Genomic DNA, 72,089 nt, shown 5'->3' with positions numbered 1-72,089 from the left:
AAAACCCCTGACCACATATATCACATTCAAACGGTTTTAATCCAGAGTGAATCGTCATATGCCGGTTGTAGCTGTAGCGTTTTAAAAACACCTTCCCACATACTTCACACTCATGAGGCTTCCTATTCTCATGCCTGAGTCTGTGGCGGGTATAATTTGGAAGACCTTTAATCCTTTTACCACACTCAGAACAATCAAACATCATCTTAGACTCCGCTATCTGTTGCTCAATAGACTGCTGATCAGCTTCCAGGAAATTAATTGTTTCGCTGTCCATGCTCTCCTGAGGTGGCTCTGGGTTATCTTTAGGCTGTTCAGCTTCTTCGTGAAGCACTTGTACAGGAGCTTCTGTCGGGGTTGTAGGTGCGCTGTTTTCATTTATACAGTGAGCTTTAAAATGGATTGTGTATTTGTCTTTACGGGCAAATCCTTTGCCACAAAGATCACACGAGAAGGGCTTCTCTCCTGTGTGTATTCTTCTGTGTCTGTTATAGTTGTACGTCCCAGCAAACACACCACCACAAACATCACACTTATAGGCGCTTTTCCTATTATAGGGTGGAGTTTCAAACATGACCTGATTCTGAAGATCAGAATTCTCAATTATTGCTTTTGAAGAACGTTTTCTTTTTTTTGGCACCTTGGGGGAAATCCCAATTTTAGATTTCTTTAGACTCCACCCATTAACAACACGAAAACTGCTATCATCAGATTCATCATGAAGACCAGGAGAAATCACCTGAAACAGCCCATGACCCAGGTCATTTAGGAGCTTTTCAGATTTTGTAACAGGTGCAGCAATCTGATGCTCTGTTTTGATACCTCCATTAGTTTGAAAACCCCACTTCCCATGGAAGTTTCTATTTGACAAGACAGGCTTGATATCTAGATGGGAATCATCATCATGTGAGCTTAAAGTGCTGTTGTTATTGTCACCAGTGTAACTGTCATCCATCTCCTGCTTAATGTTACTGAATTGGACTACATCATCGTCATCATCATCTTTTGAGCTGTCATTTACTTCAATAACAAAGTCCATATAACCATCATCATCTTCACACTCGACTTTTACAGCATTTTCACCTAAAAAGTGATTTGGTGCAAATTTTAACATTTCCTCCCTAACAATGTCATACTCCTTTTTTGCATTATCGTATTCTTGTTTGATGGCATCAAACTTTTCTTTAATACAATCGTATTTCATTTTAACCAGTCTAAATTTCTCTTGAACTACTTTGTATAAGCCGTCATCTTGCTTCTTCTCTCCTTTATCTTGTTTTTCCTCTTGCTTATCTGCATGATTTTGTTTGTCCTCTGACAGTGTGTGATGTTGTTCTTCTCTTTGCTTCTCTCCAAGATTTTGTTCTTCCACTGGCTTTGCTGAGTCATGTTGTTCGTCTGCAGGCTTCTCCAAATCATTTTGATTTTCCTTGATTGATCCTTCATGCTCTATTTTGAACATTTTAAAAGCAAGATTGTAGTTTCTTGAGGAACTGGTTCAAGGTACACAATCTACATCAAACTTGGTGTATATGAGGCCAGCACCTGGAATTTAAAACAAAAAAAAGTTAATTTTCATATCAAATCATATCAAAATGTGTAGCCATTCAAGTCACATAAATTATCTAATAAAAAAATTATGGAAATGAAGTCTAAAAAATTGAACAGATATACAATGATAGAAAATTCTTAATTCTGCTCATTGAGGTTATGTTTTTATAGCTAACACCAGACATGTATATAAAAATCTTGGTTGAAATAATAAAAAAAGAATATAACTAATCTTAAAAAAATGTTAAAAATCTGCCCCTCATGGAACATAGCTTTTAAGGCATTTGTATTCTGTGCTAGTCTCTAGTGTGCTTCAAGACAAATAAATTTAACATGGGTGAATGTTATGAGAATATTTAATGAACTGTTAGGCCTATACCTTTTGTTAACAACTATTCTCAACCATTCTATAAGACTGTAAGAGTATCAAAATCCATTAATGATAATATAATATGGCCCTAGTTTACTTATTCCTGGACAAGCAACAATGAAATCTACAGAGCGTAAACAACAAATCTGTCAAAATGTAGATCTATTCTAGTCCCTTAGTACAGACTTATTGCTAGGTACTAGGATTTGGCTCCCGTTTTACGATGCGCGGCGAGATTTTCCTCCCGTTACCCAAATACCGAGAGTTGGCGGACGCGCGAGTGCGAGTGTTTCGTAATTTTTATCATTCTCCGTTTTCGCCTGGTCAATTTTATTGCGAGGAGTATTTTTTTGAAGAAAAATGGACTTAGCGTGTTATATATTTTTTAAAAATATTTTCATGGACTATTTTTTATGGAGTGTTTCATTGAAAATAAGGTAAGTTTGATTTATTCCCTAAACTTCTCTATGGGCTCTACTTGAAATTTTATTGCAAAATCTCCATTCTTATCCATTTTTGTCTATCTCTTTTAAAAATCGTATTGTTTGGATGTGTCTCTCAGCTGAAAAACGCTTCACAGTTAGGTGTACTGTTTGGGGCATCTATTGTTTACATTTTCAAAGTGAAAGTAGAACCGGAAGTAACTTTATAAAAGTTGAAATTCCTTAATTTTTTAACCGGAAGTTGCCAGATCTTACGATTGACACTTTCGCTTGTTTTTTATGCTTTGCATTAATTACTTGCAATCTACGATCATCCACTCTATTTATTCAATAATTGATGTTTTATAGCTAGATTTTTTATATATTATCCATTTTCTTTCTTAAATTTCGTTTTTTTTTTGTGTTTTTATTGTGTTTAACACAGTTTTTTTTGTTAAAAGCCATTTGCCCCAGTTCTAAGTTTTTTCCGCACTCGCGTTTAAAAGTAAAAAAACGTAGTAGTGTGGTCTTTGTTTTAGATTTTCTTGAATTTTAATCATTTGATATTAGTTTTAATTAATTATAATTAGGATATTAATACTAATACTATTTGTCTCAATTGAATTCCAATTGCCTGTTTTTTCTTTCATTTGAAAAACTATTATTCTTGTAACTAGTTTTGTTATTCAACTAACATTTTTTTTTGTTTTACATTATTACTAACGCAATTTCTTTATATACTTTTAGTCTTTAGTAGTAGATCTATCTAGATTCTAGATCATTATAAGATCTACATTTAACTTTTAATTGAACAGTTGTGCTGTTACATCAGTTTTGATAGTTTTTAAAAGTAAATTTACAGCATCTTAGTTAAAGTTTAGAGCTAAACCAAATCTAAATTGGACATAGATTCTTCTATATTCTAGATTCATTTTGTATTAATAATATTGATTAAATTAAAAGTATTGTTAATATTTTTTTTATTTACACCTCTTTTGTTAGATTTCGTTTCTCTGTTATAACTTATATTCATCATAACAGTAAATCTTGTTTTTTTTTTTGCTTTGTTAACATTGTGTTTTAAGTCTAAATTTCCAGAAAATGGAGCATGTTGAGCAACTAACTAATGCTGTTGTGGAGGAAACTGCTGACTTTGCTCAAAGTACAAGGACTTTGAAGGATTTTGATCAACTTATCAGCACCTACAAAGACTACAGCCAAGGAAATGAATTGAAGAATGGCCATATTTTGTATTTTTACTACAACTGTAACAAAAATATGTCAGCTACATCTGCCTTCATACTAGATGTTCTGATGAATCAAGAACTCAGTGGATTAGTTATTGCCAACAAGGTTAAAAAAATGTTTGCAGAACTCTCAACAAAGAAGAAAAACATTCATAGACCTACTAATTGGTGTTCTATTGTGGCCCTACTTGACAAAGTTTTTGAAGCACCTATACCTAAAGGCAAGAGAGCAGAAAAATGTAAGGAAATAAAAGAACAGACTGTCAGCACATCCCATAGTCCAGCTAAAAAATTAAAGAAAGATTGTGAGAACTGCCCTAAACTGAGAAAAATTAACATCGCATTGGATACTGAGAACAAAAAAGTTGTGAAAGATTTGTACAAACAAATACATGATCTTAAAGCTGCGAACAAAAACTTGAAACATACTTTTGCTCCTTATAAAATCAATCAGGACAAGATGAGAAAAAATGCATTAATCAGACAGTTGAAATTAGAGCTTCAAAACTTAAAAAAATCAAATGCTCCTAAACCAGTAAATAAGAGCTACAAAGATATTAAGAAGCTGAACAAAAAACTAAACACAAAAATCAGTATGCTTAAAACAAATATCACTGATCTAGAAAGCAAACTTGCCGATGTAATGAAAGAGATTGATCTTGTAAGAAATGAATCCAGCCATAACCTAGAATGTGCTGAATATTTTGAAGCCATGGCTGAAGAAAATATACCAGAAGAAACCATAAATCCAGTAGAAGAAAAAATGTATAATGCTCCAATGCGTAAATCCATGTTCATGTGTTTAACCAATCATGTTCCTGTTTGTTCAGCTTCTGAAGTAGTTGCATATGTTGTTAAGCAATTGACTGGCAGAATACTAACAAGACTTCCACATTCAACCACAGTGGCTCAGATGGCGTATGAATTGGGAGTTTTGTCAGATTTACAAGTGGCTGAAAGTATTCTTTCAAACAACAACATAACCATTTCTTGGGATGCAACTAGCCTGGGAGGTTCACATATCAATGAACTGCATATATCTGAGGAAAGTGGCTCCCTCACTGTTAACATCAGAGATCTCCCAGGAGGTAAGGCTGTTGACTATTCAGACCATGTGTGTGATGCTTTAGTCAGAGTGGCGACTACTTATGCAGCATACCATGGACTTGAAGTCAACTCAGTTAAAGAGAAACTATTTAAGGCAATCACCAACACCTTAACTGATCGTGCTCCTTCAAACCATGCTGCTGTAAAACTACTAAACATTGCTTTTAACACACACCTTTTAGAGCTCAACTGTAATGTTCATCCATTAGACAGCTTAGCACTGGTTGCACGCAAAACTCTGGAATCCTTAGATGGTGCAGGAAAGGCTGTAACTTGCATTCATGGCCTTTCCCAGATGAGGTGATTACTGTTCTTTAATGCATTCATATTTTTCAACTATCTATTGTGCTACACAATTCTTTTGTTATTTCTTTACATATCTTAGCTCATTATTTTTGTCATAGGTATAAACAAGTAAAAGGTGATCCCGCTGGATTTAAGACATTCTTGAGGGCCAACAACTTGCCCCTAGGATTAGTTGTTAGATATGTTGGAAACAGGTTGCAAGTACTCTTCCACATGGCTGGTGTGATTGTTTCCAACATTGAACATTTTAAAACATACCTCAGGGATGTCTGCTCTCTCAAGTCAAGTTTGAAGTCTACACTGCTGAATAACTTACAAGATGACAACACAATTAAGCAGCTGAAAGCATTAGCCTTCTTTGGCAAAGTACTCACTGGACCTTGGATGAGTCTTTTCTACAGTAATGAAAGAAAGAATCTAGAAATGGTAAGGTCATTCAGAGTTTAAAATTGTGAATCTCATATCTTTTATTTGATAAAAGTTATAATTATAATTCATATAATCATTCATTCAATTTTAATTATTTATTTTATTTTTAGGCATCTGACATTCAGAGGTCAAACACAGTCCTTTTAAGTTTCGTGAGTGATCCTCAGTTGATGCTCTCTGCAACGAAGGATGTGTTTGGAAATGACATTGGTGACCCTGCTTTCCATCACTATGTAGCTGATGCAGATGACTACCAGCTGATGGTGATGGAAAGATTGGCTGGTGCATTTCAAGCCAAACTGAATGCTCAGTTAAAAGATTTCCAGGCTGGAGGAATCTATGCTCAGCCATCCAAAGAAATGCTGGCCCAAGCAGCATCAGCACCAACCCACAACATTTGGTCAGAGAGGTCTCTTGGGATGACAGATTATCTGTGGCGCAGATCTCCCAATGCTACTTTTGGATTTTTGGATGGCAAAGTGAAAGCTATAACAAACAAAACTGTACAATGGCTGGAGAAACAAGAAGATGAAAGTAAGTTGATCAAGTTTGCTGTGACAAGAGGTGGACAGATAAAAAATGAGGAACTAAAAAGACAGAAGGCTCTGCAATTTGAAGTGAAGGCTCGACAAGAACTGGCTATAAAGAAGAAAGACACTGCTACCAGAAAGCGCATTTCAGATCAAATTAAAAGTACTTTGTACAAAAAACAACCACTGAATACAGATCTACTGGAAAAAACACCTCTTGTCTCCAAAGATATGCTGCAAAAACTGGTCTTTCATCCCGACACACTACAAGGCTCAATCATATCACACGTGTGGGATGTAGATGGCTCAAATACAAAATTTTATGGACATATTAAGAAAATGAAATGCGCTAAAGAAAAACTGATGTTAAAGATAGCATACTGGAACCCTCTAGATGAGAATGAATTTTTGGCTACTGACTATGAACTTGAACTGGCAAATGTAATAACAGACCTGGTGATGGGAGATCTGCTCTTTCTGGATAAAGATATGATCAGGTAACAAATATTTCTTGGTTTAGCAAAATCTAACTTTAAAATTTATTATTCATAATGTAATAAAAAAACAGTTCAAAATGTAATACTTGAACATAACTACTGCAACATGTATTAAGCTGATAACAACTGGCTATTATTTTGACAGCAAAGAATAATTGAAACTGGATAATGATGAACTACATCTTAAAACATATGGAATGCACTAGAACTGGTAAATATTTTTAGTAATATTTTTGGCTAGTTTTATTAACAGGATAATATATTTTACATTTAATAAAAAAAAATTGTTTATAGAAAACATCAAGACCACAGATGATCTACTTCTTCAGGATTGTCCGCAAGGTTAATAGATAAGGTAAATATAAGTCCTTAACCTTTCCTAAGCAAATCTATAAAACTGAAAGCACTGTTTATTAAGTATTATTTTTATATTCTAATAGAATGACACTTCAAGATCAATGTTGAGCCACTTCTTCAGGATTGTCCGCAAGGTTAATAGATAAGGTAAATATAAGTCCTTAACCTTTCCTAAGCAAATCTATAAAACTGAAAGCACTGTTTTTTAAGTATTATTTTTATATTCTAATAGAATGACACTTCAAGATCAATGTTGAGCCACTTCTTCAGGATTGTCCGCAAGGTTAATGGATAAGGTAAATATAAGTCCTTAACCTTTCCTAAGCAAATCTATAAAACTGAAAGCACTGTTTATTAAGTATTATTTTTATATTCTAATAGAACGACACTTCAAGATCAATGTTGAGCCACTTCTTCAGGATTGTCCGCAAGGTTAATGGATAAGGTAAATATAAGTCCTTAACCTTTCCTAAGCAAATCTATAAAACTGAAAGCACTGTTTATTAAGTATTATTTTTATATTCTAATAGAACGACATTTCAAGATCAATGTTGAGCCACTTCTTCAGGATTGTCCGCAAGGTTAATGGATAAGGTAAATATAAGTCCTTAACCTTTCCTAAGCAAATCTATAAAACTGAAAGCACTGTTTATTAAGTATTATTTTTATATTCTAATAGAACGACACTTCAAGATCAATGTTGAGCCACTTCTTCAGGATTGTCCGCAAGGTTAATGGATAAGGTAAATATAAGTCCTTAACCTTTCCTAAGCAAATCTATAAAACTGAAAGCACTGTTTATTAAGTATTATTTTTATATTCTAATAGAACGACACTTCAAGATCAATGTTGAGCCACTTCTTCAGGATTGTCCGCAAGGTTAATAGAGAGGTATAAAATTTGCTATTATATTACTTTCATTTTTATACTGTGTAACATATACTAAGTACTAGTGTCATATTTCAGATACAGACCATACTTCAGCAAAAAATAAAAATCCAGCCTTTTATTCAATTATGAGCCAGTTCTTCAGGATTGTCCGCAATGCCAGGAGTGAGGTAAAAGTCATTTTGATTTTTAATTCTCATTTTAATTTTTAATAATCATTTTTAATTATTGTTTTGAAAGATTGCTTGATTAAATGTATTATATCTAGAAAGAGACCACCCAACTACATTTAATATGAGCCAGTTCTTCAGGATTGTCCGCAACGCAAGGAGTGAGGTAAAAGTCATTTTAATTTTTAATTCTCATTTTAATTTTTAATAATCATTTTTAATTATTGTTTTGAAAGATTGCTTGATTAAATGTATTATATCTAGAAAGAGACCACCCAACTACATTTAATATGAGCCAGTTCTTCAGGATTGTCCGCAACGCAAGGAGTTAGGTAAAAGTCATTTTAATTTTTAATTCTCATTTTAATTTTTAATAATCATTTTTAATTATTGTTTTGAAAGATTGCTTGATTAAATGTATTATATCTAGAAAGAGACCACCCAACTACATTTAATATGAGCCAGTTCTTCAGGATTGTCCGCAACGCAAGGAGTTAGGTAAAAGTCATTTTTAATTTTTGATTCTCATTTTAATTTTTGATAATCATTTTTTAATGATCATTTTGATTCCTTTTGAAAGATTAATTGTATTTTATTTCAGAAAGAGACCACTCAGCTACAATGAATATGGGCCAGTTCTTCAGGATTGTCAACTTTTCTCAGATTAAAGATAAATGTTTTTAATTTCATTTTCTAAACATTACTACAATAATTAATGAATTGAAGTAGGGCTTTCCAAAATTCAGATTAGTAACTTTACATTTTTTTTCAGGTATATATTTCAATATTTTAACTACACACCAGTTTGTTGGATTATCGAACAAGTTCAAAAACTGTAAGTAAAATGCGGAAACTTGAAGGCTTGACGAATGATCATTGCTGAGGTAAGAAACATTTATACTTAAAATATGAAGCACTTAACTTAGAAACACAAATATTAAACTTATACCCCATTTATAATAAATTCATTGCTTGTTTGCTTTTGTTTTTAAAATAAATACTTTATTTAAAATCAAATTTAATGAGTTTTTTTTTTTTTTAATAAGCTTTATCAGAAATTGCATCGTAAAAACTTATAGTTTCAAAATTTTTTAAAGGTTTATAAAAGAATTAACATTATCTATTTACTTACCCATGTATCTTTATTCTGACCAATTTTGAGCTCAATATTTCAAATAGTTAAAATTTTAACTGAGATTCAGTAAAAACGTGGTTACAAAAATAAAGGGTGGTACCCTCTTATACCCAATATTTTTATTAAACAGACAGATTTTAAACAAAGGTTTTGAGTTTTTCTGTTGAAGGATAGAGTAAACTAGAATCAGGCTAATTTTCAGCTTTAAATTCTTATTAGTTCAAATTTGACTTAATTTTTCTTTTACTTTTTGAGAGAATATCGGTTTTGCGAAAAGTGTAAAAATAAGCAGTATAAAGCCTTAAAAATAACAATTTTTAACTTTTTGACATATTTTTTGATAACATTAAGAAACACATCCATATTTCTTTTAATTTAACCTATTTTGAACTTGATAACTTATATATTTTCAGTTTTAAGTGCAATTATATAAAAGCAATATCTTTGCAAAAATAGGGGGGGTCCCCTTTCTCACTGCAATTATTTTAAAATTCCACCTATAAATTTCTAATTTTTTTGTTTATTATGCTTATATATATGATAAATAAAGTTTCTACAAAGTTATAACAAATTTGATCGCTTGGTTTACTGGCTATGACAATTTTAGTAAACGCTTAAAAAAACTCTATCACAGAAATTGGAAAAAAACCTATGTTAAAAAAACCGCTCTTTTTAATACGAAAAAAAATCATAACTATTTAACCGTTTGAGCTACATCAAAAAGGAAAACTGTTCTGTTATTGTAATTTTTTGCTCCTTTTAACTGTAGTGGTTGTTTCCCTATTAAACCAATTTTCAAAATTTATCCTAGTACCTACTTATTGCTATAACTGATAGTAGTGTACAATACATAGGGTCTACAATAATCTTTTAATCTAAAAAAAAAAGTCTTGCTCTATAGATCTAGAACTAATCTAGATTCTATGCCTAGAATAAACTCAAGAATCTGGACCCTAGCTGAGAGTAGAGCCTAGAATCTGTGCTAAAATGCAGCTTAATTGACTTTGCATGCTACTAACTACTAACTAGATCTAGACTGTCGAGATCTAGATTAGATCTAGACTCTAGTAGATCTACTAAATCCAGAGGTATCGAACTGCCGCTTGAGATGCTTTTATTATTATCTTCCCAAAATATTTTTAAAATTTTTTTAATCATTTAAAAATCAAAATGCCCAGTAAAGGGACATAATCTTTAAGTTTAATTAAACTAGACCTAGACTTAAAATTTATGAAACCCAAGCTTTAATGCTAGGCTTTTCGTGTAATTAAGGAATATTCTCAAGAAACCTAGTTTTTAAAAATTATTTACATAAATGAATTCACCTTGAAAGTAAACTCACAAAACTTATCAACTCATTTAACTTTTGTCAGTCTAGGCCTAGCTTAACCCGAATGTGCCAATAGTCAGGAAAATGGCGACCCGTTTGATTGGTCACTAGGAAAAATGATAAAATAGAGAATAAGAGGAGCTTCAGCTTGATTAAAGCCACATTCTAAACTAAAATTGGAAGTGCTTGTTAAACCAGTGTATCACATGCATTAAAAAAAATATCAAAAAAGAAATAAAATCTAATACCATTCATAAGCTTCAAAAGAGCAAGCATGCCATAAACAAAAATGTGGGGGAAGGGCGGATGGCTAAGGAAGACTACAATCAAACGCATGCGCACTATATTTTTATTTTTATCCATTTGGTAGCCAAACTTTTAGACTAATCGTACTCGTTTAATTTAAGCAAAAATAGCTATTACATAGTCTATTTAACATTTATTGAAAAAAAAAAATGAAAATATTTTACTTGTATCTAGAATTTATTTTCCATGTACATGAAGAAATACGTAGATGTAGATTCTATATACACAATACGAGTAAAAGTCTTACACTCATTAACCGACAGGAACATGCCAAATTTATTTTGAAATAATGCGTAGCCTAGAACTACACATATTTTCCGCTAGCGCCCTCCGAGAGGAAATTTTTGTTTTGTGCTGTAGTACCAGAAATCAGAAGGACAAAAGGTGTTAGGGTTTGTCCATATATAAAGGCACACAATTTAGATGATTACAAATCATTCCCTTCCTTAAATAAATGAAACTCCTTCAAGGTGGCGTCGATAAGCGAAGGGTGGGGGAGGGGGGGGGGGGGGTGGAGAGAAGAGACGAAGGGGAGTTTGTACCGTTACACTTATTGTAAAACGTGATTTTTCAGAGTAAATTATTTGCAGTTATATTGTATTATTTATTATTAACATTTATTTATAAGTTTAAAAAAATACAATTTGATTCACACACGTAATCGTAATTTTTTTTTTAGAGAAAAAAACTGCTTAACAATATTGTACCACGTGTGGGGGTAGGTTAAAATATAAAGTCATTTTTATATTTTAGCTAAGGGTGACATTACACTCCTGGAGAAGAAAAGAGGGTTCTGACTGTGGAGAAGAAAGTAAGACAGTGTGATAGGATATCTTTAAAAAAAATGTTAAGACAAATTTAAAAAAAAAATTCTATTAGAATTGTTTCTTATTTAGTTTGTTAGCAGGAAAGAGGGGTGGGGGATAAATGATTTGGTAGGGGAAGAGGCGTAGCGAGGGGGGGGGGGGTGCGGACCGGCACCGGGTGACACCATTAGGGGGGGGGGGTGACACCAAGACAAAAAATAATAAAATATATAGAGAAAAATTTGAGGCGGGGGTGCAAATCGAAAATTGAAAGTTTGTCCCCGGGAAGAGTCGCTAAGGGGGCATCCATAAATTACGTCACGCTTTTTTGGACGAATTTTACCCCCCCCCCCCCCTCCCCACCGTCACACGTCGTCACAAAAAGCCAGACCCCCCCCCTAAAATGACGGTAAACGGAAAAAAAGTCACAGGAAAAAAAAAACACAGAAAAAAAGTCACAGTTTTTGCTAGGAAAAAAAGTCACAGAAAAAAAGTCACAGTGGAAAACATTTTTGGAAAAAAAGTCACAGAAATAAAGTCACAAAAAAAAAGTCACAAAAATATTTTTAGAAATATTTTTTTTATTTGTTTAGAATCGTAAAATTTTGTATTTTTATTGTTGTGGGTTGTATTTTTTATAGCATAAATTATTTATAGACATTAAAAGCATTATGGTTTATTACAATTGTAAATACTCTAATATAATTTACACAACAATCTCAACTTTTGTTACGTATTTAGTTAAAAACGCGGTAGAAAATTTAATTATAAAAGAAATTTAGGCACATTTTGCCGTAGGCTATTCTCTGGTCGGCCTCTCCTCAGTAGGCATTGTCCGAACATATTTTGTGTTGTTGACGTCATGCGTCAATGACAGCCTTTGAACCTTGTCGGCTTTCTTTTTTTATCCTAAGTGTTGTTATGTAATGAGCGTGATAAATGTGGGCAGTAAAGGTGGTTGAACTAAACATAACTATTGTGGCCATGAGTTGAGGGCAGCAAGTCAGACGAACTTACCATTTCACGGTAATTTAATGTTGGTATATAAAAAAAAAAAAAACAGGATTAAAACCGTGGACTTTGGAGCATTCTATTAAACGCTACTAATCTTAAGTTTAAAATAATTACAATCTACCTACTTCATACTAAATATTTTTAGATGAATTATAAAAATTCCTATGCGTATACAGCCTACACACATTACATTACATTTAATTAATCCTAAGTTAATTTGCACTCTCTGAATATTTAATACATAAAAGTATTAACAAGTATCATGCAAATATATATTTGTGACTTTTTTTCCTGTGACTTTTTTTCCTGTGACTTTTTTTCTGTGTTTTTTTTCCTGTGTTTTTTTTTCCTGTGACTTTTTTTCCTACAATCAAAATGACGTCACACCTCAGCCTATGACCAGAGGCGTATCGAGGGGGGGGGGGGGGCGGGGGGGGGGGGACATATGTCCCCGGGCGCCGATCTTAGGGGGGCACAAATTGAAAGTTTGAGGGGGGGGGGTAGTGCAAATGAAAAGTTCGAGGGGGGTGCAAATCGAAAGTTTGTTTGAGGGGGGGGGGGGGTGCAAATGAAAAGTTCGAGGGGGGGGGGTGCAAATGAAAAGTTTGATGGGGGGTGAAAATCGAAAGTTTGTCCCCGGGCGCCGGGAAGGGCCGCTACGCCTCTGCCTATGACCCCCCTCAAAATTGCAGTTGAATTTTTCTTAAAACATTTTTCCAAAATCTTATCAGAACTCTGTCAACATATAGTATTTTGATCAATTCCTATTACAATTAATTAAAACCGTCTTCTAAATCGCGAAATAACGGCTAAAACTCGTCTTCTAACATTGCTTTTTAATAATTCAAAAAGTGACGTCACACCATCTGAACCTCCCCCCCTACCCCTCATCACACATCGTGACAAAATTACGGATCCCCCCTACGAGTGTGACGTCATTTATGGACGACCCCTACGCCTCGGGGGGGTGACACCATTAAGTGCCGCACCGAGTGACACCCGACCTCGCTACGCCACTGGGTAGGGGTCTTGCTTTTTGTGGTGATATAAGATGATAGGGTCAAGAGGGGCTTTAACATAAAAAAAAATCATTCATTGATTGGGTCGACCCATGAAGACATGGAAATGAAGGGTGCTGTGAAAGGACAGGAAAGAATTGAGAAAAGCTGAAAAGCGCGGAATGAGCTTGTAGTGACTGGTATGTTTTGACAGAGGAACAAAAAAAAATTTGAAAAAAAATATTGCAGATTCTTCAGTTTTTTGTACATATTGTAGGCTTAGTCCACAACACTTCCATAGTAGAATCTACATGCTCACAACTTCCCCACCTCAATCACAGAATTCTTGAGTAAATTGTCTTGCTAAAGAGCTGTGCTCTAGTTTTAAAATTCTACATCTATCTGTCTGTCTGTCTGTCTGTCTATCTATCTATCTATCTATCTATCTATCTATCTATCTATCTATCTATCTATCTATCTATCTATCTATCTATCTGTGACACCATTTAGGGGGGGGGGGGGGGTTGACACCAAGGCAAAAAATTGCAAAATGTACAGAAGAAAAAGGTTTTTTTTGCCAGATCCATTTATGATTAATTAAATTTACATAGTCTTTTATGAACAAATCAACAAGAGGGTGGGGGTTTGACACCATGAAGTAAACGTGCTAACTATAGAGAAAACATTGCTACATCCAACTGTATTGTTAACAGACTATAGATAAACATCATTACTATTAAGCCTGCAGTGATTAAAGCTTATACACATACATGTATGCATATGTGGGATATATTTATATTACAGGCCTATGTAGGCAGACACACACATTATATATACATATATATATATATATATATATATACACTTTGTTTCTTGGGAGGGGGTGACAACACTAAGTATTACACAGGGTGACACCTGACCTAGCGACGCCACTGCAATATATTACCAATATCCTCAAACAATGGCCAGATACAAAAAGTTATTTTTAAATGTCACTTTCTTATTTATAGTTTTAAACTTTTATAGGCCTTTTTTGTATAAATTTGTCAAGAAATGTTTACACCTTCAGGATAAATATTCCATGCCTCCCCCAGTTAGGGATACTAAGAAGATAAGGTTGTTGACACAAGCAGTTTACACACGTTTCATCAAACACAAAAAGTCTTACCATTGGGTAACTGTGTATAATAGTAAATAATCCTGTTGTAAAAACCCGAGTCAAATAACTAGATAATTTAAACACGAAACAAAATAAATTAAAATTCATATTTAAGTGCTATCTTCTCATGAAATTTTTATTCTTGATGATATACTGAATACAAATGACACATTAACTAATCTCTGTTCCAGGTTAATCAAGCTTTGAAAAGAAATCTACCAAAGGAACAGTCAAATGGTATGCTGAGAAAAATATAACTGCTCATTGCCTTACAGAGTACAATACTTCTACATAACATATGAATAAAGAACATAAATTCTGCTATGACGCCATAAGAAATTTATTGCATGCACTGACATTTACCCCATACATTACATACAAAATAAATTTAAAATAAAAGTTATATGTATTTCCATTGAAGTATATAAGTATTGAAATTCAATAAATGTACATGGACAATAAAATACTGAAGACATGATCAATTGCTGCCTAAAGCAACGTATATCATAGTGTAACTGTAGCATTGTTGAATCATTAATTTTTAAAAATTGTAATGCTAGAATGAAGAGGAGATAATGAATAATTAATGTAAACAAGTTTGAAACATATTAAAAAAATATTATATATATATTCGAGTAAATCAAAAACAGTAATCAAAGCTATCTTATTATAATAGAACAATTGTCAATGACTTGAGACCTACTGTACAGGTTTATACCTAGATCATTGTTAAAAAAATAAAATTGTTCCCGAAAGCTGCACACAAATGGACAGGGAATTATATAGTCTGATAGATGCATATATCAACTCAATTTTAATATACATACAATTGTTTATTTCAGCGACTGTTGCCTCTGCTGTTGGCTGGGTAGCAGACGGAGAAATGCACTCCACACTGTCAGATCTGCCTCAGTCATGCATTGATAACTCACTGAGGCAACATTATATTAGTATACAGGACAAATCCAATTTGTCCATAAAACTTATTCACAAGAAAAATAAGTTTTAAGTTTTCACAATAACAATTATATTTTTATAACAGTACACTTGGAAAATATTTGCCAAACTGAAAATAAATGGCCATTTTTTAATTTAAAAATTAGACATATTGCATTTCTTCTACATAGTCAAAAAACAATTATGCGAAAGTGCCTATCAAAAATAAAAATTCGTAAAGTTTCATCTTTCTGTGACCTCTGCATATGAAGGGATAGTGTAGTTAGGACTATGCCCAACAGCCTTTATATTCCCTAGCGTGAGTTAGGTACTCAGGGATGTTCAAACCCGGATTCAAACTCGCAACTTTTGAGTTACCAGCCTAGAGCTCTACTGCTAGGCCACACTTTCCCATCTTATCAAATATATACACATTTTATTTTTACTGTGAATATTTTAAGATTAATCCATATTTATGTCCATTTTATCAACTTGTTGATCATTATTACACTTAAGCCTTTTATTAGAGTGGGGGTGGGGGAGTGGGGTGGCATAGGGCAAGAGCAGTTACAGTATGAGAGCTTTTGTAATTTAATAAGGGGTCCATAGAAAAATGCTGTTGTATTTTAATGAATTATTAATTTCCAAGACTGTGTTGATGTTATTATAATGGAAAAATTAGCTTTAAAATGAGAATACATACAACTTCTGTGTTATTTCTGCATTAATTTGTAAAATTTCTATTTTGGGTGTTTCCAGGCTCTTTAAGTCTAGTTAGTGATACATGAAAGTAGAGTTAAGTTGTTTCAGCAGACTTTATAACATTCATTCTGTAGAAACCCTAACACAACATTTAATACATTGCTTGAAACAGGTTGAGAAAAAACATTTCACAGAAAATAATGAAAAGGAAGCTTAGGAATCTGGAAGCTAGTTTAGTTTTAAACAGGTAACATTAACATAAATACAATACATAAAAATTCTTCATTCTCTCCCCTTGACCCATTTCACTGTAAATGACACAATAAAAAGTAAAGTTACACTTTTGAACCTGGAGGTCCATGGGGAGGTTATAGTTCACCTGTTTCAGTGACCTCAGTAAATGATGGGATAGGGCGGTTAATACTTTCCTTTCCACATTGTGAGTCAGATACTCAACAGAGCTGGGTGGACTCCTATGGACTCAACACCCAGATATGAACTCTTCTAGGTTAGCAACCAAGCTTAGACTATAGTTGTATCACATTGTATTGTAATGATGCCCTGAACATTGTTATAACACATTGCCACACACTACAAACATGAAAATTATATAAATGTCTATTATGCAATAGATAAATAGATTTTTTGAGAATGAACATGTCACATCAGCGCTGAATTCCCTGATAGTTTAAACTACTGAGTTGTTATTGGTGAAGACTTACTGAATTGTTTAGTTACTGGTATGAATGAAAAATCAATATGTAAAAGAGTAAAGGAGAAACAGTGTTACAGAATCAGTAAAAAGAAATATGGGGTTCATCAATGAGATTTTCTGCGAGGTGCAGAAAACATCAATATTAGAACATAAGTTGAGAAATATTGATGTACAATTTTTAAAGGGTAATTTAAAAAAAAAAAATCAAAGCATAATTTATGTTTATATGTGTTCTAAAGTACTTGTTTCCATATTTATTTTGTACATATTTTTTTTATATGCATAAATCTGATTATCAGACCTTTGTTCCTTTAAATTTAGAAAACAGTTTGATATTCAAAACAAATATACAAACAAATTTTCTTTAATTTAAATAAATTACACTCATAAAAATTTGAAACAATAAAGGATGTGAACAAAATATATTATTAGAAAAGGGTTTACCAAGACTATAGAAGGTTCTAGATTTGCGTAAATTACTCAAATTTATTTTAAATAAACAGAAAAAAGGTATAAAGGCTAAATAATAATTTTTATTTTAGAGGAAATAAATATGGTATATATATTTTGTTCAACTAAACCTCAACTTTTTACTCCCTTCCTTAATAATGATTTTTTTGATAAATAATAAAATTAAATAAATAAAAAGGTTAAAGTGGCTAAAAAATACCCAAACATATCTTTAATTCATATGGTTAAATTTTTCAGCTATATTATAGCTATTTATAATTATCAATATCTTATTCTAAACTCAACAACAGTATCAGAAATAACTTATTCTGAAACTCTAAATATAGTGTATGTTTAAAACTATAGAAAACTGAAATGAAAAAAAAAAATAACAGTAAAACTAAAAATAATAATTCTTATTATAGTAATGTAATATCAATATTTCAACAACAATAATTGTAATGCTTTTGATAGCGCAATCACACAAATAATGATAAATATCCTGACAACATATACCATACAAACATTAAAATAAAAATATTTACAGATGGTTACAATTATGCAGTTAAAAAGGAAGATTACAAAATCATGAATATAAGTTGTAGAGGTTGCTTCTCCTTATGAACATGAATATTAATCATCATGAAAGCATTGTATGCAGGCTTTTGTACAGGGGGGGGGGGGGGATTCTTTATAGGTCTATCTATATATATAATTCTCTTCTTCGAGCCGTTAGAAAACAAGCTGCAAACGCTCTCCCTACCTCCCCACCCCTACATGGTTTTAGTGAGCTGTGTTCACTCTAAATGTTTACAAGCAGAGCCAATGATTTTAAACGTAGGGGGGGGGGGGGGGAGGAGGGGGGGGGGGGGGGAAGGAAGGGGGGGTTATGGTCCTTAACGAGCTACTTATAGTGTTTTAAAGAAATATTTTCAGTGTCAGCGTTGGTACTGTCGAATTCACAAATTATGAATTATTGAAAATTAGAAACAACTAAATAGCGGCGTATGTTATGCCGCGGGCCGGCTCGTATATTTTAATTTAAAAACAACATGAACATGCTGTTGCCCGCCATATAACTTATTATGAGGCCGCTGTTATACCGTAGTTTCATGAGGATGATGTGTGTTCTAAACCTTCTAATCACCCCCACCAATGAACCCCCCATGAAATTATAAACAGGTAACATGTTTTATGACTAGCAGTAGCAGGGCTAAAGAGTGTTATGTGGAATTACTGACAAAACGTCTCTCCATTAATACACAAAATAACATCTTAAATCAAAAGGAAAAAACTACTTAAAATATAAGTTAGTTATCTTAAATATTTTGAAAAAATACAAGGGGCCACAGTTATGTTCAGGTAAATGAGATATAAGAAAAATACAAGTAAAACTTAAGGAATTGTTGTTCTTATAAAACATTAATAATAATAGGACAATAATGCAACAATAGTGAGGCAATAAAAAACTACATTTTAACAAAACACTGCATTTACAATTGCAACATGTATACTATAATTGTATAGAAAAAAAAACTCACAACAAGTATACGTGTTCCGTGGGATAAATGTTTTCATTGAACATTCATTATTGCGAGTTTTTTTCTCTAGACATGTAAAGTACACATACCACTGTGTAAACACAGAAAGCTGTAAGAAACACCCATCTTTCATCCTCATCAATAAAGTCATATCATAAATCTTTCATCATATTTTTCTACAAATTTGTGAATTTTGTACATTTGAATTTTCTTTAAATTTAAAATTTTGTTATCAATTTAAAAGTGAAATTTATTAACGATAACAATGAACAATGTGCCCAATTTTGTAACCATTACCAAATTAAATTTGCTATTATTATATTATTGCTGTTTCTTTTGATGGGATGTTTGTTAGATGTATAGGTCAGGGCAAGTACTTAGGATGTTATACTGCAAAAAAAACAACCCAATAATTTCATGCCTTGAAATTATTTTAACAAGCACCAGAATTATGAACTCTTTATTTCTTAAGGTTTCTTTTTGTATAATACTTCAAATCATAGGCTTCATTAGAGGTTAACAAAAAACTTCAAAAAGAATACATCAAGTTACAACAACAGAAGTATTGCTTCACCATCTAAAAGGTGTAATGACTAACAATGATTAGGAATTATTTTTTAGCAAGAACAATCCAAACATAAGTACAGCTCAAATTCATATTGATTGCAAAAAAATCTAAAACCAAGAGTGGCACATTTATATCTAACACAGTACTTATAAATTAAATATCTAGCCATCTTACTCTATATAAGCCAACCACACATTCAACTTTGAGTATTCTTACTATGTATCTGTACATGTCTACGAAGCTTGGAGCTTTCCAAAAATCTTTTATCACACACTTCACACGCGTACGGCCTCTCACTTGAATGTGTACGCATATGTCTGGTGAGCTTACACTGTTCCACAAACTTTTTACCACACTCTGCACACCAATACGGCTTGCCACCATGGACTTTCCTGTGCCGGGTTAAATCTCTCATGTGGTAAAATGAATAGTCGCAGTCCTCGCACTTGAACTGCTTGATCTTCAGGTGACTTCTCTCTATGTGGCAGACCAAGTTAAAATGAGTATTGAAAGTGTGGCTGCAGTGGTCACATTTGAACATGTTCTTGTTGCAGTTGTTGTTCTTATGCCTGATCATCTTGTACTTTAGATCGCACGTGAAGCCGCAAAGTTTGCACTTGAAAAGCTTATCCACAAGACCCAAGTCATCAAGGTTATGCCTGGAAATGTGCACGTCAAGCTTATCTTTGTGGGAGTAGCTCTGGCCACATACATGGCACACAAATGGCCTGATTCCCAAATGGGTTAACTTGTGCCTGTTATAGCTGTACATGTGGCCAAATATTTTACCACATTGGTCACACTTGTATGGTGCCTTGCGCTTGTGAACCTGTGTTAATTTTGATGCAGAATTTACTACCTTTATAGAGGCATCAGGATTTTGCTTCATAACATCATCCGTGTCAGCTTCATCCCCCGTGTCCACCTCCTGCATGTCTAAACCATTCTCCTCTTGATCATCAACATCCACCCCTGGGGTAACCAGGTCATCTGATTTACTTTTAGAATTGAAACTACTATTTGAGTGATTGTCTTCATCTTGGCCCATGTTAGCCATTAAAAGTTTATTGTAATCATCCTTACCAATATGCATCTTGAAGAGGTGAAGTTTTAACTTATCCCTACGCGAGTAGCACCTAGAGCAGATAGGGCACTGAAAAGGTTTCTCACCTGTATGTGATAGCAAATGCCGGCTGAGCCTGTAGCTACCCTGAAAAGCCTTGCCACATATTTCACACTCCTTTGATTTTAAAGGCGCTCTCTTTCTTTTCCGACCAGGTTTCTTACCGTTTTCAATTTCACCAGAGGAAAGGTTTTTCCCACCAGACGGTTTCTCCCCAGCGAATGAATTATCAGCATCTGTAGAATGTTTTGAGGCCGTGCAGCTGTTGTCTGTTTCCATGTCACTTCCAGGCTTCCTTGCCTTAGCCTTGGGCTTGCTGTCAAGGCTATCATCCAAATCATCCTTTTCCATATGCCTTCTCATATGTATATTATAGCCATCTTTACGAGTGAAAGTTTTGTCACAGAAATTACACCTGTAAGGCTTTAACCCAGTGTGCACACTCTGATGCCGTTTCAGTTTGTATGGACTTGAGAACACAGCGTCACAATACTGACAATCAAACTGCCGATTACGCACTGGTTTCCTGAAATAGCTCATAAACATTGCAATGCTGTCGTGCGCTTTGAAAGTCTGAATTTCATTTTCATCTATCTCGGTTTTCAAAACCGTGGAATCAAACTCCCCCATCATGTTGTTCTCAGTCATGTTTTTGGACTCAGCACCATTAGAAAGTGTTGGCTCTTTAGAAGACAAATCTGGGTAAACAGCACCCTCAATAAAATCCGACACTGAGATCTTTTCTATAGTTTTTTTACGCTTACCCTTTGAAGTTTTATTCAAACCATTCTCATCCATTGAATTACCTGCTCCTGCTTTAGTAATATCACTGTTGCTAACTTCAGATATTTTATTACAGGAAGGGTCACTGATATCCAACTCCTCTAAACTTTCATCATCATCATCTTCAAAAACAATGTATTTTTCACCATCTTCTTCAATGACATGATATTTACTATTCTCCCTTTCATCTCTAACCTCCTCTACCTCATCTTTTATGTCAGGAGGTTGCTCACCCTCCAGTTTGCTTAATTCATTCTTCACTGAATTAAATTCTTCTCTAACGCAATTTAACTCTTTCTTTAAAGCATCATACTGACTTTTAATGGTGAAATATTTCAATTGTATATTCATGAACTTTTCTTTCACATTATTGAAAAGAAATTTATCCTCAGTCTTTGCCATTGCAGCAACCACCTTTGCATGAGCCTAAACTCCTAAACTAGCCAATTTGACAGCCTAACCTAGTTTTAGTAATATTTCACATAGGTCTGAAATGAGAGAAAAGAACACATTTTAACCACTATACTTTTACACAAATAATACAAGCATTTTCTTCTCACAATTTTCCGCCTCGCAATTTTGCGTTTTACCACTACAATGCATACCCCTCAGGGTGCCTGAAAGGAACACTAGTTGGCAGTTTTCTAGCACTAGTACTTAACTAAGTTAAGTCACTAGTAGTAGTATACTTATTACTAGACTAGATCTGATGTTGTAGTTCAGTTAACTGTTAAAGTGTAGCAGTCAAGTGATCTGCCCGAGCTAGCTAACTACTAATTATTTATACTAAATCTAGTAGAATCTACCTGTACATGTAGTCTAGTAGTACTAGTTACTACACTAGAATGAACTCTAACATAGTAATTACATAGGTAGAGCTACTGCTCTCGTACTATAATAATAATACTACATACTCACAGATAGGCTAATTACTAACTTGTCTTATTAATTATTAGGCTGATGCTAGCCGGAATAAGATGTGCATGCAACTTGCCATCGCGGCGCTGTTTTCGATGGTACTGCGCATGCGTGTGTTTACAACCGCAGAATCCTAACACCAACCCTAATCCTATCCCTAACCCTAGGTTACTGCACATGCACAGAGTCACAGAGCTATCTTTTGCTGACTAAGTGGAGACGTTGGGGAGAAAAATCTTCTTCCGAGTAGTCACTTCGTAATTATTAAGTAGTGAGGTACATACATACTACATAGGCCTACTAACTAATACTATAACGTAGTAGTAGTACGATACTATTTAGTAGTATTTACTTTACTATTTACTTACTAGAATCTAGATCTATCATCATCATAGGTCATACTCATCATAGACTCATATCATAGAGTCATAGGCCTACTCAAAATAATAGTGATTTAATTTACACAACAATTCAAAAGGGACAATGAGAAGTCTAGATCTAGATCTATCTAGAATCTAGATCTAAATCTAGAAATATTTAATCGTCTAGATCTAGATCTCCAGAAGATAGTCTAGCTATTAAAAATGAAGTAAATGAAGTCAACCTTTTCAATACAGAAGTGAGATTGGTGTCGAAACTGCGGCAAATCGGCGAATCTCAACCAGTCATGAACCAGTGCTTTTCACTTCAGTATTGAAATAAAATTGCATTTCATAGAGCTTGACCTATTAAACATATAGATCTAGATGTATATATAATCAGTAGAATGAAGAAGTTGTAAACAATATATAGCTCTAAATCAATATTAGAAATTCAGAAACTTACTTTTTCAACATTGTAACATAAAATAGTAAAAATAGTAAATACTAATCTGTTTACGGAATTCCAATGTTGCTTGACTTGTAAAGAAGAACTCTTTTGTTTTTGGTATCGATTCTTAATACAAAAATATAAATATACATGGAATACATGATAGAAATATATGTGGTTTTGCCTAATTGTTTAAAAAAAGTTACTGCATTTTTTAATAAAATCATATAGATCTAGATTCTAATACTAGTTCACTCGTTTTTAGGTGTTTACTAACCCATTTCGCTATATATAGAAATATAAAAATAACGTACCAGGTCCTATTTTCAGAATCGAGCTTATAAATACTCTAATCTACGAAGTTAAAATTAGCTTCTCGGATCCTACCATTACTAGAACTATCATTCAAAAGAGATTATTAGAAATTTTTATATTCCCCCAAAAAATATTAATTATTCATTGCTGCAGCGGGCATACTATGATGTGATTAACGGCCGATTAATAGAGTCGAGAGTATAATAAACACATGCTGCTTTGCTCATTTTAAGGCCGTTGGGCATCATACTCTTTAACCATCCTGAAACGTTGTCTCCAAACAAAACAGCCCCCCCCCCCCCAAACTTTTATTTTGCCTTCCCCATACCATGCAAATTGATTTTAATGCTGTAACTGTATTGGATTTTCAGCAGTAGCAGAACTAGATCCCAGTAGCGTAGCGAGGGGGGGACATATGTCCCCGGGCGCCAAAAATAAATTGAAAGGTTGAGGGGGTGCAAATCGAAAGTTTGAGGGGGGGGGGGGGGTGCAAATCGAAATCTTGAGGGGAGGGGGGCAAATCGAAAAGTTTGTCCCCGGGCGCCGGAAGGGTCGCTACGCCTCTGCTAGATCCCCCCTTCCCCGCAACAATTTTTGTTTTATATAGGACCCGTAATTTACGGTAGGTCTAGCCCTATATTTTGTAACACTTATAGTAAGGGGTCTCCACCTTCGCGAGACCCTCAAAAATGGTCTTAGTGAGCAATAGATAAACAAGCCCATGTTTAAGTATACTGCCGCTTAATTTGTCACAATGAAAACGCTAAACAGATTCGGTAACACCAAAAACTATAACTATAAATTAAAAGTTGCACTGAAAATTAAGAAAATAAAACTAACTAGCTTTCTTTAATAAAAGCTTTTGTCGTTAAAATATGCAGGCAGATGTTATAGATACACGATAAAATAATACTCACTTGTTACTGTTAGTACATCGTGCGCCAATAGGGCTTGTAAGTAGGTCACCAACCAGTTCTATGGCTCATGCAGGTTTTATTGAGCCATAGAACTGGTTGGTGACCTACTTACCAGCCCTTTTGCCGCTGAGAGGTAATGATATTTAATTAACGGACTGCGTGGTCGCATGCTAGAGCATACAACCGCTAACCCGAAATTCTTAAGAGCGAATCCCAGGTTACTGTCTTTAAAACGTCACTGGGTCCACCTAACTCTGATGGGTACCCGACTCACGTTAGGGAAAGTAAAGTCGGATTGACATAGTGCTCACTCCCCCTCCCTTTTTCCTTCTCGTATATACGAAGTAAAGAGAAAGTATTGTAAAAAGAAGAGATTTTTGTAAATCTCGACGTTTTACACCTCCATAAGTCGAAAAAGCATAGTTTTGCAATCTTGTCCGTATGCCTCTCTCTCTGTATGTGTGTGTGTGTGGGGGGGGGGGGGGGGTGACACCAAGGCAAAAAAAGTGAAATGTACAGAAAAAAACTGCATTTTTGCCAGATCCATGAATAATTAATTAAATTTTGTCTTTTAATTGGCAGTTATTACAAGAGGGTGGGGGTGACACCATGATGTAAACGTGTTAACAATAGAGAAAACAGTGCCACATCCAAATATATTATAAACAGACTTTAGATAAACATCGTTACTATTAAGTCTGCAGTGATTAAAGCTTATACACATACATGTACGCGTATGTGGCATATATTTAAATTATAGGCCGACATACACACACACACACACACACACATATATATATATATATATATATATATATATATATATATATATATATATATATATATATACTTTACTTTACTTATATATATATATATATATATACTTTATTTCTTTTGCTGGGGGGGGGGGGGGGGGACACCACGAGGACCGCTCCGGGTGACAACCAACCTAGCGACGCCACTGACTATAGTATATTAAAAAAAAAAACTGCCATCAAGCCAAAGAAGCACGACCATCAAACGTTCAAATATTTTTTTTTTTAAATTTTATTTATGGACGGCTGTGGGTCCACTAAAAAAGCCCTCTCCCTCCCCCCACTCGCATTGCAAAATTATGGCGACATAGTACCAGTTCCGCCAATGTTGTAGGCCTATCTTGAAGTGTTGAAGTTTGACCTTGGCACTACACCGTGTCTAATGAGTTAACTTGTAAGTAGTTTTATGATTCATCCTGCTCAATCTTTATGACATTTGTAACATAGAAGTGGTATTAGCCGGCTAGATCTCTGGTTAATATTTGTTTATTAGAGATACGGCTAATAGTATTACTAATTAATACTGAAACTTGTTAAGAAAAAACAATTTTTAAAAGTCAACTATCATAATATCAATCAGAATGGACCTAGAAAGTTTTGCAGTGGACATCCCTTTTATAGTATTTATCGGCGTGGTCGAGTCGGTAAAGCTCATAGTTGCTAAACTATGTTCGAACCTTCGGAAAGATGAGGCTCGACAGCCACTCATCTTGGAGAGACAACTCTATAAACAAACAACAGCTGCCTTGTCGTTTGTTCTTGGTTGGACAAATCTAAAAAGAAAAGCAGGCTAAAATCAAAGTCAACAATAGCGCTTAACCAGTTCACACTTATACTTAATTGTGTTGGAGGAAATCCTTTCCAACTCTATAATTAAGAACGAAGAAGTCCAAAACTAGCATTAAGAGTGGATTAAATGTATTCACTGCGAGGGTTTATTGGGAATATTGTGATAGTATAATGGTATGGTTTTAAATATAGTTTTTTTTTTAAAAATTGCGACATAAGATTATACGATTTTTGTATCTAAGAGTGTAGTTTAATTTTAAGGTTTTTAATATAGATTTTTTTTTAAATTGCGACATAAGATTACAATATTTTTGTATCTTAGAGTGTGTATAGGGGGAGGGGGGTTTTTGCAGTGATTTTTGTAAAATCAAAATTAACATAGGTTGTTGTAACACAGTTTGATAAATCTAAAAAAAACATTGAATATGGTAACAAAGTAGAATTTTGATAGAAGCATAAAAACCTTTTTCACACATTCTGTGCTAACCGTACAAAAAAAAAGTGATCACGAGTATTCCAAATTCAAAATCTACTGAAGTATTGAAAGTAAGCGAGTACTGAAAAATATCAGCATGTAGGTCCAGCATATCAACGAATACAACCAAAGTATTTTTAAAAAATTATAACTTTCGACCTACCTTTTGTAGGCCTATCACTTCACACACCTAACCTACGATCAGAGGCGTAGCGATGGGGGGTGGGGTGGGGGTGGGGGGATGGGGGGGGACACATACGTCCAGGGCGCCGACCATAGGGGGCGCCAAAATGGGTTGTAAAAACAAATTAAATTGTCATTTTAGCTGCGTTTTGCAGTTTGAGGGGGGGGGGGGGGGGGGTGCAAATCGAAAGTTTGAGGGGGGGGGGTGCAAATCGAAAAATTGACGGGGCGGCAAGTTGAAAGTTTGTCACCGGGCGCCGGGAATCGTCGCTACGATAGTATATCCTAAGGTTTTGGTGATACATTTCTATGGTGTTACAAGTCTATGGTGATCAAAAGTATGTTTATGTGTGTGTCAATGGTGATACATGCCTACCTTAATGTAAGATAATAATATCTTGGTCCATACTGATAACAGTTTACGTCGTTATGGTCTATGATGATTCAAGTTTTGGTGAAACAATTATGTTTTGGTACAAATCTAATTTGTTAAAAATCTGTTTTGATACAGGTCTATTGTTAAACAATTCTTATTCGATTCAAGTCTATTTTAATACAAATCAATTTTGAAACATATCTACGGTGAAACAAATCTATTTTGATACAAATCTGTTTTGATACAAATCTATTTTGATGCAAAACTGTTTTGATACAAATCTACAGTGAAACAATTGTTTTGATACAAGTCTGTGATGAAACAAGTCTTTGATGAAACAAGTCTATAGTGTTACAAATATCTTGATACAAGTCTGTGATGATACAATTCCATGGTGACACAAATATCTTGATACAAGTATGCGATGATACAAGTTTATCGTGATACAAATCTAGATTGTGTCAATCTATAGTCGTATATCCAGAAAGCGAATTTTCAGAACTTTCCGGACTACTTGTAGACCGCTGTAGTAGATCTAATGGTGTGATATACCCATCACAGTGCTGGTCAACAGTACTCATGTCTTGTGGGCCGGCAGCCTCGTTCTCGTTTGCCACCCTCCTGTAGCCCTCGTTCTGGACTTCGTGGTAAATATGTAGGTCATCGAGGCTGTTGTAGATGGCAGGCAGGTCCTTGCGTTGATTTAGTCGTCTCGCTCTGTGCCTCACTAAATACAAGTAAACATGTTGGCAAAGTAAAAAGTAAACATGTTGGCAATATAGGGCGAACACACAAGAAAACATGTTGGCAATATAGGGCGTACACACAAGAAAACATGTTGGCAATATAGGGCGTACACACAAGAAAACATGTTGCAATGTTGGGCCTACACACAAGAAAACATGTTGCAATGTTGGGCGTACACACAAGAAAACATGTTGCAATGTTGGGCCTACACACAAGAAAACATGTTGCAATGTTGGGCCTATAACACACAAGAAAACATGTTGCAATGTTGGGCCTACACACAAGAAAACATGTTGCAATGTTAGGCCTACACACAAGAAAACATGTTGCAATGTTGGGCCTACACACAAGAAAACATGTTGCAATGTTGGGCCTATAACACACAAGAAAACATGTTGCAATGTTGGGCCTACACACAAGAAAACATGTTGCAATGTTAGGCCTACACACAAGAAAACATGTTGGCAATGTAGAGCTTACACACAAGAAAACATGTTGGCAATGTACACACAAGAAAACATGTTGGCAAAGTAAAAAGTAAACATGTTGGCAAAGTAAAAAGTAAACATGTAGGTAATGTAGACACAAGAAAAATGTTTGAAATGTATACACACGCAAATATTGGCAATGCACATACACGTAAACACACACAATACATGCTGACAATGCAACAAATTTTAAAAAACTGTTCACTCTAAGTTTTTGACATTGCTACACCAATTCTATAGCTAGCTACGTAGACATAAAGGTAGTTTCTGACTAGAAAAAGCACTGCTTGGTATTTGAACTCTAGTCTTTCGCGTTTGCGATTATGTACACTGCCGCTCTACCAAGGCGTTAGTGACTTACACACGTTTTTCTGAACGGGACGGGACGAAGGTTAAAAAATATTTTTTCTCAATTCAGCCAGTTGACACCTATACTTAATTAATTGTGTTGGAGGGAATCTTTTCCAACCAAAAGAAAAGATAGTAGGTCAATAATTGAAAATGTTTCTGTTAACCCCAATAGATTTATCATCATATATTTTAAAATGTGTCTAATAATCCATACATATCTTTCCTCTGTGAAGCTGCAGTTAAACAACAAAAGTAGGACTTCCAGTAGAAATCCAGTTAAGCTCAAACCAGAGTATAATTTCATTCTGCTGTTTTAATTCGCCTGATCCTTGCACAGCCAAAATAAAACATGGGGTTAGCCTTCTTGCTTCAGGCGTTAACTGCACTGAACTGAATCTCAAATCAAAACTAAACAGAACAACAACCTTGAGTTTAGAGATGGATGTGTGTGGCTACCTGAAATCTACAGGCAGTTACGTTTATATTTATGAAATATTTGTTTCTACTTCGTTCCGGTCGAGGAGGGGGTGAAGTGGACTACCAACCTCTCATCCACGGAGGGATGCCTGAAAGAAACACTGCACGAGATGTCATGAGGTAAACATGTAATCTTAGGTACAAAATCGTAAAGAACTATTTACTTTTCACACAGAGCTGAATAAACGCCGCAGATAAGAAAACCAGTAAAAGTCCTGAAGCAACAGACAGAGAAATGATGAATGGAGTTCCGAATTTCTCTTCTTCTTTCTTCGGTGTTTCAACTAATGACAAATAAATGAATAAATGAATAAATGAATAAATGAATAAATGAATAAATGAACAAATGAACAAATGAACAAATGAACACATGAACACATGAACACATGAACAAATGAACAAATGAACAAATGAACAAATGAACAAATGAACACATGAACACATGAACACATGAACACATGAACAAATGAACAAATGAACAAATGAACAAATGAACAAATGAACTAATGAACTAATGAACAAATGAACAAATGAACAAATGAACAAATGAACAAATGAACAAATGAACAAATGAACAAATGAACAAATGAACAAATGAACAAATGAACAAATGAACAAAGGAACAAAGGAACAAATGAACACATGAGCACATGAGCACATGAGCACATGAGCACATGAGCACATGAACGCATGAACGAATGAACGAATAAACGAATGAACGAATGAACGAATGAACAAATGAACAATTAAACCAATGAACCAATGAACCAATGAACCAATGAACCAATGAACCAATGAACCAATAAACCAATGAACCAATGAATCAATGAACGAATGAACGAATGAACGAATGAACAAATGAACAAATGAACAAATGAACACATGAGCACATGAGCACATGAACACATGAACACATGAACGAATGAACGAATGAACAAATGAACAATTAAACAAATGAACCAATGAACCAATGAACCAATGAACCAATGAACCAATGAATCAATGAACGAATGAACGAATGAACGAATGGACGAATGAACGAATGAACGAATGAACCGATGGACGAATGAACGAATGAATGAATGAATGAATGAATGAATGAATGAATGAATGAATGTATGTATGTATGAATGAATGAATGAATGAATGAATGAATGAATGAATGAATGAATGAATGAATGAATATGTTAATAATTGAATAAATAAATAAATAAATAAATAAATAAATAAATAAATAAATAAATAAATAAATAAATATATATATATATATATATATATATATATATATATATATATATATATATATATATATATATATATATATATATATATATATATATATATATTAATTAATTTTTCAAAAACGTTTCAGCGATATTATTTAGCCGGAATGAATAGTTTACTTTATTTAAAATTTCTCAAAAACCTTCAGAATTCGGTAATGGTATCATAATTCGGTATCACATTGTTGACATGGATTAAAAACTTGCTTTATTTAGATTTGTCCAATCCACAATGTCATCCTGCTATTCGATTGGCTACCATAAATTTTATTATACTTATTGTAAGTGAAAAAAAAATCATACAGTACTATTTGAATAACTATAAAGAAAAGCGTGGGTCACTTTAGTATCTTTTGGATACCTTTACTAATGTTAAGGAAGACACCCACGCTTTTCTTTCTAGTTATTTAAATAGTAGTCTATAATTTATTTTCTACTTTTTAATGCATTATTACATAAAAGCTTGTTATTAAAACGTTTTTTTTATGAATTTTTTTGTAATAATGCACTAAAAAGTAGAAAATAAATTATAGCCTACATACTATTTAAATAACTATAAAGAAAAGCGTGGGTCACTTTAGTACCTATTGGATACCTTTACTAATATTTAGGAAGAGAGCAACGCTTTTCTTTATAGTTACTTAAATAGTAGTGTATAATTTATGTTCTCCTTTTTAGTCGATAAAAGCTTGTTATTAAAACGTTTTTTATAAAAAAAAAATTTAACCATATTCTCATATGGTCTCAATATTGTTATGAATGGTATCTCAGTGTATTGCAAAGGTATGAGAGTATATGTGTTGTAGAATGATTTTATGTTTATAAAATTGTGAATGTTTGACTAGGTACGTAAGGATAACAATTGAGAGTATGATCTTGTAGCCCTCCCCCGGAGAAAAAAAATCTGGAAGAAACAGTGCCCCCCCCCCCCCTCCCGAAAATATGCCTGGAAGAAACACTGCAAACAAAAGTCGTTCATAACGGATGACACACTCCTAAGGGGGAATGCGGAAAGGGGTGGGTTTAAAATTTTGTAACGATGTGTGACAAGGAGTAAGGGGTTTCAAAACGTGTGACAGCGAACTAATACAGTTTAAATACAAGTGTTAAAGAAGTGAATTTTAGCAACTATCTCGCATTTTTAAAATACTTATAAATAAAATACCATTTGATTAGTATACACAATGTTAAAGGAGGAAAGTAAATATTCAAGAAAGAAACCACTTATAAAAAAAACACAAAAAAAGTTTTAAAGAGAATGCTGCGTAGGTTATAGATTGATGTCTAGGTGGTTGTGTCCAGTTTTTTGTCGATGTGACGATGGTGATAAGGAGGTATTTCGTTAGAAAAAAATATGACACCGTTATAAATGACCTCCAAATATATAATAAATAATAGAAAAGACAGATCTATTATTTTTCATCAACCAAAAGATCGAGGAAGGTTATTTCTAAAACGAATATTGGCAAACATAAAACAACTATAACAACAACAACATAAAATACTACTTGCCGTATTCATAAATATAAACGTAACTGCCTGTAGATTTCAGGTAGCCACACACATCTATCTGTAAACTCAAGGTTGTTGTTCTGTTTAGTTTTGTTTTGAGATTCAGCTCCGTGCAGTTAACGCCTGAAGTAAGAACGCTAACCCCATGTTTTATTTTGACTGTGCAAGGATCAGGCGAATTAAAACAGCAGAATGAAATTATACTCTGATTTGAGCTTATCTCCATCTTTTTACCGGAAGTCCAACTTTCGTTGTTTAACTGCAGCTTTACAGAGGAAAGATCTGTATGGATTATATAATACACATTTAAAAATATATGATGATAAATTTCAGTAGGGGGGAGGGGGCGGTCTCTGGTAAAAATAATTATTTTCTATATGAAGAGGTGCCCGAAAGAGACTGTGATTATCAAGTTGGTAAAAAAATATTTCCTCAATCGATGAAAGTTAGAGAAACCTTATTGCTCCCAAAAGATAAAAGTTATAGAAACATTATTGCTCTCAAAAGATGAAAATTAGAATGTACCGTATTGCTCCCGTTGGTGTAAATTCGATTATAAGCCTACCGTATTGCCCCAAAAGATGAAATTTAAATGTACCGTATTGCTCCCAAGAGATGAAAATTATAATGTACCGTATTGCCCCCAAAAGATGAAAATTAGAATGTACCGTATTGCCCCCAAAAGATGAAAATTAGAATGTACCGTATTGCCCCCAAAAGATGAAAATAAGAATGTACCGTATTGCCCCCAAAAGCTGAAAATTTGAATGTACATGTACCGTATTTCCCCCAACAGATGAAAATTAGAATGTACCATACTGCCGCAACTCACCGAATATTGCCGGAAGACGCTTCTCCCCAGGCTGATAGAAAGCACTGTTGTTGTGCAACCTCATGACCCCTCGGACCGTCGCCCCACTGTAGGCAGCCCTAGCCGTCATGTTGATCACGGCACGGTAGCTGACGTTGCCGCTTGCCGAGCTGCAGTAGCATAGGTCTGGCACCGAACCGCTGCACCCTTCTCTCAGGTCTACACCGCACAGCTGGGTGGGAGATAAAATGTGCGGGGTCATATGTCTTGATGGTTAGTCACTGACAGTGTTTGATCCAGACGTTTTTCTCCGGGGTAGGGGTGGGATATTTTCGGGGGGACGGACGGACGATGGGTGGGGGGGGGACTTCGGTAAAAGTATGTTTTCTATTTTTAGTTCGGGGAGGGGGCAGGGACGGTAGACATTCTTCGGGGAGATGCCTGGAAGTAACGCTGGTCACTGACTAAATTTTATTGTTTAATAGTCACCATTTAAATTTTATTGTTGCATTGTTTCAATTAGATTTTGTTGTTGTCGCTTTGTATTTAACTAGATTTAGTGTTAAATTAAATCACTAATTCGATCTTGTTGCTGCATTCATGGAATTGCGTAGTCGTGTGGTAGAGTGCTCGACTGCTAGCCCGAAGGTCTCGAGTTCAGATCGCGGTCTGGAGTAGCGACTGCGGGACGTCCCTTAGTCTACCCAGCGCTGATGAGTAGGCCTACTTGACACACGTTTGATAAAGTAAAGGCGGCTGGGAATAGTACTGACTACATCATACCTTTATACAACGAGGTCAAGAAACATGGTCTCTACTTTATCTGCCTTTTGAATGCTTAAGTAAAAAATGTGAACGTTAATTCTTTTTGCATTATGTCGGTTATTTGACAAATTGGTGTATTTAATTCACTAACTATATCTTGTATATTCCTTCATAGTCTAATAGACCATTGCATAATTGTGCATTTGAAATCAAAGCACAAAACCTGGGCTTTAAGTTAAGAAAGGACAGAAGTTGCCCATCTTATCCAGGTATTCAAGAATTAGATCTGATTGTTGAATCAATTCTATAATTAGATCTTATCGAGGTGTTGAAGTATTAGATCTTATAGTTGCATTAATTCACTAATTAGATCTTTGTGGCATTAAATTTACTAATTCGATAATTAGATCTTATCCAAGTGTTCACTAATTAGATCTCATTTTCACATTAAATTTACAAATTCGATAATTAGATCGTATCCAAGTGTTCACTAATTAGATCTCATTGTTGCATTAAATTTACAAATTTGATAATTAAATCTTATCCAAGTGTTGACTAATTAGATCTTATCCAGGTATTCACTTACTAGATAATATCGACTCATCAAAGACTCACGTGTGTGTAGCTACTATCATCCGCCCCCAACGGTTTGATTTGAAACTGAACAACCCGATACCACGTGTCACCCTGAGGCGGGAAGTCTACGTCTGCAACCATCACCACACGGTCGATATCGTGACGTAGTCCACGTCTGCAGCTGGTGACGCTCAAGGTTTGATCAAACGACTTGATGTCAATTCTCTGAGACCAAACGTGACAAGCTAAAATAATTTTTTTTAAAATTAAAAATTCCATTTTAATTTGTAAACCATTTAACAAGTAATAAATAATTATTGCACAAAGCAAACACAAAATATTGATACGATATACGAAAACACATTTTGTTCCGTTAATTTGAATTTATTATCCCTAACATGGCATTTTAAAAAATCTACAACTCTTAGCTAAAGATTAACTGATCCTTAATTTTAGTAACGGTAATCATTAATTTAGTGAATCCATCAGGAAAGGGGGTGTTGAGGATAAAAAAATAAAAATAAAATAAAAATTACATTTTAATTTGTAAACCATTTAACAAGTATTAAATAATTAATGCACAAAGCAAACACAAAATAATGATACGATCTATAGAACACAATTTGTACCTTTAATTTAATTCCCTTACATGGTGGTTTTTTTTTTAAATCGACAACTCTTAGTTAAAATTTAACTGATTCTTGATTTTAGTAACGGTAATTATCAATTTACCGAACCCATAAGGAGAGGGGATGTTGGGGGTTAACTGGGACGGTGGTGTCAGCCCCCCCCCCCTTATTCCCCGCCCTATAAGGACCCGGCGCTTAATTAAAAAAACTATTCTAACAGAAAAAACAACACACTGTGTCTATTTATTTAGTAACTTCTTAATTGGTATCTTCAAGGTAAAAAAAAGTAAAACATGATGATGAAGTAACATAATTCCATCGCAAAAATAAAACAGTATACAAATCCTACCGTACAAAATGGTGCACATAATCTTAAAGCTTGTTGTTTTCATCATTATAGCTAAGGTGTTGTTGACAACATTTTTGAAGTTTTCATCATTGTGGGTTCTCTTCAATTTTACAATTTTTTTTGTTGTTTCATTGGTATAGACTCGGATTTAAACATGTTTGTTTGCTCTCAACATGAAGTGTTCACTGTTAATATTGTTCTGTGTTGTTAACATTTTATAGGTTCACTGTTAATATTGTTCTGTGTTGTTTACATTATAAGTTCACAGTTAATATTGTTTTATGTTGTTTACATTATAAGTTCAATGTTACCATCGTTCTGTGCTGTTTACATTTTATAGGTAAACTGTTAACATTTTTTAATGTTGTTTACATTATAAGTTCACTGTTAAAATTGTTCTGTGTTGTATATATTTTATAGGTCCATTGTTAACATTGTTTATGTTGTTTACATTTTATAATTCCACCTTTAGAGTCCTGTTACTCTTCTGCAGAATAGAACACATTGCATTATTAAAATAGGACAATGATTTATGCAGAGAAAACAATTTGTATTCAAACACAATTAATATTTAAATATTTTAAAACAAATATTAAGAAACAAAAACACATTAAAATATTTTTATCTTTTAGTAAACTGGTGGTCTAGCATTTGCTAAATCACAAGCCAATGAAATTTCACCGACCATGGGGGTGTTTCCATAGGATAAATTGGTGGAAAAATCTTGGTAACTATGACAACGGCGGCCATCTTAAAAATTAACCCCTTCGTAGGATTTCCACCATTTATTAAAAAAATATATATTTTAAGCCTGATACACAATGAATTGATAATTTTCTACCATATTTTAGGGTACTCAGCTAAAAGGTTTAAGAACATATCTTCAAACAAATTTAATATGATTTTTCAAAATTTGAATCAGTTAAAAACATAAAATTTTGGGGAATTTCGGGACACTAAAACCGGTGTTTTTTAATGGACCCACAACTCGACTTTTATATTTGTTAGATACAGCCGTCATGCTTTATAAAGTAGTATTATAACAAAAACCACACATCAGTTACATAAGTTAATTATAACTTTCATACTACATACACGTCATTACAGACCTACCTAAATCCACCGCGACAGGTTTCACGAAATACACAAATGGTGGGTGCTCTTAACTTGCAAAATCACCTACATCATACTACATAAAAAAATAAACCCCTTTTAACAAATACTTTGAGTAAGATTTCAAGTTTTACGGTGTTCTTATTTTACCACTATCTACAAAAATACTTTTTATAAAATGTTCTATTGTATTCTAAAAAAAACATTTTTCCGAATCAACAGTACCATTGCATAAATTAAACCTAACATCAACATTCTCACTTAGCGTATACATACTAATAAGAAAATAATAATTAAACCAATAGCCATATTTTTAAATTCAAGAAATATTAAGAGGCCTAGCAAACAAGCAAAAACTGCCAAAAATCAGTACTTCTACTTCTAAGTTACAAACTTCAGAACGCTTTATCCGGATGAATCATAAAACTACTTAAAACACTAGAAACGGCGGTGTGTCAAGTTCAAAGTTCAGGACAACCCACTTTCGGTTTCATTCAATAGGGTTGAAAAGTTTATGTAATCATACTAAATTAAAAAAAACATCATCTTTGTTGACAAGAGATGGTTACATTTTAAATATTAATTATGATTATTTAATCGTTATTTATGATAACTTAAGTTTATAAAAAGGCGTACACTGGTCTAACACCATCTCAAATAAACCGGGAGTGATCTCCCCTATTTCTCGAATATTCTTATATAAAATAACAGGGAATGGAAACTCGGGCTATAGACATGATTTTTAATCCATTTTAAATACTTAAAGTTTTAAAAATAGAATAAAATCTCGTAGACAAATTAATTGCACACCAAGTGAACGCAAATAAAAAAAGCGCATAATAGTGCGCAATATTATTAGTACTTTTAAAATTTACATTAGTTTTTTGAGAAATCGGAAGTAGCGTAAATTACTACTTCCAGTCAACCGGAATTACTTAAAATTTAACAGAAGGTAGAGAATTAGATCTTTTACTTACATGTGAAATTTCATTTATCTATCTGAAATAGTACTCAAGTTATAGGCTTTTAAAAAATTCAAAGTAGGAAAAGTACCACTTCCGGTTATCGGAAATCGCTCAAAAGTTGATACGGATCTACGATTTTGATAAAATACTTATATATGAAATTTCATCAACCTAGCTGTAACGGTACTCAAGTTATCGTGTTTACACACGGACAGACACACACACAGACACACACACACAGACATACGGACAAGATTGCAAAATTATGTTTTTCCGTATCAGTGAGGTGTAAAACGTCGAGATTTGTAAAAATCTCGATTTTTTTTTTTGCACGATTACAATACTTTCTCTATACTACGTATATACGAGAAAGTAAAAAGAATGAAATGGAATTAGTTTCCAAAATTAAAAAAAAAGATGACGATGGATGGGGCTCGTCCTAAGAATGAGTAAACAAGTTAATTAAAAAGTCTAGTGACATTCAAGCGCAATTTCCTTATGTTATCTAAAAATAGCTCTGTCGTAGCGTAAATCAAGAGCAGGGTTAGTAAGACCATTGGTTAAAATACATGTTTTATTTACAATATAGTTACATGACTAAAAACCATTGCGCGCCTAGCTACTGAACGTGATGACGCAGCCATTGAACGTGATGGCGCCGCTATTGAACGTGATGACGCGTGTGGTGTGGTTGGAAAAAATGCCTACTAATTCGGTCAAAATTTTAATTAATTCAAAAAATTTTTTGTGACCGAACGAAAGGATATTTTTGAAAACTTTCTTCGGCAATATTGTTCTAAATTATGGCAGGAATCGATTGGTACATGTTTCAAGTCGCTAAGTTGTCTGGTTGCCGAGATATGGGCAAAAAACTGCATTTTTTCGAGGTTTTTTGGCTTTTCCGGGAAATCCATGAAAGAAACCCGGAATTTTTATGGCCTATGCTCATCCTCATAACGTACTTAACATAATTGCTTTTGGAACTAGTCATCGATATTGCTTCGTTGAGGAGGAGATACGACTTAAAGCTGCGGACACACATTCATACATTCATACATCCATCCATCCATCCATCCATTCATCCAGAAATGACGGGTTAATAAACGCAATTCTCCAGAATGGAAATTGCGCTAAAAATACATCGTAGAAGTGACGCTAAACTGGACGCCTGAAGGAAAAAGAAAGCAGGGAAGGCCAAGGGATACTTGAAGGCGCGCCACGAGGAAGCAGCCGGCTGAGGCAGGAAAATTGCCGGTGACTGGCAAAAGTGGAGGGAGTTTTCTGTGGTGGCCTCATGTGTGTCTTGGTTACAAAAAGGAAAAGATCAAGTCTATAAAATCCCACGAATCTATATTTTTATTATAACCTTAAGGCCATAAATCCTACGTATCCATACGTTTATTTTAACCTAAATGAGAATGTTGTTCAGCCCTGTTAAATAGTTTTTAAAATTCTGTTTGTTGTTTTTGATACATTAAATGAGGACTGAGTATCCAATTCATTGCTTTTTCTATTCATTTGTAACAGTGTTACATCCACATTTTTAAAAGTAATTTTGCTTCAATTTATTTTAATAGTTTATTATTTTCTCTCTCATTAATTAGAATTTATTTTGTGAATTATTCCATGTTTTAATCAAATAAAATTAATTTATGTTCTCATTTATATTGTTTATTTAAATCACCACAACACTAGCCATTTTATAATATTACCATAATATATCAATATTTCTATATTTAGTTATTAATTTATAATTACTTTTTAAATCATCATCAATTTCCACAAGAGGACAATTTTTCTCTTCAAACAATCGAGAGCGTGTAGACGTGATCGAAACTACTCAGCCTACCTCGACAACCCCCTGTTCACCGCCAACATCACCATCAAACCTTCCATATCATCAACGCAGAGAACACTATACAGTAAACGTTCCATCTTATTTTAGCTGTGTGTTTAAATAATTTAAATATAAACAACTATACAGGACGCAAATAATTTTTAAACCTTTTTCCATTTTGCTTCTTTCTTGAAAAGTAATTTATCAATGTTTAAAAAAACTTTCTAAAATGGAAACAACAAGCGAGATATTGTTTAAGAATAAAATTTATTGTTGAACACTATTCCAATTATCTTTTTAAACTAAATAAATTTTCACACTAGAGAAGTTAATCCTCCTACAAAAAACAGTAGCAATAAAACAACAAATGCCAACGTTATTTTATTTTAATGATAAGCACATCAATGTTTTATAATCAAAACTAAACTAGATTAGTATTGAACATGCCAAATGTACTACAATGTCATATCTAGTTTTACGCTGAGATACACAGTTTATCAAGATACATTGAGTCAGATAGCTGTAACATACTGATACATTTAGTCAGATAGCTTTAGCACCCAGATACATTGAGTCACACAGCTGTAGCACCAAAATACATTGGTTTATGTGGCATTAAAACCAAGATACATTGGTTTAATGGAATGTACATAGCACGATGATACATTTTGTTGCATGAGTGAGTGATGGTGTTGAAAATCGACGCACAATAACCATTTAATTATTGATTTTATAACACTATTCAAAGTGGCAGAAATGTTGACAACAAATTTACGAAAAATATAAAAGTTGAGAAAAAGCAAAACAGATGAATAAATTTAACTGAAAACATTAAAAATTAAATCTTGAGATGGTCCAGCCTTAAACGTAAGGATTTTGCCACCTTGTTTGAAGGTGGTCGAGCCTTAAACTTAAGGAATTTGTCACCTTGTTTGAAGGTGGTCGAGCCTTAAACTTAAGGATTTTGTCACCTTGTTTGAAGGTGGTCGAGCCTTAAACTTAAGGAATTTGTCACCTTGTCTAAAGGTGGTCCAGCCTTAAACTTAAGGAATTTGTCACCTTGTCTGAAGGTGGTCCAGCCTTAAATTTAAGGAATTTGTCACCTTGTCTAAAGGTGGTCCAGCCTTAAACTTAAGGAATTTGTCACCTTGTCTAAAGGTGGTCCAGCCTTAAACTTAAGGAATTTGTCACCTTGTCTAAAGGTGGTCCAGCCCTAAGGATTTGCCGCTTTATCTGCCGGCGGCCCTGACTTAGCTGCTAGCGCCTTATTATACTGTTTAAGTGCATCAGTTTTAGCTTTATTTCTTTCCTTGAGTTGTTTCAGCGCCTTCTGTTCGGCTTTGAGGGCCTTCTTCTTCTCAATGAGGATGAGAGTTTGTACGTGCTCCAGCATCAGAGAGACGGCCCAGATCATTAGGATGACGCACCACGAATTCTCGAGACCGTACAAGATGACTGCTGGGTCGATGCTCTCTTTGACGTTTTGGTCCATTTGGATATCTGTTGAGGTTATGGGCACATTTGTACACATGTTACGGTTATGGGCACATTTGTATACATGTTGAGGTAATGGGCACATTTGTATACATGTTGAGATTATGGGCACATTTGTATACATGTTGAGGTTATGGGCACATTTTATACATGTCGAGGTAATGGGCACATATGTATACATGTTTAGGTAATGGGCACATTTGTATACATGATGAGGTAATGTGAACACTTGTATACATGTTGAGATAATGGGCACATTTTATACATGTTGAGGTAATGGGCACAATTGTATGCACGTTGAGGTAATGGGCACATTTTATACATGTCGAGGTAATGGGCACATATGTATGCATGTTGAGGTAATGGGCACAATGGTATACATGTTTAGGTAATGGGCACATTTGTATACATGTTGAGGTAATGTGAACACTTGTATACATGTTGAGGTAATGGGCACATTTTATACATGTTGAGGTAATGGGCACAATTGTATGCACGTTGAGGTAATGGGCACATTTTATACATGTCGAGGTAATGGGCACATATGTATGCATGTTTAGGTAATGGGCACAATGGTATACATGTTTAGGTAATGGGCACATTTGTATACATGTTGAGGTAATGTGAACACTTGTATACATGTTGAGGTAATGGGCACATTTTATACATGTCGAGGTAATGGGCACATTTGTATGCATGTTGAGGTAATGGGCACAATGGTATACATGTTTAGGTAATAGGCACATTTGTATACATGTTGAGGTAATGTGAACACTTGTATACATGTTGAGGTAATGGGCACATTTGTATACATGTTGAGGCAATGAGCACATTTTATACATGTGTAGGTAATGAACGCATATGTATACATGTTTAGCTAACGGGCACATTTGTATACATGTTGAGGTAATAGGAACATGTATGTACATGTTTAGGTAATGGGCATATTTACATACATGTTGAGGTAATGGGCACATTTGTATACATGTTGAGGTAATGGGCACATTTGTATATATGTTGAGGTAATGTGAATACTTGTATACATGTGTAGGTAATGGGCACATTTGTATACATGTTGAGGTAATAGGAACATGTATGTACATGTTTAGGTAATGGGCATATTTACATACATGTTGAGGTAATGGGCACATTTGTATACATGTTGAGGTAATGGGCACATTTGTATATATGTTGAGGTAATGTGAATACTTGTATACATGTGTAGGTAATGGGCACATTTGTATACATGTTGAGGTAATGGGCACATTTTATACTTGTTTAGGTAATGGGCGCATTCTAATATCTATTGAGATATAAAGATTAAATATAAAAATGGCTGAGATTGTGGTGGGGGTTGCCTTTTTTGTTGTTGATGTTTGTGTTATTTGTTTGTGATTGTGGGGAGGGTTAGGGTTTATGTCAGTGTTTATCTGTTTTTAGACATAGAAATACGAGGAATGAAGAGGATTTATGTCTATGTATATGTTCTTTTATGCTTATGGTTGTGTGTGTGTTTAGTTGTGGTCATGGTTTGGTTTAGAGTTAAGTATATGGTTATATATTTTCTCAAATGTTGATATTTGCAAATAGACATTATTTGGAACTGCAATATATTCCATAAACTCGGACACGTGAGGCTAAATAAACACACAAGTGACGTTACATTACGGATACGTTTTTCACAAAAGCCAGTGCAAAGCCTGGTCGGGACGGCTAGTTGTGATATAAAGAGGAGATAATAAATTATCATCTTTAAATAGATAATAATGAACTACTATATGAATGTCTAAAACATAAGCATGGGTTCATTCTTAAATTCTAGTAAAAATATTCAATAAATAATAAATAGCGACCCTTGCTTTTCTTTTCACTTATTTAATTACATATTTAAGGAAAATAATTTATTTTCTCCTGTTTTAGTGCTTACTTATAGTAAAACTTTTTATTAAAACGTTTTTGTAATGCATTTTAAAAATCCACTTTTATTTGATTTCGCGATACAAACGATACATTTTTTTTTTATTCCTTCGCGCTTTATTTTTCTATTCGATTTTGTTTAATAGTAATGTAACTATAATTTTTATTAAAATCAGCGTTTATCTAGCAAAAGAAAGACAATGATCCCACCAAATCTGCACCATTTGAAACAGTAATGAACTTAAACTTAAGAAAAACCAATTCTGTTTTATATCTTGAAATTTTAAATCCAGTTGTTAAAATAGTGCATTAAAATAAACACAATAATCCCGCACATACCAGTAGAGACCAAAAAATGTATCCGTAAAAAACAAAACAAATTACTTTTAGTTGAGATGTATTGCTTTTGCCGTCTCTTGTCGTCAGGTGCTAAACATCTTAGTGCCTCGCCCTCAAGTCTGGTTCAAATAAAAAATATCAAGTTTTAACAACTGTACCTTCATACATTTCTTTAAACATTCATGTCTATCTCAAAACGTGGGAATCAAAGCCCTGAAAGAATCCTATTAGATTTAGAACACTTGGCGTAACTGGAGAAAACATCTCAAGTTTTTAACGTAGGCCCTTATTTCATTCATAATTTAGAAATAAAAGATTTATAAAATAGATTTGTTCTCTAACATAGTGTAGTAGTTTAATTCATATATATTCTTATTTGTATTTAATTAAAAAAGATATAAATACATTTACTATTAAATTCAGACACATGTAATAATGGTGTTATCAAAATATTTTCGTTAGACAATGTATGTTGGGCCCAGAGGCGTAGCGACCCTTCCCGGCGCCCGGGGACAAACTTTCGATTTGCACCCCCTTGAACTTTTGATTTGCACCCCCCCTCATACTTTCGATTTGCACCCCCCTCCCTCGAACTTTTCATTTCCACACCCCCCCTCAAACTTTCAATTTGTTTTTCCAACCCATTTTGGCGCCCCCCCCCCTAAGGTCGGCGCCCGGGGACATATGTCCCCCCCCCCCTCGCTACGCCTCTGGTTGGGCCCAAGATTGAAAATAAACTGCCTCAGTTTGAAGATCTAGATCACCTTGGATTGCTCATCTAAAAACCAATTAACAAAGAGGACTCCTTCATGTTGACACATTAATTTAATATCAAAGTGAGGCAAACTTAGATGGAGGGGGACTAATCTAAAGGTATACCGCAATGCGATAAGAAAAGGACAATCGTTTAAACTGAAAAATAACATTAGCCAAGTCCTTTTTATTTTATCCGCACGCCCAAGATACTGACACAAGGGTGTTACCCAACCTCATAAAAAAATTGGCGAATGACGCCCAAAGTTGAGACTCACACACAAGAAAAGTTGGTGTGTGATAACCAAAGTTATGACTCACCCACACGAAAAGTTGGTGTGTGATAACCAAAGTTTTGACTCACCCACAAGAAAAGTAGGTGTATGACGCCCAAAGTTATGACTCACCCACAAGAAAAGTTAATGTGTGATAACCAAAGTTATGACTCACCCACAAGAAAATTGGTGTGTGATAACCAAAGTTATGACTCACCCACAAGAAAATTGGTGTGTGATAACCAAAGTTATGACTCACCCACAAGAAAAGTTGTTGTATAACGCCAAAAGTTTTGACTCACCCACAAGAAAAGTTGGTGTTAGCCGTGGCGGATTCTTCGCTGTGGCTAAGCTTGCTCTTATCATTTTTGCTGGCTATGGACTTTTCACCCATCTACGGAGAAAACAAACATGCAATCAAGTATTCTGTCGTGGCTAGTAATTATAAAACATGCGTCTTTTTGTAAATGTATGTTTATATTGACACTTTGTTAAATACATAGAGACTAAATGCTTAGTGTGATTTGTCCAGCGTAATGTGAATCATTTATTTCTTCCGACATTGACTCAATTAGGGCCTCGTGAATAAGACATATATTTAAGTTATTTAGAGAAGGTTTAACTTTTATAACTGCTAGCCTTTATAAAAAACAAATTTATACATCAATCGACGCAACACCGTATTAAATGCACACACTGATTAAAAGACGTAAATGATTTCGTTCAATTACCGTTATCTTTTTTTTAGCAATTAGTTTTTAGCAATTGTAATGTTAATATATTAGACTGACCAAGACTGTAATGTTAACATATTAGGCACACCCATATTGTAATGTTAACATATTTGACCGTCACTGTAATGTTAATATATTACACTCACCCAGATTGTAATGTTAAAAGACTAACCCAGTTTGTAATGTTAACGTATTAGACTCATCCAGCTTGTAATGTAAACATATTACACTCACCCAAATTGTAATGTTAACAGACTCACCCATATAGTTGTGTTCACTTTTGGCGTGCCAAAGTTTGGCATGTTCCTGATTTCACAACTCAAAATAAAGCTTCCAGTAAGTGACTTGTGACCCTCCAATGTAATTTGTATGTCTTTGGAAGGGGGCTCTGACAAGGTAGGAAAATCAGTAAAACATTTTGTTACTATTTATACAATATGTGTTGTATGGCTAGATGGGGTCCTTACAAGGGACAGTATTTACACTTCATTATCAATATTTAAGGTAAGAGGCATGTTGACACTGTACTTACAGGTGAGCGACATGTTGACACTATAGTTACAGGTGAGAGACATATAGACACTGTATTTGCAGGTGAGAGACATATTGACACTGTACTTTCAGTTGAGAGACATATCAACATTGTACTTACAGGTGAGAGACATATCAACACTGTACTTACAGATGAGAGACATATCAACACTGTACTTACAGGTGAGAGACATAACACTGTACTTACAGGTGAGAGACATATCAACACTGTACTTACAGGTGAGAGAAATATCAACACTGTACTTACAGGTGAGAGACATAACACTGTACTTACAGGTGAGAGACATATCAACACTGTACTTACAGGTGAGAGACATATCAACACTGTACTTACAGGTGAGAGACATATCAACACTGTACTTACAGGTGAGAGACATAACACTGTACTTACAGGTGAGAGACATATCAACACTGTACTTACAGGTGAGAGACATATCAACACTGTACTTACAGATGAGAGACATATCAACACTGTACTTACAGGTGAGAGACATATCAACACTGTACTTACCTTACAGGTGAGAGACATATCAACACTGTACTTACAGGTGAGAGACATATCAACACTGTACTTACAGGTGAGAGACATATCAACACTGTACTTACAGGTGAGAGACATATCAACACTGTACTTACAGGTGAGAGACATATCAACACTGTACTTACCTTACAGTTGAGAGACATATCAACACTGTACTTACAGGTGAGAGACATATCAACACTGTACTTACCTTACAGGTGAGAGACATATCAACACTGTACTTACCTTACAGGTGAGAGACATATCAACACTGTACTTACAGGTGAGAGACATGTTGACACTGTACTTACAGGTGAGAAACATATCAACACTGTACTTACAGGTGAGAAACATATCAACACTGTACTTACCTTACAGTTGAGAGACATATCAACACTGTACTTACCTTACAGGTGAGAGACATATCAACACTGTACTTACAGGTGAGAGACATATCAACACTGTACTTACCTTACAGGTGAGAGACATATCAACACTGTACTTACAGGTGAGAGACATATCAACACTGTACTTACAGGTGAGATACATATTAAGACTGTACTTACAGGTGAGAGACATATTGACACTGTACTTACAGGTGAGAGACATATCAACATTGTACTTACAGGTGAGAGACATATTGACACTGTACTTACAGGTGAGAGACATATCAACACTGTACTTACAGGTGAGAGACATATCAACACTGTACTTACAGGTGAGAGACATATCAACACTGTACTTACAGGTAAGAGACATATCAACACTGTACTTACAGGTGAGAGACATATTTACTTACTGGTGACAATAAGTTCAACGGTGTCTTCTATAAAGTGTGGTAAATCGCTGGGGATGTATCTCACTGGCTTTGGTGTTGTTGTAGTCTTAGTTGTGGTGGTGGGAGTTGTGGTAGGTGTGGTTGTTGGCGTCGTGGTAGGGGTTGTGGTTGGTGTAGGCGTGGTTGTCGGGGCAGGAGTTGTAGGAGCAGGGGTTGTAGGTTCTGGAGTCTGTACAGTGGTCGGCTCCACCGCGGCCCCCGGATCCCCTTGGGCCGGAACTGACAAGAGCATCAATTGTGATATAACAATGCGACAGTTGAAAGAGCATCAGTTGTTACATAAAAATGTGAGTTGAAAGAGCATCAGTTGTTATATAAAAATGTGAGTTGAAAGAGCATCAATTGTGATATATAAATGTGACAGTTGAAAGAGCATCAATTGTGATATAAAAATGTGAGTTGAAAGAGCATCAATGGTGATATAAAAATTTGAGTTGAAAGAGCATCAATTGTGATATATAAATGTGACAGTTGAAAGAGCATCAATTGTGATATAAAAATGTGAGTTGAAAGAGCATCAATGGTGATATAAAAATGTGAGTTGAAAGAGCATCAATTGTGATATATAAATGTGACAGTTGAAAGAGCATCAATTGTGATATAAAATGTGAGTTGAAATAGCTACAATTGTGTTATAAAAATGTGACATGTTGCGCATTGTGAGACCAACAATATTGGAGTGAGCTTTCTGTAGCGGACCCATTTGTCGTGCGTACAAAAAAGGTAAGATGATGGTAATGTACCTAGTTGTTTAAGTTTAGGACTACCATGAATATGAAGTTATCAATTGTTTTAGGCAATGTACCTGTCATTAAATTTTACACTGCTTTGAATCAATAAACAATAAATTGCAAGGCGTATTAACCTATGATTAAATGTGTTTACTGTCAATAATATAAATATGTGACGCATACCTAAAATACTAGACAAATCTATACTCTGATTGTGGTATTTCTGAAAAGAAAAAAAAATGATAATTTATTACAATAAGTTTACTAAATCATAGTTCCTCGAAATTTTTTTTTTGGTTTGAAAATTTATTTGTAAATAAATATGCGAAAATGGAGGCATCATAATTCCTATTCCAGATAATATATCACAGAGGGTATCAGTGTTTCTTCCAGACTTTTTTCTCCGGGGGAAGGGGGGGCACTTGAAATCTTCGGGGGGGGGGGGGGGGGGGGGGGGCGGTAAACTTTCTTCGGGGGGCGGACGCTGCTAATAGTATATATTTTCTATATAAATTATATAAATTTCATTTCGTTCGGGGGGGGGGGGGGGCTTCGCCCTCCCGAAGAGATGCCTGGAAGAAACTCTGTACGGTATATCAAAAGAATAGGATGCTATAGGCAATATGTGAAATGTTGTTCAGTTTGTTACAACACCATACACTTATAATTGACATCAAACCCGACCCGGATATGACCCGAATATGACCCGAATATGACCCGAATATGACCCGAATATGACCCGAATATGACCCGAATATGACCCGAATATGACCCGAATATGACCCGAATATGACCCGAATATGGCCCGAATATGACCCGAATATGACCCGAATATGACCCGAATATGACCCGAATATGAAACCAAACAACGTACCTGGTGACTGCCCACATATCTGCCTTTTAGTGATCTCTTGTTGCTACACAATGGAATAGATAAAAAAAAAACATACTCAACTAAAAAAACAAGGGCATTTATTTTTTTTTAATTTTTAAAGCGTTGATAATTAATCATACCATTTGTTTTTAAATAATTTTATTGCACACAATAAAAATTCGACATCAAAACCTGCTTTACATTATAGTTATTTTTTTAAAGTTTCGTTTAAATTATGTTTAGTAATGTATAAAGCAAATGGCTAAGTATATATTCACAATGCAGATTATATTTTGATCATTTCGGAGATGTATTTTCCTTGCGATATGTTAATTTTATGATATTTTGCCTGCACTTTATTTTGTCTTCGGAATATTTTGTCTTTGAAAAATTTTGTCTTCTATCTATTATGGAGATGTGCTCTCTGAAATGCTGTTTTTATATTTTGAAAAACATAAATGTACCCGTATATCAAATAATCAGTAAGTTAATTTTCATTTTTCGTACCTGACGATCGATGGGATAGATGAAGTAGAGTTAATCTATTTCGTGACCACGGCATATGAAGATATGGTGTGGTCATTACTATTATCAGTCGCATTTACTTGAACCTAAGCTGGATAAACCACAGACTCATGTCCAAGATCCGAACTTGAGACGAGCGCTCTATCACTTGACCATATCACCCCATTTTATCGCTTTGAGTCGAGCAGGACATAAAGAGAATGTCTGATGTCATTTCTAGCGACCCCCCCCCCCTGTCTTTGAACTCGGCCCTGACTTGTTAAATTCAGTCATGGAATACAGCTATCATTTTTCTTTATAACCATCTACACTTTGTTGCAAAAAGTAATGCACTTGATTTTGCCACAAAATTACATCTTTTTTTTTTGTGTCAAGTTAAGCTCAGAATCTTCTTCTTCTTCGTTCTTAATTTTAGTGTTGGAATAGATCCCCTCCAGCAAAATTAATTATACGTGTCAACTGGTTATGCGCCACTGAGGCCATTGACTCCGAAGCTCACAATAATTGTTGTATTAAATTTTTTTTGTACAATATTTTTAAAATTATTTGCACAATATCATTTCGACGTTGTAACTTATGAGGTTTAAACAAAATTTTGAACAAGAAAAAAGAATGGACCAACTGTTTTTGGTCCTGAAAGAACTCCAGCTTGATGCGGATCTCACGGCTGTCTTCATCAGTCACCCCGAAGATCTCGAGTTTTGGGATGCCTTCCCCGGTGGCTGCGACAATCCTACAACGGTCGTGGCCGTCCCTTGCGAATGTGCCCTGAAACAGATTCAACCATGTGGATTCACGAGGTGTGGAAACATTTAATCCAGATTAATGCTAATCCACCGTCTTGTTTCAGAGTAAGCTATTGCCATTACCTATTAGATTAATAATAATTGCAACTTCACTCTAGAAATTTTAAGCCAAATGGGAACAGACAACTTTTGTACGATAAACGAGAATCAAAACCACAAGCCCTTACAGCACATAGTACCAGGAATTCTTCACCTTTCACCAATTTACCTCAAAACCTAAACCTTATCCTAAAAATTACTGTCTACGCTTTTCCTCAAAACCTAAACCTAATCCTAAAAAATTACTGTCGACGCTTTTCCTCAAAACCAAAACCTAATCCTAAAAGTTACTGTCGACGCTTTTCCTCAAAACCTAAAGCTAAGCGTAAAAATTACTGTCTACGCTTTTCCTCAAAACATAAACCTAAAAATTACTGACAACCTTTATCCCCTTGACGGCATAAATTTAGTTTTAAAATCTCTAACCCGATGAGCATAATGTAAAAAAATATTTTAAATCGATAAACCAAGAAAGTAATAGTTAAAATCTATATTCCTTCTCAGTGCAAAAGATGTAAACGTAATATGAACAAGTTATACCGAAACGCATCAAGTTTACCTTGCTGTTTCGTTGGTTATATATCTCAGTTTACCTTGCTGTTTCGTTGGTTAAATATCTCTTATTATAAAGTTTACCTTGCTGTTTTGTTGGTTATATAATCTCAGTTTACCTTGCTGTTTCGTTGGTTATATATCTCAGTTTACCTTGCTGTTTCGTTGGTTATATATCTCAGTTTACCTTGCTGTTTCGTTGATTATATATCTCAGTTTACCTTGCTGTTTCGTTGGTTATATATCTCTTATTAAAAAGTTTACCTTGCTGTTTCGTTGGTTATATATCTCAGTTTACTTTACTGTTTCGTTAGTTATATAGCTCAGTTTACCTTGCTGTTTCGTTGGTTATATATCTCAGTTTACCTTGCTGTTTCGTTGGTTATATATCTCTTATTATAAAGTTTACCTTGCTGTTTCGTTGATTATAAATTTGTTATTATAAAATTTACCTTGCTGTTTCGTTGGTTATATATCTCCTTGGCCATGACGATTTGGCTCTTTTCGCGGCTGGCCAGCGCTGTCCACGTGATCTCTCTCACGGCGTAGTTTTCCTGGCACAAAATATGGGGAGTGTCAATAGAGCACAAAATATGGGGAGTATCAATAGAGCACAAAATATGGGGGGTGTCAATAGAGCACAAAATATGGGGGGTGTCAATAGAGCACAAAATATGGGGAGTGTCAATAGAGCACAAAATATGGGGTGTCAATAGAGCACAAAATATGGGGAGTGTCAATAGAGGACAAAATATGGGGAGTGTCAATAGAGCACAAAATATGGGGAGTGTCAATAGAGCACAAAATATGGGGAGTGTCAATAGTGCACCAAATATGGGGAGTGTCAATAGAGCACAACATATGGGGAGTGTCAATAGAGCACAAAATATGGGGAGTGTCAATAGTGCACCAAATATGGGGAGTGTCAATAGTGCACCAAATATGGGGAGTGTCAATAGAGCACAAAATATGGGGAGTGTCAATAGTGCACCAAATATGGGGAGTGTCAATAGAGCACAAAATATGGGGAGTGTCAATAGTGCACCAAATATGGGGAGTGTCAATAGAGCACAAAATATGGGGAGTGTCAATAGTGCACTAAATATGGGGATTGTCAATAGAGCACAAAATATGGGGGGTGTCAATAGAGCACAAAATATGGGGGGTGTCAATAGAGGACAAAATATGGGGAGTGTCAATAGAGCACAACATATGGGGAATGTCAATAGAGCACAACATATGGGGAGTGTCAATAGAGCACAAAATATGGGGAGTGTCAATAGAGCACAAAATATGGGGGGTGTCAATAGAGCACAAAATATGGGGAGTGTCAATAGAGCGGGGGTGACCTACCCTCAACTCTCTCGAATATTCCTCGAATACGATTTTTTATCAATTAATACCTACTCAAACTTTTAAAAAGAATAGAATCTCGTACATGAGAGAGAGAGAGATAGAGAGAGAAAGACAGAGAGGGAGAGAAAGAGAGAGAGAGGCAGAGAGAGAGACAGAGAGAGAGACAGAGAGAGAGACACACACACAGACATATTGACAAAATTACAAAACTAAGTTTTCCGACGCATTGAGTATTAAAACGTCGAGGTTTTTGAAAATCTCGATTTCTTTGCACGATTACAATACTTCCTCTATACTTCGTATACGAGAAAAGTAGAAAGTGAAAGTTTCTTTTAAAAACGTATCGAGTTCATTTTCATCCAAATATTTTAATGTTTTAACAATTGTAGGAAACTTAGTGGCTGTGCTCAGATTATAGTCAAATAGGCTCCCGTATAACGTATGATCACAAGTAAATACTAACATGTTGTAAATTGAAATATATTTATATATTATTTTTGTGTGTGAGAAAACATGTAAAATGGAATATTTAAGTGTACTATATTTTTGTTTTAAAACGAATTGTAAATTGAAATATTTTTATATATAATTTTTTTGTGTGAAAACATGTAAATTGGAATATTTTAATGTACTAATTTTTGCTGAGGTGCTGGGTTCGAAGTATTTACTACACAGTCAGATGTATCTCAAGTTTAACCCAATTATTATAACATACGAGCCGACCCGCGGCATATCATACGCCGCTATTTAGTTGTTTTTTTCTACTTTTCAGTAATTCATAATTTTTTAATTCGACAGTACCAATGCTGCCACTGAAAAAAATTGCTTAAAAACACTAAACCCCCCTTCCCCCCCCCCCCCCCACGTGAAAGCAGCCTCCTCTTAGTTACCTCCTCTAAGTTTAAAATCGTTTCAAACTAAATTATCTGCCCCTAATAGCCGTCACCAAACCCGTCTCTATGATTGTAAAATGTAAACAGCGTGAACCACAGCTCACCAGGCCATGTGAGGGGGTGGGGGGGGGGGGGGTGGTAGCGATAGAGAGGAAGAGAGGGGGCTGTAAGGCGCGCTTGTAGCTTGTTTTCTAAAGGCTCCCAGAAGAGAATTATATATATAGATAGATATCGATAATTCTGGGGGGGGGGGAATGACGTCACGATTTATTTATTTTTAACACTAACGTCACCAACATCTGCCACCTTACTATGATTGATCTTTTAAAAGGATTGAACTCCCAATCCAGAGTCCCCTCTTTGCCGTCACACATGAAGATTTTTCTTTCCGGTTTCTTCGTGAAATCTGCAGAGATAAAGAAACATAGTGTACAATTTGTTTCAGGTGCTCGTATGATTTTTTTGTTAATTTCATTATTATTTTACTTCTCTGTTTATCTAAATGTATTAACTCAAAATATCGATTTTGTTTTAGTTGTTAATAATTGTAACTGGTCAGGGGGGTCATCCATAAATGACGTCACACTCGTAGGGGGGAGGGGGGTCCGTAATTTTGTGACGATGTGTGATGAGGGGGAGGGGGGGGGGTCAGATGTTGCGACGTCACATTTTTGCATTATAAAAAAGCAATGTTAGAAAACGAATTTTAGACGTTATTTCGCGTTATAGATAACTGTTTTAATAAATTGTAATAGTTTAGACAAGATTTTGGAAAAATATCGATGTTTTTAAAAAATTCAACTGCAATTTTGAGGGGGGTTGTAGGTTGAGGTGTGACGTCATTTTAGGGGGGGGGGGGGTCTGGCTTTTTGTGACGACGTGTGACGGAGGGGAGGGGGGAGGTAAAAAGCGTCAAAAAAGCGTGACGTCATTTATGGATGACCCCCAAAGGGTATATGTTCGACTACTAATTCCGTATACGAGAATGTAAGAATGCAGGAAAAGTTGAGAAAAATCAGTCCGGTAGAAATTATCTTTTTTTTTTTTTTGAAAAGAAAAACGGAAGTAGAGTTAAGCACTATTTCCGCTTAACAAAAATGGCTCCAAATTTGACAGAATTAAGAGAATATAATCTTATACATATGCATGCAATTATATTTACATATCTGAAACGAATAATGCTTATTTTTTCTAGTACCACTTCCGTATAATGGAGGGCTCTAGTTATTGTGTTCCTTTAGAAATAGAGAAAAGTAAGGCCAACCACTTTCGGTTTAAAAAATTCTTTAGAAAGTTGACGCGTATTACAGACATTTGGGATATCGGAAGTGTAGTAACCACTTCCTTGTACCGTAAATCGCCCACATGTTAGAATAAAAATACAAACTAGAAATAATACACATATGAAATTTGGTCCACTAAACTGGTACAGTCAAGTTATCATGCAAACACTGACGAAGAAAATTGAAAAACTAAGTAAGTTTTTTTAGGTTCAGGAAGGTCATTAAAAGTAAATTTAAAAAAAAAAATTAAAATCTCGATTAAGATTTCACAAGATTTCAATAGATACTTTATATTGCCTTTATACATAAAGTGGGGGGGGGGGGATTTAAAACTGCACGAAATTTTGTTCAAATTTTGTGCTCGATTACAATACTTTCTTTATATTATTATTCTGAACAGGAGAAAGTAAAAAGTAAAGAGGAAGCCACAAAAACAAATGGTTGCGTGTGGACTAAAGTAGGTTGCCTTAACCAATTCAGGGAACTTTTAAAAATATATCGTAGTATCTACGTAACATTTACAACATAGACTTTATTATTAACATTTAACAGAGCTTATCAACTTATTTTTCATTATTTACTCTTAGGAAACTTGTAATTGCAGATTTCAAGTTAAATTTGAAACGTTTACAAAAATGTATACTGAAAAATATATTTAAATAAATATTAGTTCGATGTTATTTTAAATATAAAAAAGTAAAGTTTGCCTTTCAAACCTGACGGTCAATGAGGCGAGTGAAGTAGAGTTCACTTGTATCTGTGACCTCGGCATATGAAGAGATAGTGTGGTCAGCTCTATGCCCAGCCGCCTTTACTTTCCCTAAAAGGAGTTGGGTGGACTCAGGGACGGCCTACTGACTTGAACCGGATTCGAACTCAAGACTTACGAGTTAGCAGTCCAGCTCTCTAACGCTAGACCACTCCGTCCCACTCCGAGGTCACAGAAACAAGTGAACTCTACTTCACTTGCCCCATAGACCGTCAGGTTGGAAAGGGAAACTTTTACTTTAAATATAATTTCATTTAAACTTCACGCACAGTTAAACGTTAGATTTAACGTAAGGCTAAATTAAATGAAACTCACCAACTACGGCAATCTGTTGCCGCTCCGTTAGCTGTGCCCACTGACAGACTACAAATTTATCCTGTGTGGAGTCAAAAAGTTATATGTCGGTTAAAATAAACTCTAATGATTAGTTGTATGTGGAGTCAAATAGTTATATGTCGGTTAAAATAAACTCTAATGATTAGTTGTATGTGGAGTCAAATAGTTATATGTCGGTTAAAGTAAACTCTAATGATTAGTTGCATGTGGAGTCAAATAGTTATATGTCGGTTAAAGTAAACTCTAATGATTAGTTGTATGTGGAGTCAAAGAGTTATATGTCGGTTAAAATAAACTCTAATGATTAGTTGTATGTGGAGTCAAATAAACTCTAATAATTAGTTGTATGCGGAGTAAAATAAACTCTAGTAAATATTTTTATTTAGAGTCAAATAAACTCTAATAATTAGTTGTATGTGGAGTAAAATAAACTCTAATTATTAGTTATGTGTGGCGTAAAATAAACTCTAATAATTAGTTCTATGTGGAGTAAGAATAGGTAATTATTATTTCAGTGTAGTGCGGAGGTAGTACATTGAATTATCGGGAGGAATGGATTTGGGAATCTGAATAGCTTTGTAAAATTACGTGGCAAAAAATGCAAACTTCAGCGGGTAGAAGTTTGTTAGGTCGTGATATTGTGTCATGTTGTGTTACAGTGAAAATTTACTCACACGTTATATACATATATATATATATATATATATATATATATATATATATATATATATATATATATATATATATATATATATATATATACTAGCCGTCCCGGCCAGGCCCTGCTCTGGCTTCTGTGAAAAACCTTTCTGTTAAAGACCATTACCTGTGTGTTTAGTAATCATCATAAACCCGGCATTGCCCACCCAAACCACAACCAACCAAAACCAAAACAACAAAACGCAAACATAACGCTAACACAATTACAAATACAAACGAAAACGAAAACCTAACAACAAACCCAACCACAACAACAAACACCAATACCAACACAAAGAAAAAAACAAACGAAAAAGCAAACGAAAACAAACCAAATCCAAACGCAAAACCAACCACAAACACAAATACAAACCCAAAGAAAAAAACACAAACAAAAACGAAAAAAGAAAGAACAAAAAACGAGCCAAATCAAAACGCAACCACTAACGCAAACCCAACCTAAACACAAAGAAAACACTAACGCGAACATAAACGCAAAGTGCTCACAGTCTAGCCCGGGGCGGAATCGCCTGTTTCAGCTTAATAAACGACTATAGTACCCCAACTTATTCATAGTCTTTTGCACTCACTTAAACGAACGCGCCTGTTTCAATTTAATGAACAATTTTAATACTCCAAGCTTATCCGTAAAATACCTACAACATTTGCACTTGATCAATCCCCGCTAATTATGTAATTATATTTTTTCCCAACACCAAAACAAAGTAATAAAAAGTAAATTCTTTTCCACTAATGCAATGTTTTTATAAAGGGAAGTAATTGTGTTTTCCTAATTTATCAAAGGGAAGTACGTGCTAAAGGACTAAACAAAGACATAATTAGAATTTTTGAAAAAGATGATATTTTTTAAAACTTGTGTTTAATGAACATGCCGACAATTATTACTTTCAGTTTGAAAAATGAAAATTATTTCCCAACACTTTCAATATTAATTGTTTAACTCATAAATTTTGACCATAAGGACTTTAATAACCTAACACTTAAATCCATTGAAGTATCCGCGACAAACATTTTACACTTTACATATTACAAGTTACATACAGAATTGAGCTTTATATATATTATATATATATATATATATATATATATATATATATATATATATATATATTATATAATTATATATATATATATATATATATATATATATATATATATATATATATATATATATAAAAATTATATATATATATAAATTATAAATATATATAAATTATAAATATATATAAATTATATATATATATATATATATATATATATATATATATATATATATATATATATATATATATATATATAACATAAAGTTTAAAAGTTATTATAGGTCATCTCTTGTAGTTTAAATAAAGATTCATGTAAGTTCATAAAAATTGTAAAATTGGAAACGGAACTTAAAAGATGTATATTGTTTCTGTTTCCCCTTCTATTATGCCTTTGATCAAATCACCAGCAAAGATATCATTGGGAGAGCTACTTGGTGGCAACAACGTCACGAATTTTGACCAACTTGACGACAACAACCTCACGAATTTTGACCAACTTGACGACAACAACGTCACGAATTTTGACCAACTTGACGACAACAACGTCACGAATTTTGACCAACTTGACGACAACAACGTCACGAATTTTGACCAACGACGACAACAACCTCACGAATTTTGACCAACTTGACGACAACAACCTCACGAATTTTGACCAACTTGACGACAACAACCTCACGAATTTTGACCAACTTGACGACAACAACGTCACGAATTTTGACCAACGACGACAACAACCTCACGAATTTTGACCAACGACGACAACAACCTAACGAATTTTGATTAACTTGACGACAACAACCTCACGAATTTTGACCAACTTGACGACAACAACCTTACGAATTTTGTTCAGCTTGACGACAACAACCTCACGAATTTTGACCAACTTGACGACAACAACCTCACGAATTTTGACCAACTTGACGACAACAACCTCACGAATTTTGACCAACTTGACGACAACAACCTCACGAATTTTGACCAACTTGACGACAACAACCTTACGAATTTTGACCAGCTTGACGACAACAACCTCACGAATTTTGACCAACTTGACGACAACAACCTCACGAATTTTGACCAACTTGACGACAACAACGTCACGAATTTTGACCAACGACGACAACAACCTCACGAATTTTGACCAACGACGACAACAACCTAACGAATTTTGATTAACTTGACGACAACAACCTCACGAATTTTGACCAACTTGACGACAACAACCTTACGAATTTTGACCAGCTTGACGACAACAACCTCACGAATTTTGACCAACTTGACGACAACAACCTCACGAATTTTGACCAACTTGACGACAACAACCTCACGAATTTTGACCAACTTGACGACAACAACCTCACGAATTTTGACCAACTTGACGACAACAACCTTACGAATTTTGACCAGCTTGACGACAACAACCTCACGAATTTTGACCAACTTGACGACAACAACCTCACGAATTTTGACCAACTTGACGACAACAACCTCACGAATTTTGACCAACTTGACGACAACAACGTCACGAATTTTGACCAACTCGACGGCAACAACGTCACAAATTTTGACCAACTCGACGGCAACACGTCACAAATTTTGACCAACTTGACGACAACAACGTCACAAATTTTGACCAACTTGACGACAACAACGTCACGAATTTTGACCAACTTGACGACAACAACCTAACGAATTTTGACCAACTTGACGACAACAACCTAACGAATTTTGACCAACTTGACGACAACAACCTCACGAATTTTGACCAACTTGACGACAACAACCTCTCGAATTTTGACCAACTTGACGACAACAACCTCACGAATTTTGACCAACTTGACGACAACAACGTCACAAATTTTGACCAACTTGACGACAACAACGTCACGAATTTTGACCAACTTGACGGCAACAACGTCACAAATTTTAACCAACTCGACGGCAACAACGTCACAAATTTTGACCAACTTGACGACAACAACGTCACAAATTTTGACCAACTTGACGACAACAACGTCACGAATTTTGACCAACTTGACGACAACAACGTCACGAATTTTGACCAACTTGACGACAACAATGTCACAAATTTTGACCAACTTGACGACAACAACGTCGCACGCTTACAATCGACCCCCCCTCCCCCACACACACAAAGTCACAAGCAGTCCGCTAGTTAGTTGTTTGTTACGAACTAAGACAGTATTATTTTAAGGAGGAGTTGCCTTGTTTAGTAGCAGGATCACGATAGGAAAAAGTATCATCGAGTGTAAAGCTATCATTTAATGTTTACTTGGCAATATGAGATATGATTCTGTACAAGAGCTACTAGGCTGTTTAACACGACGTCATGTAAACTCAAGATATTGCATTCAGAGTTATTATCGACTAGTCTAGTGTGGTGATGTGTGGTATTATACTTATATTGGCAGGTGTATGCTTGCATGTAGGCAATGACGTATCGTGGTTTGTATAGCTGTGTATCACGTGATATTTTGTTTACTTTTAATTATGTCACTGTTTTTTAGTAAATTGCGCAAACCATTGTAAAATAATTGATGTTAGAATGGCATCTATTTTAAAATACGACACAAGTTTACAAAGTTGCCAGCAATAAATATTTGTCATAGACGTACAGTAAAACAGGACGTACATTAAAACAGGACGTACAGTAAAACAGGACGTACAGTAAAACAGGACGCACGGTAAAACAGGACGTACGGTAAAACATGACGTACGGTAAAACAGGACGTACTGTAAAATAGGACGTTCGGTAAAACAGGACGTACAGTAAAACAGGACGTACAGTTAAACAGGACGTACAGTAAAACAGGACGTACGGTAAAACAGGACGTACAGTAAAACAGGACGTATAGTAAAACAGGACGTACGGTAAAACAGGACGTACGGTAAAACAGGACGTACGGTAAAACAGGACGTACGGTAAAACAGGACGTACGGTAAAACAGGACGTACGGTAAAACAGGACGTACGGTAAAACAGGACGTGCAGTAAAACAGGACGTGCGGTAAAACAGGACGTGCAGTAAAACAGGACGTACAGTAAATCAGGACGTACGGTAAAACAGGACGTGCGGTAAAACAGGACGTGCGGTAAAACAGGACGTGCAGTAAAACAGGACGTACAGTAAATCAGGACGTACGGTAAAACAGGACGTACAGTAAAACAGGACGTACAGTAAATCAGGACGTACGGTAAAACAGGACGTACAGTAAAACAGGACGTACAGTAAAACAGGACTTACGTGATCGTCTTGAGTTACTGAGGTAAAGAAAAAATAAAACCGAAACGTGTATTTGTCTGACGACATTGTTTTCTCGCTGCATCCACAGCTAAAGGCTGGCGGCTCCTCCGGTACTGCGGTGTTACAGTAAACCCAGTCTTTGATCTCACACGTTTTTTCCTGTGGGATACATAGAGCGTGATAGTTAGGCCGGCATACATAGGGCGGCATTCATAGGGCGGCATACATAGGGCGGCATACATAGGGCGGCATACATGGGGTGGCATACATAGGGCGGCATACATAGGGCAGCATACATAGGGCAGCATACATAAGGCTGCATACATAGGGCGTAATAAATAGGGCGTGATAGGGCGGCATACATGGGGTGGCATACATAGGGCGTGATAGATAGGGCGGCATACATAGGGCGTGATAGATAGGGTAGCATACTTAGGGCATGATAGTTAGGGCGGCATACATAGGGCGGCATTCATAGGGCGGCATACATAGGGCGTGATAGGTAGGGCGGCATTTAAGTGGAAAGCTGGTAATTTGTAACCGCCTAAGAAGAAAATTGATTAAAAAAAAACCAAAAGGCAGTTTGTTTTTAATTAAAGCAAAATTTATTATAAGCCAAACAAGAGTTAAACGAACATTGAGTGGAAGATAAACATTGAAGTTTATAAAAAGGATAATTTTTTTCTTCTTCGTTCTTAATTATAGTGTAGGAATAGATTCCCGCAAACACCAATAAATATAACGTGAGAACTTGTTATGTGCCTTTTAATCCATAGACTCCGATTTCAGCCTGCTTTTCTTTTTATTAAAACGTTTTTCTTAACTCAGCTTCGCGTTTGTTTGTTTGGTTGTTTGGATGTTTGTTGTTAAAATTGACATCGAAAATTAGCCCACTTCTGATTGCTCTAGAGACCTGAAATTTGGCATGCATGCTACTTTCGCCTAACAATTTCAGATGCAATCATAAAAACTAGCAATTAGTGACCGTAATTAGCTTAATTTAATTACGCCCCAAGGACCATAAAATTGAGGACATGATTTCTAAAGATACCGACAAGACTGGAGTCCTAATGACACAGTTACTTCGGCCCCAATCGATGTGAGCGCGCTGGCCGTGATCGTATAGTTGTTAGTACTTCGCGTTGTGGCCGCGACAACCCAGGTTCGAATCCTGGTCGCTCAAGATTTTTAGTCCGTGTATTTATAAACACTTTTTTAAAAACCACGTTTTTCATGTGTAGCAACGGACTAAAAAGGAGAAAATAAAATACTTAAAAAAAACTTTTTAAAAAACCACGTTTTTCTTGTGGACTAAAAAGTAGAAAATAACTATTTACATACATTTGATGACAAAAAACGTGGGTCGGGCAGATGGGTCGGGAAATTTGATGGTGAACGTACCCACGTTTTTTGTCATCAAATGTATGTAAATAGTTATTTTCTACTTTTTAGTCCACAAGAAAAACGTGGTTTTTTAAAAAGTTTTTTTTTAAGTATTTTATTGGATTTGCTTCCATGGCCTTTGTCCAACCAAGAACAAACTGCAAGGCAGCAGTTGTTAGAATTTGGAGTTGTCTCTCCTAGAAGAGTGGCTGTTCCAAGCTGTCTCATCTACCCGAGGGTTCGAACTCGAGACTTTCGTTTTAGGAACCATGCTCTTTACCGACTCGACCACCCCATTTAAAGCATTTAAAATATCTGATCTTTCTTTTCTTCTAATTGTGCAATGTCACTGGTGATTTTTATTTCATGGAAATTTATCAGTATCAGAAATTTCTGTCTTGTACTGTAGCAGATGTCTGAGGAAATTGAAAGTTAAAGGGTTAGTTGTATATTTTGTTAATAGGATTTGTGGAAAATAAATATAAGCAAATATAAAGTTACCATCACCTTTAAAATGTACACTTGTATACTACCACCACCTGTAAAATGTACACTAGTATACTACCACCACCAGTAAAACGTACGCTATTATCCTACCACCACCTTTAATATGTACACCAGTATCCTACCACCACCTGTAAAATGTACACTAGTATACTACCACCACCTTTAAAATGTACACTAGTATACTACCACCACCTGTAAAATGTACACTAGTATACTACCACACCATGTACCTTGTTACCCGCCTTAGCGTTCATAGCTCTAGTCGGCAAGGAAAATCAAAACAAAATGTGTTTAAAAATGAAGCAGAATGGGTTCGTTGGCAAAGAAAAGATAACGAGAAACACCCAATCTCTGACTGTATTTAGAACACACCGCATTCTGACTAAACACATAATAATCATTAAAAAAGTTTAAAAAAACCCACGTTTTCTGATTGAACTAAAAAGCAGAAAATAAATGCTATACATCACAATAATGCAAGCGATCACTCTACTATAAGCGATCAAAAACGTGGGGCGCCGTGATTTTCTTACAGTTTCTAATACTGTTGACTCTCTACAAGCTCCCTAATAAAAGTCAATAGTATTATCTAATCTATAGTAATATAACTTTTACTTCGGCGCCCCACGTTTTTGATCGCTTATAGTAGAGTGATCGCTTGCATTATTGTGATGTATAGCATTTATTTTCTACTTTTTAGTTCAATCAGAAAACGTGGGTTTTTTTAAACTTTTTTAATGATTATTATTTTCTACTTTTTAGTCTTTGTCTGTTTGTTTGCATTAAAATCTTGCTATCGATTTTATCTTTTCACTTTTTTTTTTGGGTAAACGAAGACAACTCGTAAAAAACACGTTGTGTGAATACGTTACTGACTAGAACACATAGATTTGAACCCGTGTCGAGTGGGATAGCAATCGTGTACCCAACCACTCGACCATATCGTCTCCCCCATACTGGCCACCAGTTGTTACGGCTGTTTGTACACAAACACCGCGTGAACACTACTCAGTAAGCATAGAGGGAGAGTACCGAACCTTGTTTTCATCAAATTACAGTTACTGGGTTATGTCCCTTTTTCCCCACGTTTTTACTACAATTATATAGCGCTCTAAAATGCTCAATAAAATGTTTCCATGGATCAATTTAGTAATAATAACAATTGAATATTCTATTGTCATCCAAAACAAAGCTTCCCTGAAAATTTCAGCGCGCTAGCTAACTGGGAAGTGCCAGAAATTTTGATCGCAAGATTTGATTGGAAAGACAGAGACGAAAGCAAGTTAAAGAAAACGTGGGAAAAAACAACTTACCGTTCTGTTGTTTTGTTTGTTCGGTTCCTCCATTCTTGTCAGATCACTGCATCATCTATAGTGATTCCATCGTGGTTCCGCATTTTCAATCGACCAGATTAAGCGAAATTAGGCTGGTTACAAATTTCACACTCCTTCGAATATTGATAGTTTTTTTTCATATTTATGCGTGTTAAACACAATATCAGATTTAGTTTTCAAAGACGTCATTTTCCACGACACTTTCCTCGACACTTTCCTCGACACTTTCCTCGACACTTTCCACGACACTTTTCTCGACACTTTCCTCGACACTTTCCTCGACACTTTCCTCGACACTTTCCTCGACACTTTCCTCGACACTTTCCACGACACTTTCCTCGACACTTTCCTCGACACTTTCCACGACACTTTCCTCGACACTTTCCTTGACACTTTCCTCGACACTTTCCTCGACACTTTCCTCGACACTTTCCTCGACACTTTCCTCGACACTTTCCTTGACACTTTCCTCGACACTTTCCTCGACACTTTCCTCGACACTTTCCTCGACACTTTCCTCGACACTTTCCTCGACACTTTCCTCGACCGTTTTTAAGCCTACTAGATAAACACGCGGAGTGATATTTGAACATTCCACCCACATCCCCACTCCCCATTTAAACAACACATTTACTTACAACAGTTGTATCTTTTAATAATTGAAAGTTGATATGATCATTTTCAGATCTGGACATATCCCGAGAATTCATTCTGTTGAGTATATGCAGAAAATACAAATATCCCATAAAGTCATTCTGTTGAGTATATGCAGAAAAAACAAATGTCCCATAAAGTCATTCTGTTGAGTATATGCAGAAAATACAAATGTCCCATAAAGTCATTCTGTTGAGTATATGCAGAAAATACAAATGTCCCATAAAGTCATTCTGTTGAGTATATGCAGAAAATACAAATATCCCATAAAGTCATTCTGTTGAGTATATGCAGAAAATACAAATGTCCCATAAAGCCATTCTGTTGAGTATATGCAGAAAATTCAAATATCCCATAAAGTCATTCTGCTGAGTATATGCAGAAAATACAAATATCCCATAAAGTCATTCTGCTGAGTATATGCAGAAAATACAAATATCCCATAAAGTCATTCTGTTGAGTATATGCAGAAAATACAAATGTCCCATAAAGTCATTCTGTTGAGTATATGCAGAAAATATTAATGTCTTATAAAGTATTTCTGTTGAGTAGGCCCCTATATGCAGAACATACTAATGTCCCATAAAGTAATTATGTTGAGTGTGTTCTTGCTAAAGCTGTCATTAAACAATCACTTTTAAAGCATGTATTAAATCGGAAATAGCGTAAACTGATACTTCCGGTAACCGTAAATCACTCAATATTGGACACAAAAAAGAGGCCTAAAAGATAATAAGCCTATGTATGAAATTTCATTTAGCTAACTAATACAGTACTCAAGTTTTTTGGTATTCTAGAATATTTTCGAACTAGAAATAGAGCTAAATACCTCTTCCGGATAACATTCGATATAATGCTTTTTAATGAAATTTCGTCAAAATATCTGAAACAGTAGGCTACTCAAGTTATCGTTTTAAAAGATAACACATTTTTAATTATACAAATGGAAAAGTGTTTATGGCTGTGACAAGAGAACGCAATAAGCAATGACGTCACATGCCACATGTTTAAACTACGGAATGAACACAACACTTATAGCGTCAACTTCCAATTTTAGAATATGAAGAAATGAACTATTTCATTCAAATTTTATTTCGATCTATAGATCTCCTTATCAAATGAAAAAGAACTTACTCTATTAAGCATGAATGTTATATAAAAAAATACAACATTTGTGTTATTAAGAAACCTCCTCTATAAAGCATGAATGCAATGTCAAACAAATACAACATTTGTGTTATTAAAAAAACTTACTCTATGAAGCATGAATGTTATATCAAAAAAATACAACATTTGTGTTGTATTAGTAAAAAATTTACTATATGAAGCATGAATGTTAAATCAAACAAATACAACATTTGTGTTGTATTATTAAAAAAAACGTACTCCATGAAGCACGAATGTTAAATCAAACAAATACAACATTTGAGTTGTATTATTAAAAAACTTACTCTATGAAGCATGAATGTTAAATCAAACAAACACAACATTTGTGTTGTATTATTAAAAAACTAACTCTATGAAGCATGAATGTTAAATCAAACAAACACAACATTTGTGTTGTATTATTAAAAAACCTACTCTATGAAGCATGAATGGTATATCAAACAAACACAACATTTGAGTTGTATTATTAAAAAACTTACTCTATGAAGCATGAATGTTAAATCAAACAAACACAACATTTGTGTTGTATTATTAAAAAACTTACTCTATGAAGCATGAATGTTAAATCAAACAAATACAACATTTGTATTATTAAAAAACTTACTCTAAGAAGCATGAATGTTATATCAAACAAACACAACATTTGTGTTGTATTGTTAAAAAAACTTACTCTATGAAACAGTGTTGCATGAAAGGCTGGTTGATAAGAGGTGGTAGATCTTCCAGTGTCAAAGTTAGGGCTTCACACAGACCTTTGTTAATAAGGACAAAAACAGACGTCAACATGCACATACACATATTATATACTATATACACAAGCAAAAACCTATTGATATCTACAATTAGACTTATGCATCCACTTAGCAACATATAAAAATCCAAATCTAACATTCTAAACCCAAATCAACACACAAACACCTAAATACACTTTTCCATATAGAAGATTTAACAACCGAGCAATTTTAAGAATTATAATGATGACTAAATCATCTAGATCTAGATCAGATAAAGATTTAGAATTTATCTAGACCTAGATAAAGATTTAGATTTTAGAATGTGTCTGTTAGTTATTACTGTTGGCAAAATAGTATTTTCTTCCAAATCAACAATGAGCCAGACACGCAAGTTTGCCATGGATATAAACTATATTTTCTTTGTTCGACACTTACTTAAATAAGTCAGCATCCAGAAGCCAACGGGCAATAAGAAAGACTGAGGTTTTAACACAAGCATCTTTTATATATGTGTCTCTTACGGTTGTCAGTTCTAGTCAAAGTGTCGCCTTCCGAGTTCACTTGCTCAGACACTTTAGGTGCAAACGTATAATCTCTAGATCTAGTTTTTGCTCTTACAAAAAAGGTGTGCACGATCTAAATCTATCACGCCTATTCAAACAAACTATATAATACAAGTTTTTATGATATACGATATTATAAACACACCAAAAAATTAAAAAAAAACTAATATAAAAAAAAAATTATAATGCACTGGAAAGAAGAAAATAAAACAAAATTCCTTTCTTTGATAAAAGTTTTGGTCGCTAAACCACATCAGAGATATCATGCACGACCAAAGCTTTTTTTTAAGAAAGTAAGTTTATTTCATTCTATTCTTTTCAGTGCATTTGAAAGCTTGTTATTATAAAGGTTTTTTTAATACGAGCCGACCCGCTGCGTATCATACGCCGCTATTTAGTTGTTTTTTTTCTACTTTTCAGTAATTTATAATTTGTGAATTCGACAGTACCAATGCTGCCATTGAAAATATTTGCTTAAAAACACTACCCCCCCCCCCCCTCCACGTGAAAGCAGCCTCCTCTTAGTTACCTCCTCTAAGTTTAAAATCGTTTCAAACTAAATTATCTGCCCCTAATAGCCGTTACCAAACCCGTCTCTGTGATTGTAAAATGTAAACAGAGTGAACACAACTCACCAGACAATGTGGGGGCGGGGTGGGGGTGGTTGTGATATTGATATAGAGGAAGAGAGGGGACTGTAAGGCGAGGTTGCAGCTTGTTTTCTAACGGCTCGAAGAAGAGAATTATATATATAGATTTGTTTTATTTTCGACTTTTTAGTAATTCATAATGTATGAAGTCAACACTACCAACGTTGCGACTAAAACACAATCAGTAGCTCGCAATCCCTGAAAGACGATTACCTGACACGTGACAGCAGCCGTCCGTGACCACAAATTACAGAAGACAACATGCTGATCAGGAGATCGCTAGTACTTAATCACGTTACCTCCCCTTAGTTAGGCTTAGTTTCAAATATTAGAAAAAAAAACTCTTTTATCTGCCCCTAATAACCTTTACTAACAAAACTAGTTCTACGATTGTAAACATTCTCGTGAACCACAGCTCAGCATACTGACTGATCATGTGATTGCGCCTAGCTAGTTGTCTCCGCTTCTGTTTTTGAATATAGTAATCTAGTATATCTAGTGAGCTCTAGCATTTAATCTTGTAATCAACCTTTAGTTTTGAAACAGATTAATACATTTTCAATGATTCAACATATAATTAGAATAAAAAAATAAATAGTCTTTTATTGTCATCTGGAAAGTTTGGGAAGGTAATGTCTTGCTGCAGATTTTGGGTCGGGGTAATGTATTGGCAGGTGGGACAATTGACAGAGGGTAGTTGAACTGAATATACATTTGTCTAAATCGCGTCGATTTAAAGACTGATGTTACACATTTGAAACTTTATCTATTTTGCTATAAACAATAAATAATAGCAGTAGTTTTTAATAAACATTCTTCAAAGAAAAAGTTTTGTGAATAATTATTCCAATATATTTAACCATCGAAGACCTTAGTTCGAAACTGTTGGTGTTTGTCTTTCTTTATCTTTTATCATTAATGCTAAATAAACCCCTTTAACTATTGAATAGTGGTGTTTAAATTATTTTGCAATATCCTATTCTTGTGACTCGGGAAATGTGGACCAAAGGCACTAATAAACTTTATTGTTTATCTTTGTCGTATTAGTTTTGTGTATATCAGCCATCAGTCTAAAAATTAATTAACACTCATTATTAATTATTTTTTCACAGCTATTAAAAAACGTAACTGTTTGGTATAAATTTTAAAGGAATTTTTCTTTTATCCAAAAGTTTTTATTTTTGTGTGTAGTCAAAGAACGGGTAAATTTACAGTTAAAATATTTGGCGTAATAGACTTGAAAAGCTGGTTCCAAATGCATAAGGCAATGAGCTATCTCCTTATAAAGTACCTTGTTTTTGTCATGTCTGCAATTGGTCTCTTTGAAAAATGTATAGTTTTTATAATGTAGTGGTCAGTCTAGGTTAGTTTTGGGTTAGTTTAGACTCTATTAGTAGGATTGCAATAGCTAGCCCGGGTGTCCGCAAGTACCTTATCTAATTCTGTTAGGATTAACACACAAAGGTATCGACTACTTAAAATGTACTTTTATGTGGCAGATTAATAAAATAAACAACGACATAATTAATAATATTATTATAATATAAAGACATGAAGAAATAATAAAACATATATAAATAACTTTATAAGAATACATTTTAAATGTGCTAAAAACAAAAATAAAAATAAACCGGGAGTGATCTCCCCTAAACTTTCTCGAATATTCTTATATAAAATAACAGGGGATGGGAACTCGGGCTATAGACATGATTTTTAATCCATTTTAAAAATAGAATAAAATCTCGTAGACAAATTAATTGCACGCCAAGTGAACGCCAAATAAAAAAGCGCATAATAGTGCGCAATATTATTAGTACTTTTAAAATTTACATTAGTTTTTTGAGAAATCGGAAGTAGCGTAAATTTTTACTTCCAGTCAACGGAAATTACTCAAAATTTAACAGTAGGTAGAGAATTAGATCATTTACTTACATGTGAAATTTCATTTATCTATCTGAAATAGTACTCAAGTTATAGGCTTTTGAAAAATTCAAAGTAGGAAAAGTACCACTTCCGGTTATCGGAAATCGCTCAAAAGTTGATACAGATCTACGATTTTGATAAAATACTTATATATGAATGTTCATCAACCTAGCTGTAACGGTACTCAAGTTATCGTGTTTACACACGGACAGACAGACAGACAGACAGACAGACAGACACACAGACATACGGACAAGATTGCAAAATTATGTTTTTCCGTATCAGTGAGGTGTAAAACGTCGAGATTTGTAAAAATCTCGATTTTTTTTTTGCACGATTACAAGACTTTCTCTATACTTCGTATATACGAGAAAGTAATAAAGTTCTTTAATAAGATTGTTTTCATTAAAGGAAGCAAGTTAAAAAAAAATATTTAAATCGACACCACATACATATTTTCTTCGAAATCCGACCAGGGTCTGGCGATAGCTTAAAGACAATTATCTGCAAATTTGAACACCTGTGAAAACTAACCGTCCACGACAAACTGTACATAATTCTAAACGTGCTGATTAAGTAGTACTTTTTTTCGGCAACATTTCTCAAAGATTTTATAAGCGACCAACGCTTTTATTAAAGGCATCAATTATGTGGGTTTTTTCCATATTTTATTTTCTAATTTGTAATAATCAATTAGATCTAATTTAACACAATATTGTACTAAAATATTTCTTAAAAACCGACGAGTAGCTTAAGATCGCTAAAAGACAATTAATCTTCTAAGTTTACAGTAGTCTTTCAGGAATGAAAAGTTTCACTACGAGCTTACCTTGAAGATCGATCTATCTCTAGTGTTTGATCCTGTTTTCTCCTCTTTTTCTTATTAATTTTAATATATTTTAATAACATATTCACATTAATTTAATATCTTATTTTTTTAAAATTAAATATTCTTACATATTCTTATAATTTTTCTTTTTGTTCTCGTTTATAAAAGAAGTTTCAAAGTGTTCTTTAACAGAATTCTTTCAGGCCCTAAAACCTACATAAATATACGTTTCTTAGCAATCAAAAAGGTAAAATTAAGAAGTAATTGGATTAAAAGTAATATTTTATTTTATTTTGGTTTTAAAGTAATATTTTGTTTAATGTTCCATAATATCAATCATAGTTGTTTCCGGTAACTTTTCAACATAACAGCTCTGAAAGTAGGTCACATCAAGTCAAACATGTCCACAATGAGGCAGCTTAACATTATGTTTGGAAACTCAATTGCTTAACGATTCTCTATTTTCTTTCGACTTAAGCCATATTGATTTATTAATTTGTTATTTTTATTAGGTTACAACACAAGTATCATTTTTCAAAAAAGATTGCTAGTGCAAATCACCTATTTCAAGACTTAAATAAACCGGGAGTGATCTCCCCTAAACTTTCTCGGATATTCCAATATAAAACTACAAGGGATGGCAACTCAGGACATAGACAATATTTGTAATCCATTTTTAATTACTTAAACTTTTTATAATAGAATGGAATCTCGTAAAAAAAAGAATTGCACACTAAGTGAACGCCTAATAAAATGTGCATAATAGTGCGCAATATTATTAGTACTTAAAAAATTGAATAAAATCACGTAGACAAAAGATTGCACACCAAGTGAACGCCAAATAAAAAAGGGCATAATAGTGCGCAATATTATTAGTACTTTAAAAATTTACGTGCGATTTTTGAGAAATCGGAAATAGCGTAAATTAGTACTTCCGATCAACGGAAATTACTCAACATTTGAAAGAAGGTAGAGAATTAGATCTTTTACTTACATGTGAAATTTCATTTATCTATCTGAAATAGTACTCAAGTTATAGGCTTTTGAAAAATTCAAGGCAGAAAAAGTACCACTTCCGGATATCGGAAATCGCTCAAAAGTTGATACGGATCTACGGTTTTAATAAAATACTTATATATAAAATTTCATCAACCTAGCTGTAACGGTACTCAAGTAATCGTGTTTACACACAGACACACACACAGACACACACACAGACATACGGACAAGATTGCAAAATTATGTTTTTCCGTATCAGTGAGGTGTAAAACGTCGAGATTTGTAAAAATCTCGATTTTTTTTGCACGATTACAATACTTTCTCTATACTTCGTATATACGATAAATTAAAAAATGGCTTTCGTATAATGCTATGCCAAAACAATTTAAGTTATCTATTTGATTTTCAAAATAACGTTTTAAAAACTTTTTAAGCACTAGGTTTTATGTAATAATGGACTAAAAAGGAAAAAAAAAGCATGATTTTCTTTAAATAGATAATAATGGACTTGTATTGAAATAACTAGATGAAAATAAAAACTAAAAGAAAATAATAAACAAGACTGTTACACATTATTAGATTTTTAATACATCAGATTTTTAATTCTGAATGTAATTATTTTGTCATTTAAGCATTTAAAATATGAGTATTTCATCCTTCAAAGTTTTTTTATCCTGGAAACGCTCGAGCTCGACTATCAGCTCTACTGTAGCAGGTAAATAGATTCGGACATGAACACAGCCACCGTCTTTATCCACCAGCACCTGCAGAAGGATTTAAAGTTACAGATTCTACCATGTTGAGGCCGATGGACTAGATAAAAATAACCTGACTTGAGCAACGAAATTCAATTAATTCCTGAGTACTAATCTTTTAATATATAGGTCTCTCTTTCTCTCCCTATATATATATATATATATATATATATATATATATATATATATATATATATATATATATATATATATATATATATATATATATATATATATATATATATATGTCTGTGTGTGTGTGTGTGTGTGTGTGTGTTTTGATGTACCAAAAGCTTATTCGAGAATAATCTTTCTATAAAAAAGGTACTGCGTGGTCGAATAGAGCTTTCAACTGCTAACCTGAAAGTTTCGAATTCGAATCATTGTTCAAATCTTTAAAACCACATTGAGTCCACCTCGCTCTGACGGGTACCTAACTCGGGTTAAAGAGAATAAGGACGGCTGGGCAAGTTGCTGACTTTACTATTTCGTCATATGCCGAGGTCCCAGAAACATGTAAACTCTATTTCACCTTAACTGTACCGTCAGGTTCGAAATGGATCTTTACCTACTAACTTATGTATAAAACTATTAAATCTGGAGAAAAAAAGCTCATGTTTAACTATTGAATGTGAGACAAAAATTAGATTTTTTTTTTAAATTGTTAACTCCCTTACTTTAACGATTTTGTTGAAGCCATTGACCACCTGTGACCTCAAGCTGACTGCCAGAAAGAGCTCCAGCTTTCGGTTTAGTTTTCCCTCAAGTTGTTGTTGTATCTAAGAAGTCCATTGAAAGAATAACGTTAAAATATTACCGATGATAGCTTTAATCTGAAAGAATAAATCACCTATAACACTAGCTGCTAGATAAAGTGTCATTCCGTCCGGAAGTCACTGGTGTGGGCACCTTGTCCCAGTTAGTGCTGGAATTTGTGCACTAATAGTTTGTGGACAGTTAAAAATAAATAAAATTAGAAATTAAATACTCTATAGACTTTTGAAAAAACCGGGAGTGATCTCCCCTAAACTTT

At 34.5% G+C, this 72,089-nt stretch overlaps 4 protein-coding genes across 7 annotated transcripts in view; all 4 read right to left on the bottom strand.

Moving 5' to 3' along the window:
• Positions 1–10,648, bottom strand: part of LOC131958139 (zinc finger protein ZFP2) — a 14,117-nt gene extending 3,469 nt beyond the window's left edge. Inside the window, exons 1-2 of one of the 2 annotated variants that reach the window (XM_059323024.1) lie at positions 10,588–10,648; positions 1–1,545 (exon numbers count right to left, since the gene is read on the bottom strand). The exon at positions 1–1,545 is cut by the window's left edge and continues 3,469 nt beyond it. In XM_059323024.1, coding sequence (XP_059179007.1) covers positions 1–1,462 — 1,462 coding nt within the window. In that variant the 5' untranslated portion in view covers positions 1,463–1,545; positions 10,588–10,648. Of the gene's footprint in view, positions 1,546–10,334; positions 10,565–10,587 lie in introns of those variants that run through there. The other variant, XM_059323026.1, reaches the window with a different exon arrangement.
• A 7,945-nt stretch (positions 10,649–18,593) lies between these two features.
• LOC131958141 (zinc finger protein ZFP2) lies at positions 18,594–23,387 on the bottom strand. Of its 2 annotated transcripts, none has more exons than XM_059323029.1 (2): positions 23,184–23,387; positions 18,594–21,928 (listed from the first exon to the last, which is right to left on the bottom strand). In XM_059323029.1, the coding sequence occupies exon 2, from the start codon at positions 21,840–21,842 to the stop codon at positions 19,731–19,733; it is 2,112 nt and encodes a 703-aa protein (XP_059179012.1). In that variant the 5' UTR covers positions 21,843–21,928; positions 23,184–23,387; the 3' UTR covers positions 18,594–19,730. The 2 variants fall into 2 exon arrangements, with proteins under 2 accessions (XP_059179012.1, XP_059179011.1); XM_059323028.1 differs by lacking the exon at positions 23,184–23,387 and adding an exon at positions 22,963–23,156.
• A 4,080-nt stretch (positions 23,388–27,467) lies between these two features.
• On the bottom strand, positions 27,468–35,141 carry LOC131958142 (uncharacterized). The gene is made up of 6 exons (XM_059323030.1): positions 35,027–35,141; positions 34,088–34,293; positions 32,729–32,939; positions 31,897–32,178; positions 29,266–29,385; positions 27,468–27,765 (listed from the first exon to the last, which is right to left on the bottom strand). The coding sequence occupies exons 1-6, from the start codon at positions 35,070–35,072 to the stop codon at positions 27,500–27,502; spliced, it is 1,131 nt and encodes a 376-aa protein (XP_059179013.1). The 5' UTR covers positions 35,073–35,141; the 3' UTR covers positions 27,468–27,499.
• Positions 35,142–39,946: 4,805 nt separating this feature from the next.
• LOC131958128 (uncharacterized) lies at positions 39,947–65,873 on the bottom strand. Of its 2 annotated transcripts, XM_059323006.1 has the most exons (15): positions 65,773–65,873; positions 65,274–65,355; positions 63,421–63,493; positions 59,559–59,717; positions 54,507–54,567; positions 52,451–52,545; positions 50,343–50,444; positions 49,116–49,261; positions 47,969–48,011; positions 47,278–47,317; positions 46,325–46,582; positions 44,714–44,841; positions 44,022–44,113; positions 42,737–42,810; positions 39,947–40,441 (listed from the first exon to the last, which is right to left on the bottom strand). In XM_059323006.1, exons 1-15 carry the CDS (start codon positions 65,834–65,836, stop codon positions 40,155–40,157), a joined length of 1,704 nt encoding a protein of 567 aa, XP_059178989.1. In that variant the 5' UTR covers positions 65,837–65,873; the 3' UTR covers positions 39,947–40,154. The 2 variants fall into 2 exon arrangements, with proteins under 2 accessions (XP_059178989.1, XP_059178990.1); XM_059323007.1 differs by lacking the exons at positions 65,274–65,355; positions 65,773–65,873 and adding an exon at positions 64,691–64,694.
• Positions 65,874–72,089: the final 6,216 nt, after the last annotated feature.

This window comes from Physella acuta, unplaced genomic scaffold (assembly GCF_028476545.2).
Source record: "Physella acuta isolate Inbredline_101_S28 unplaced genomic scaffold, ASM2847654v3 ptg001294l, whole genome shotgun sequence".
NCBI lineage: Eukaryota > Metazoa > Mollusca > Gastropoda > Physidae > Physella > Physella acuta.
The sequence above is the reverse complement of the archived record's forward strand: the minus strand, read 5'-3'. Positions and strand labels throughout refer to the sequence as shown.

Bases quoted from the DNA above. Each gene is read 5' to 3' on its own strand.
- LOC131958141 (XM_059323029.1), bottom strand. From the start codon at position 21,842: ATGGCAAAGACTGAGGATAAATTTCTTTTCAATAATGTGAAAGAAAAG.
- LOC131958128 (XM_059323006.1), bottom strand. From the start codon at position 65,836: ATGCTTGTGTTAAAACCTCAGTCTTTCTTATTGCCCGTTGGCTTCTGG. The intron at 63,494-65,273 runs GTAAGTTTTTTT...TATACTCAACAG, and splicing joins ATGCAACACTGTTTCATAGA to AATGAATTCTCGGGATATGT. The intron at 44,842-46,324 runs GTAAGTAAATAT...CTACCTTGTCAG, and splicing joins CGTTGAACTTATTGTCACCA to AGCCCCCTTCCAAAGACATA.
- LOC131958142 (XM_059323030.1), bottom strand. From the start codon at position 35,072: ATGATGAAAACAACAAGCTTTAAGATTATGTGCACCATTTTGTACG. The intron at 32,940-34,087 runs GTGAGTCTTTGA...TCTCCCACCCAG, and splicing joins ATGATAGTAGCTACACACAC to CTGTGCGGTGTAGACCTGAG. The intron at 29,386-31,896 runs GCAAGTAGTATT...ATTTGTCATTAG, and splicing joins CGTTTATATTTATGAATACG to TTGAAACACCGAAGAAAGAA.